Below are 71019 nucleotides of genomic sequence, written 5' to 3' on the forward strand. Positions count from 1 at the left end.
TATTTACCACTAGAGGTAGACAGAGACTCGCACAATGAAGACAAGAGACATCTGTTTTGGGCCGATCAGATTTGTGTGTGTGTGTGTGTGTGTGTGTGTGTGTGTGTGTGTGTGTGTGTGTGAGGGCGCCTGTGCACATTCTCGGGCTGGTTTGGTGCATGTCTCTCTGGGTTAAAATAGCTCAACATTTGCTCCGGTCACACATGAGAGTCTGTTTTGGGGGATCCTGATAAAGTAAGAGTGGCAGCTAAAAATAACTACAGATGTTCTTGTTATAGCACAGACAGATGTCAGGCTTGTGAAGATCTCTGTTCCAAAGGAACTAGTTAAATTAACAATTAATTGTCATTTGTCTGTTAGCAGACTCAACGTCAGATTATCTACAAGAGTTGAGGATGGACGTCACGTCACCTGCACATGAATGCAGGCTCTATCAGTTTAACCATAAATATCCATGGTGTGATGTGAGTTCTCTTGCTTAAAATACTTTGCATGTGACCAGTTGCTTCTGTTACCACATGAGGGTCTAGTCTATTATATCTCAGATATGTTACATAGAAAAGAGTGATATTTAGCCTACTTTAGATAATAGCCTAAGTCAGGCTACAATGCAGGATTAAAGCCAAAATCTTTAAATAGATCCCTGATTGTGCAAAAGTCAGTGGCAAATTTTTGGGTTTCTACTTTTCTATACAACTACAATTGCTCACTTTTTCTGTTGGATGATGTATCCCCCCCCCCTCACTTTTTTTTTTTTTTTTTTTACACAGAACTACATATCCCATGATGCCCCGCTCATGAGATGACCAAATGGAACACAGAGCGGACCAGCCGCCGTGACAGCTGAGTTTCAAGTTTGCTGAGGGGAGACTTCAGCTCCGACCGCGACCTTGAATAGACACGAATGAAACCAACACGTAAGTTTAACCCTTCCCTGTTTCTTTACCTCTCTCGTGTTTATTTCACTCACAGCTCTGTTGTAGACCTGTCGCTGTGCTGTTTCTTTCTTTCACTGTTCAAACTTGATGCGGGGATATCTGAGCAGCGCCGCAGGGTGGGTTTCCTCCTCCCTTCTTCTCTCCGTGGGTGGAAGTGGACGGTACGACTCATGTTGTCCACTTTATAACATCCTCCAAACACCAAACTAAAGCTTTGGCTCCTCTGCTTTAACCACGGCCTCTCTGCGACACTTTGACCCGAGGTTAATGAGATAGGCTACTTGTTGTCATCTGTATCAATTTGTTGTTTGACACAGTGTAGTTGTTGCTAACTAGTCAGACTGGGGCTTGACCGGTGGGTTTTTTTTTTGCCAATTATTTTCTCATCACCATTATAACTGCCGCCTCATTGTGTGTGAACATTTATCAGGACGCAACAACACGAGTTTCTGTTGTTACAGCAAACACAGTAACTTTTGACTGTAGCTAATTATTACAGCCTGTCGGTGTAAAGCTTCAAACCCTCCTCTGTCCAAACAGTCCAGGGCTGGAAGTTGGTGAAGTCATCTCCCTCCTGTTCATCCTGCAGTGCTGGTCTTGCAGTAGCCCAACAGCTTGGGTGCAATGTGCTGTAGCTGACCCTTTATTTACACTGTAGAGCACAGACTGACAGAAGGTGATGTGCACCCTACAGTATGTACACATGCGCTAATGGGAGATGAATGCCACCTTTGTGTGTAAACTGCACATTATTCACTGTGTGCTGTGCTCAGTTGAGATGCCAGGGACAGAGTGGGAAAACACTGTTAACTCAACATAAACTACAATGAAGTCTGGCTATGATATATCAGTGTGATATGAACTCTCAAGTTAAGTAGGTATAGGATTACAATTCTTATGACAAAGGGATAGAATAACGTGTCCATTTTCTTTGTCTGTGTTTTTCCTTCTATGCGGCCTCTATGTTTCTTCGGATTCTTTTTTTTAAAATGGCAACATTAATAACTTGTTATTTGGCCTAAATAATTATACTTAAAAAAAAGAAGAAACATTTTGGCCTTGGCGCCGCTACACCGTCTCTAGATCTAGAGGGAACACTAGCGACTTGTTCTCTTGCCAAAGGTTTATTCCTCCTGATTATATCAACCAAAACTGGATGGAAGTCTTGTGAGAGCATTTTATGATAGAGGCTAAGACCTGATTCTGGTTGAGGATGAACAATGCAGTGTAGAAATGAAAAAACACAGTTAGGCTACAACTCTGACTAACATCACTGTTTTAATCTCTGGGTAATTTTGATTGTCTGTTCTGCCTCGGTTTTAGTTCCTGCAGATGTATTGTGAATGAAATCACAGCAAGGCAACATCTAGTTTTAGTTCCAAGACTGAAAAACTAAGGTTACTCCCAAAGAGCAGTTTCAGCTCAGAGAGTTCAGCAAAGTTGAAACATTTCAAGCTACTTATGTTTTTGGAAAACATCATGTGTGAGGTCATTGAACATTGTTTCTCTTTCTCTTTGTGATATCATGGCTGTATCAGGTTTCATCTGAGATTACATGGAGGTGGGAGTCTTGTTTCTATTTTAGAAGAAGAAGTGCCAGATCCATTAGAAACCACAATGTCCTTTTTTGGTAACTTGCAATGCTTAAATAAGACTGACTGATAATTACACTGTAAACATGCAGAGCAGAAAAAAACTACAAATGTCGGTTGTTGTCAAAGTGAAATAGTGATCAGCCTTTCCTTTCTTGGTATAGTATGATGGCTACAGTATGCGATGCAGGACATAAAGGAAGACAGTTAGATGGCAATAACAGTGGTGGAATTAGTTTCTGTGTTCATGTATTCCCACTACTCTTGTTATTATTTTGCTGTTGTGACTTATCCCCAGTATTACATTAAGCCAGATTTAACAAACAGTAGCGGCCTCTGTGAGCCGCATGTTAAATTTATCCTGTACACAGTAGTGCTTTTGTCTATAAATAAATATCAGTGTTTTAACCTCTAAGATGTGTTTAAATTGTAAACATTCATGAGGAAATGAGTCCAAATAATGTCAAGGTAGACGCTCTGAGGAATCTTTCATGTTATAAACGGCACATTCACACATATATAAAGATATCTGTTTAATGTAGAGAGGGCTTCACAACAAAAAAGTTTGTTCATATGATAATTAATCACTGATAACTATCTGTACTGTAAATCAGTCACTAGCAGTGCTGGAAAACAGTTGGCTTTGTGATAAAGGCTTAGCTACAGTTGTAAATCTAATTTGGCTACACAATAAAAAACATATCCTAGAGCTTTGGAGTAACTGCAGATGACTGTGTCCACCAGGAAGAGGAAAACTCTGACCTGCTGCCTCATTACAATAATATCCTTGATAATTGCTGACTCACATATCAATGCCTTGTTCTTCTCATAAGTTGCTATATTCACTGTGTCCCATATACACAATAAGCACACCTTTCTCTGCTATATTCACTGTGTCCCATATACACAATAAGCACGCCTTTCTCTGCATGTCCCTCCCCCCTCTTTGATTTCTCCTTCAGCTCCACCTCCAGCCGGTCTCACTGTTGCTCTCTCCCCCGCTGACAGGACACACTCAGGACAGGACACCGGCCGGTGAAGCAGCACTAGCAACAGAAATGATTTAATTTGATGGGGTTCAACTTAAAAGGACAGCACCTCCCCTCCACAGATCATCACATGCTACGATAACTACTGTAGCAGCACAGTAAGTCTGTTTCAGTTATTTAAACAGTACTGTAGCTGATGGCCTCATTCAGTGTTATTAGCATCTTAGCATGCTGTGTCTGTTGCTGGACTCTGTGTCGATCAGCCTTAATACAGCCACAACCTTTACTTGTATGTTCGTTTCCCCTCCTGATACCTGTCATATCAACAAAGATGAACCAAATGAAAGGTTGTTTTGTTTGTTCCTAACTTTGTCAAAAAGAAAAAGAAAAAAAGTGTGCTCTCCCACCATAAGACTCCTCATTGCTTTGCATTACTTGAATCACTTATGGCCATTTTAAAATTTTGCTTAAGGCTCGTCTCATTTGAACCAACCATGTTGATTAGATGTCCCGCGCAATTTGACTTTCTGTTCGAACTTTACAAACTTTCTCAGTTTGTCTGTGAAGGATCAGATCAGACGTGACAGTGAGAGGAGGACTTCCTCTTTTATTCATGTTCATCTGTTATTAAATTCAACACAGTAAAATACCTATGCGTTTTCTGTGTGTGTGTGTGTTACACACTGAATGCAATCCAGCTGAGCATCCGTTTAATCAGGTATGCTGGTTGTAAGAAGATACTGTATGTTCATGTGCCTCTGCTCACGTACACATAAAAATTAAAAAGACAATCAAGACATCAAGAGTACAACATGTATTTTAGGACATTCAAATGAATTAAGTTGTTTCAAAGTGCACCCTAAGGTGCCTAAGCCCGCTGGCTCTTCTGAATGTGTTACTGTAGCGGAAAATAACTGTAGTCTTCTAAGCCCCCCAAAAAAATCCCCCTTCCCATGTGGGAACATGGGAGAGCTTTTGATTTTTGTTGATGGGAATTTGCAGTCTGGAATAATTATATTAACCTTGGCTCTGGATCTCTTAGTAGCAGTTCAGTTTGAAAGGTCATGGCAGTCAGTAATTCAGCAGCCTGACACTGTTACACTTGCCTAATTTTTAACTCTGAGTTTCTGGATAGTTGGAGCACAGATGTCTTAAGTTTTGTGTGTCCCCCTTGGAGCAGATTTGACTAAGTTTTGAGTGAACAGAGCAGCAGCCCTTTTGAGAGTGAGTGATTGGTATTTGGCTTTTTGTGACCACTTTCTTCTCATGTGGAATTGCTGTCCAGATATAGCTCTCCCAGTTGTCCGGGTGACATGAAGGACCTCTGTGCACCAGCCTGTTGTTTCCCATGCTCTTTTTGTCCACTTCATCTCATTTATGTCTAATCCTCTCTCAATGCCATTCTCTGTCTTAGCACTGCACATGCTCAGTCAATTACCTGCAAATTTAATAACGGATTAATTGTTTGTTTATGGCTTAAATCACATAATCACATAAAAATACTAAACATCCATGGATTCCAGCTTCTCAAGAGACGTTTCAACTTTTCCTTGCCATGTAAACAATATCTTTGGGAATTTGCACTTGGTTGTTTGAATTTGAATGTTTGAATTGTTTTGTGTGATATGAATGTTCAATACATTTAAAAACAGGATTTGCAGACTATTCACTATCTGAAATAATCAGTTGCAAGACTTCTTTCCTTCCATTTGCTAAGTGACTGCATCTTTATCAGTCCATTTGCCGTACCTTTACAGTGCTTTTTAATTAAACACAATATTTGTTTTGTGTCAGGCATCATATCCTGCCTTTTGTCATGATGTGGTCTTTGTGCTTAGCTTACGGTATGCAAACCTGTGCCTAATACTAAAAAAGTGGTACTTATAATATCTCTTGAAGAGAGTAGTTGAGGTGACACAGCTCTCACATGCTCACTTACTAACTCACCCTAGTTAATTAGGTCTCCTTTATGCCTGATATCACAGAATGACTAATAAACGTGTCCCTTTTAAGCCATGTAAGTATAGGTTGTTAATCATTAACCAGTTCAAGTGTCATTTCCAGCCATGAGAACATAATGGTTGTATGTATTAAGTGTACTGTAAGTCTGGCACACTGGTGTGGAGCCGACTAGTTAGGAAATATTTAAGCTGTGGCTAAATTAAAGTTGAAGTCCACCCATTAAAAACATTGAACTTTTTTTAATTCTCTTAAAATTTAAAAAAATCAAAGTTGGTAGATTTACTGTACAATGGTGCATTAAACAACACCACATACCTCAGAAATATACAGGCTTTACATTTGTTAGGGTCAGATGTCAATGTCATGATGATTACTCAAACTTAAAAAAAAAGTTACATTTTGTATTGTTAATCATGTTTTTTTTTCAATTTAGTGCTATACCTGTATCATTTAGTACATCTCCTGTGGCAGTCAGAGCAGCAGAATATTGCATTGTTTGGAAGTACAGAGACATAGACTCTTTACTGTCTTTACTCAAACATCATATTGCAGTCACGTTGGTCCATAAATGTCTTGTGATTTTGTGTGTGTGTGTGTGTGAGGAGGTTGTAGGTATTGTGGACTTAATGGTGTGCTAAGATCGTGAACTGATGCACGTCCTGTCTGCTTATCTCTGTGCTTTAATGTGCTGTTGATGTAGGCCGTTAGGTCATAATGTCCTCTTAGCTGATGAGGTTCAAATATTTATTCCAGCATACAAATGATCAATTTCCAATTAATGGAAAACATTTATAAAACTTGTCTGTGTAAGTTTTGAATACTGTCTCTTTTACTGACTTTGTAATATCAAACTTTGTTACTAAGGTGTAATAGTGCAGTAGAGCAGAGCCATTTGGCCCAGCCTCTAAAATTGTGACATGACATTTTATCATGAAATACCTGCAAACATTCAGACCCTGAATGACTGTGATGTCATACAGACTGGATGTAGACCCAAAGTAGCCAGGCCTGTTATATATAATGTACTTAATGTAAATGGATGATTTTACTACCCCTTATATTCCCTGTAACCACCTGTTAAATGGAAGTAAAAACCAAGGATATGATGACTACTAGATATTTTTATTTGATTAATTAAAAGTAAATGTTGAAAGATTCCATTTTGATTACAAAATGAATGGTCTTGCTCATGTACAAACCCATTTGTGAATTATCAGCTCCTGCACACATATCAAACTTCCTGAATTGAGTGCCTTAGTTATGTGAATAGGCTACTTAGTCTACCTTAATAGAGTGTTCTGTTGTGGAGTTTGAAATGAAGTTTGAAATGAAGCCAAACAACAGGACATGTTGGTGAAAAAGAGTAAAGTACATTAAATAGTGACCAGTGAGTTAGACATTAGGAAATTTCACATCCATTCATGTTTTTTTTAAGGATAATGCCATGATAGGTTTTGTCGCACATGTCAACGTGTTAAGCCGTACTATAGACATGATCATACTGTGTGTATTTGTGTATTATTACTAAAATGCTTAGTGCTCTCTGTCTTTCTCACACATTCCTTTCTGCTTCACAATTATATATAGAAACTTAAAAAATGTCAAAATAAATGTTAGAGGAAAATTTGGTCATCAATGTTGTTTGCCTTTTTATTAAAGCAGAAGTAAGCGATCCGGTCGTTTTGGCTAACTTCTTGTCAGCCGATGGAGTTAGCAGTCCCCGCCCTCATCATGGATCTATTGGTCCTCGTCCCTACGTCACCACATTCACGTGCATCCCTTGGCTGCACACACAGCCCTTCATGCCGTTCTCTCTCCTCGTTGGATAAAACTTGTAGGATACAAGGAAGTATACAAGAAGTTTTCTCCTCGGCTTGCAGCAGAGCAGAGTGACTGACAGACCCGTGTTTCGGTCCAAACACTAAGTGATTGCCGTCGGAAGATATAACTATTTAAAACTTATATTAACACAAACAATCCGCTTACTTCTGCTTTAATTTTTAGTTTTTGTTCCAAAATATGTCTAGAAAAGTAATTCTTACCTAAATACCCTCCACTTTAAAGCCCCAGTATGTAACTTATTTGGCTTTTTATTAGCAAAAATCAAATATTGCTTTCATAAATACATATTTCACTGAAGTCGAATCACACCCACATATGAAAGCTTTCTCGTACCTTAGAATGAGTTGTTACAAGTCGTTACAAATACATGGGCGATGCACCGAACCGAGGCGGCCATGTTGCATCGCCATTTTTTACATTGAGTGGCAACGTGACCGTAGGTAACCACTGAAACTCAGCAGAGCTGTCGGCTCGGGGAGAAAGTTTTCCAGGTAGCGCCTGTTAAAACTGTCACCACTGTGTAGTGTGAGGAAGGACGGAGGCACTGGTGTTGCATTCAGGTGCAGTCAGGCAGACGGCTGTCGGCAAACTAACCGGATGTCATTTTACTCCACGAGAGAAAGACGGTAAAACGTGGGTCAGGTAAACAATACCACATCAACATGACAACATATTGTCACGCCTGTATTGTTTTGCCTCGTGCTGGCGGACCACTTGTTTACATAGACGCTTGTTTATCCTGTTACATGCAGCGTCTGTTGTCTGTCTGACGTCTGCCCGATTTCAGGTGAATGCAACATCAAGAATACGCTCCGATATGCAACCGCACCGCTAGATGGGGGGAATTCCTACATATTATACCTTTAAGATACACACAAAACTGTGTGACATCCTTTTGGCTTGTCCCATTCTGGTAAATGGGATACCTCATGACTTAGGGGAATTTCTTCAAATTTGGCACAAACATTCACTTTGATTCAAGGAGGAATAGTTCAGACTTTGATGGTCAAAGTTCAAATGTCTCTGTGACCGTGAAAGACATGTTTTTGGCCATAACATGAATTCAGGCGCTAAGTAACTTCACTGTGACATCACAATGTTCTGCAAAACACTTCTGGCCATTATTCAACACTGTGGGCAACACTCAGGAGTGGGAGATTGTGACCGGACTGACTTTAGTCCATGTGACCTTGGTTTCGCTACATTACATTTTCAGTTGTAAGATTTGCTGTTGTACTTCTTATTTTTCTGATGTCTCTATTTAAGACAAAACTACTACATTCCCAGCCTCAGATGATATTTGCTGTATGAATTCACCACTTGTTTTTTTGTGTGTCCTGGAGCTGCTGTAAGCTCAGTGTTGTTACACAAACACAGAGCAGATAAAAAAGATCCTTTAATTTATTATTCAGAATTGGACACATTCCACCTTCTGCTGACAGACGTAATCGAATGAGACACCAATTAGTGCCATTTTCACCCTCTCTGATAAGTAGCCATGTCTCAAATGCCCCCTCCTTCAACCCCTTTAGTGCTGGCGTCCTGTCCCCCTCCCCCTCCTCCCGCTGAGTCTCTTTCACTTCTGTGTGCCTCTGCTCACGTACACACCCTCCTGGAAGGGCATTGTTTGCACAGAGCACCAACGCAGAGGTTTTCAAACACCCTCTACCACCGTTGAGTTCAGCTCGGGTCCAGTCCAGACTCCAAGGTCAGAGGGAGGATTTTCTTTAAGCCAGTAGCATGAAGCATCAGCCTTCCTTTTTGTTAGATTAACGTCACATTGATTCTAGTTAAAATACACTTTTGTTTTTTTAAAAAAAAGGTCCCTGATAGCATTTTAAGTCTGTTTTGGCCGGTCAGGCGTCTCTGAGGATGGTGAACAAATCTTCTCTGTGGCTTATTTATGTTCTGTTCAAATGATGCTGTAGCTGATTAATCAGTTGACAGTGTTTTTTTTCCTTCTTCTTTCTCTGGCGCGCTGCCTAGCACAGTAAAAAGACTGGAGTACAAAGAAGTGGGAGACGGCTAATAATGGTTTCCCCTAGTGTCACTCCTAATGGCTGACACAGTCTCGCTTGGCTGCGTGGTTAACTAACCAACTGTGGGGATGACAGCGTCAGATTTTGCACATGCCTGTTTTTGTGTCTCTCCATTAGTAGGCTACACTGTTTATCATTTAAAGGTGTATTTAACATATTATTATACTGACACTGTGTGAGTGTTATTCTGCTGTTGGCGAGGGAGCCGTCCCCACACCACACACACATACTGTAGAGTTACTGCCAGCAATGGTGGGCCTGAAGGGGGCGAATGATATAAAAGCTTGTGTTGTGTGTGTATGTGTGTGTGGTGAGACCCCTGTGACATCTATTGGGGAGAGGGAGGATTTATGGGGAAGTGTTGGCTACAAACCAGAACACTCAGCTGATTGGATGGACTGTGCTGTGGGGAACAAGAGCAAGCGAACATGGATTAAGGGAAATAAAAGGCCTCTGGTGGTGGTTATAGTGATACTGGTGCCAGGGGGGGTTAACTCAAAGCTAATCAGGTGGGTGTGTGCACAGCTGTGTGTGTGTGTGTGTGTGTGTGTGTGTGTGTGTGTGTCATGTGAATATGTGCCAGTGCTGTACTTATCATTGCAGTCTGCTGGCTGCTGTTTTTAATTGAGTCTAGCACTCTGCCCTGTAGCCAGCATGTTTTATTGACTGCAATAACTGGGTTGAGGTTTCTAGTGTCCCTTTGTACCCAGTCGAGGTAAAACGTGCACCATTGTGTGACTTAGGTTCATGACAAAACCATTATTTCAACAAAAATATACATATTTTCTGAATGTGGAACATTATTTTTTATCTACATACCCATGTAGCTCTATAAATTACATCATATGGGATATTGTGATGCAAAAATTGTAATTTTGACAAGTGTGTAATTTAGGTTTCATACTGTACGGCACATGAAGTGTTAATGGTTCTGTGTGTAATTCATATACCATGAACTGCTCATGCTGTGTGTGTTTATGGGAGTGGGGCAGTGCTGCCGAGGAACCTGATCCGTGTGTAGCTTCAGGCTGTGGAAACTTTATCTTTGTGACCCTGAAACACCGGCAGGAGAGCAGGCCCTGCTTTTGTTTTTAGTGAAAGGTTCTTTGATCACACAAAAGGTTTGATCTTGAGAGAGTTTGGATAGTATGAAAAATAAATGAATCTCATTCAGTTACCTCAGTAGACGTTTTAGAAACTGGGCACAAGTTCGCTGTTGTTCACGATGTTTATTTTGAGTGTCACCTCGCTGAAATTGTGTGGGAGTTTTGTGATAATAAACATCAGACCACCAGGAGAGACAATACAGTGTATACACCGATCAATAACCACTGACAGGGGAAGTGAAACACATTGATTATTCTTACAGTGGATCTTCTCATTAGGTGGGATATATTAGGATTAGACACAAAGTGAACACCCAGTCCCTAGAGTTGATGTGTTGGAAGCAGCAAAATGGACAAGTGTGGGGATCTGGGTGACTCTGACTTGGGTTGAAACTGTGATGGCTGGACGACTTAATCCGAGAATCTCCAACACTATTGAAAAAAATGAAAAATTACAGTTTATAGATGTAATTACGTTGTTCCTGACAAGTAATCAGTACATTAAGTAGCCCACGGTAAAAGTCAATGCTCGTTATCCAGCTTTTATTAAACATTTTTTGTCCTCCAAGTTGTCCTCATACAGCGTATCCGCGGGGTCTTGAAAAGTATTAAAAGGTAATAAATCAATTTTGGGAAAATTAAGTCCCTTATTAAAACATTTTTTCACAACTTTATGAAGTCTTAAATTTTGAAGGTATTTTCTTCTGAATTGGCTGTCCAAGAGTTTGAGTCCTAAAAAACATTGTGAAAGTGTGTGAATTTATTTGTTTTATTAAAAAACAAAGATGAACCAGGTCGCTTTGTAACAGTAATAAAGAAATGCGCTAAATCGCAGTTAGTATCATGCAAGACATGTCTTTAACATAATCTGTTGTTCTTTTCTTCCATCTTTCTCTCCTTCTGTTTTCCTCTTTCTAGTCCTCATCACCTGAGACTCTCAGCACCTGATGCCCTGGAGGTCTGTGTTTTCTCCATGAGCCACCAGGGGGCCTCAGTCCCAGCTCTGAGTTTGCCTTCACGCTGAACCCTCCAGCCCCAGTCAAGCTGTCCCACCCTGCTTCTCCTCCATCATCTCCTTCACCTCCTGCTCCTCTTTCTCCTCCCTCCTGGCCCCCACAGGCCCACCTGGACTCCCAGTCAGCCTTCTCCCTCCATGAGGGGCGGGGGGAGGCGACGGAGGCCCTGGACGTGGACCCCCTGCCTCTTCAGCTTGCTTCACCTGGGAACTGCAGGGACTTGGAAAGACAGGCCTGCCATGATGTATCCACTTTAACAGGTATGTATGATTTTTTTATTTATTTATTTTTTTTGAGAAAATGAGAACTTACATCTCAATTAAATACACACAAGAAAACTCATGATTCTGCAAATGACAAATTTTTCAAACTGTATGGTTGAAGAAAAGGCAGGGAAAGACAAGGCAATTTTATTTGTATAGCCCGTTTTTACAAACAGTCTCAAAGGGCTTTACATGGCATCACAACAACATCCTCTGCCCTTAGACCCTCACATCCACTGAGGAAAAACTCCATGGAAAACCCTTTTAACAGGGAAAAATCTGAGAAACCTCAGGGTGAGCAACAGAGGAGGGATCCCTCACCCAGGACGGGCAGACGTGCAATAGATGTTGTTACAGACAAGAAAATGGTTTACTACACAGAATGTGGGAGACATGGAAATGTTAACAACAGCTGATGGAGGCAGCTTCTGATGGGAGGAAAAGGCAGGGAGAGCAGGCCAGCTTAATGGGAGGACTGGGTGGCAGACGAATGATGTAGCTTCTTATATTCATCAGTAGAGGGCGGTGTGCCACAGCCAGTGACATGTCAGCCTAGTAATGGCTGTTGCTTCCTTTGTTCATCCCTAAAATAACACACTCATAAATCTTAATGTACACACTCAAACACAAACACTCTCTATGTGCAGACCTCTGTTCAGACCTGCCGGAGTTGGAGATAGTGAGTCTGTTGTCAGAGGCTCGGCCCAACTACACTCTTCGGGCAGACACTGTGTTTGGGTACGACAATGAAGACTGGCTTCACACCCCCCTGCTGCAACCAGAAGTCGTCCTGGGACTCACGCATGAGCAGATCGAAGAGACGTTCAAGTACTTCTGTGAGTCCTGTTTTCATTCCACTTAACACACGAATAAAGTCTGTTGTGGATTCACAAATAGAGAAACATGTGACATGTTTGTGAACATATTTTCCACCTACTATTACTTGTTAAACTGTGTCAGGGTTTGCTTCATCATGTCAAGGTGTGTGAAGTGAGCATGTTGGTTTGTTTGTTTGTGAATATATTGAGAGGGCTGTACAGTACAGTCAGAGTGTGATGTCATCTCTCGGCCTCTGGAGATTTACAACTGGCTGTGGTATGATTGTTATGACTTCTTTGGAAAGATGATATTTGAGGGTTACAATATAATATAATTGCTGCAAGTTTATTTGACGGCAAAGCTGAATACACAATGAACCGAAGTTTAAGGACTGCCTCTGTTGACTTTGTTATTCTTATGTACAGATATACCACCACACAAAATTAAAATGAGCAGTGGTAGTGTAGTCTATATTCAAATTTCCTTAATTTTTTTAAAAATATACTATATTAATAATAATATCTCTATCTTTTACTACATTGAGTTGATGTTTCTTTTTTGGGGGCCTGTTTAGATCATACAGTACTATCTTTCCAGACAGAATGAGTCAGACCCCTTGGTGTCCCACAGCACCTCTGATATAGCAGTTTTTGTTGTGTTTCCTCTTTTTATATAGCTCTGGTATTTTCTGCATTTCTGGATTTGGAGAATGTTTCCTTTAATGTTTGTGCTTTCACTCTTTGCTGTGCTTTTTCTTATGGGCCTTCATTTGTAATGATAATGAATAATGGCTTATATTTATATAGCCCTTTTCACGATAGCCAAAGCATTTTGCAAAAACCATTATTCACACATATCACATTCACACCAGTGGTGGTAAGTTATGTCTGTAGCCACAGCTGCCCTGGGGCAGACTGACAGAAGCGTGGCTGCCGTCTGTGTCACCCACACAAAGCAGGAGCAGCGACACATACTTTGAATGCAAGTGCCATGTGAGGCCGATTCAGATGAAGAAAAACAGGCAAATGTGTAAAATGGAAATGATGGAAACTAACAAATGGGTGTGGTTTTTGGTAGTAAACTTAATATTTTAGGTGTTTGGTTTGTTTTTTGAGAAAAATAAACAAGTTGACAATGTCGATCTGGCTGTTGGGAAAATTAACTTTCAATATTGTATGACATTTTATAGATTTATTATAACATTTTATCTTTAATTATAGCTGATGTGAGTGTATGGAGCCTAATGTACCCTCCCAACTCCTCCTTCAAACACTCAGCCACATTTGTGAGTCACAGATGTCAAATGTCAGCAAGCCGATTAACCTGTCATCACTTGGCTCCTTAGCCAGTTTCCACTCTGCAGATGGACCATGATGACTTGGTTGGCACGTCGCCCCTTAAACAGTTTATAGTTGGGTTGTCTAGACCTGATAGGGGATGGCAGGTTGTGGTATCTTCATCCTAGCTACTGTAGTAAGCTTCCACATGACTAATCATTGTTGATCATGATTGGTAACTATTCCAAAACTCTGAAGGGTTGATCATGGAATCGTGGCGTGTATGTTTTGATTGTTAGAAAAACAGCCTGAGATTTATGGTGCGAAGCCAGGAAATCAGTGGCGTGGCCAGCGAAAAGTAACATTCAGCAACCGTGTGAGTGAGCCAAGATCTGCCAGGTTTACTTTCAGTTCATGAGAAAGTAAAATCTTGCGATGTGTGAACTCTTGTCCAAAGGTTTCCTCACTTCTGAAGACCCTGGAACACAGTGATGGGATTTCATGTGGTTGTTTGGCTTTGTACCCATAAGATCTGCTGCACCCAGGAGATGCCAAGTCACATATTGCTATTAGGAGCAGGGCAGATTAAACTGGCCCATGCAGATTGTGGTGTGTGGTGCCATGTTGCAGTGTTTGCCTCCTTTTGCAGGTCACATATGGCTTTGTTTGTTTCTTCTCTAGCTTACTGTGTCCTTCTCTACACTAGTCTGCTCTTTTTAGATCAGTGGTTTCATTCAAGGTTCTTAGGGCATGCAACTTTTAATCATTGTTCCCTTGATTTTTGTCTGTTTTAGTGCCACACCAACCAATTGATTGTTAAAACTGTGATGATAATTATTTGGATTTGTATGCTACATGTTTATCTTAATTAAACAGCTTTGGAGTAATTGTGATTTAATAAATGGCTTTACTTGTTACAAGGGAGAATGGAGGCTCTGTGTCTTCCACATAGTACGTGCCACTTATTGCATCTCTTGGCTGAAAACCAATTTTGCCGGTGTCCCAGCTCTGGTCTCTGTGGCACCGCAACACAAATACACCCTGTAACCCGCAATCTCTCTCTCTCTTTTTTTTTTTTACAGATAAAACTACACAAATATAAACGCTATAACATCGTATATGATATATAACATTATGTACAGTACCGCTCTATTGATTGATTTCTCGCCGGCTTTGTTGTAAACATATGCACATGACCATGAGGAGGGTTATAAAGCAAAGTAGCAGAAAAGCGACTGGACTTACATAGTTACTCTTTAAGAAAAGATGAAGGGGACAGATTGTGGTTGGAACTCATGTGGCTCTCAGGTCACTCTCAGCTCTGGACGTCACCAACCCAACACAAAACAACAGCAGAGTATCAGGCGAGAGCAGAGGTGACTCTCTGTGTGACTGCTGGATGTGTTTACAAGACGTTGCTTGCAAACACATTAGGCTTTAAAACTAACTAACTAACTAACTAACTAACTAACAGTAATTTAATTTTACAGTCACATATTGACACTGATTATTGTTGTGAAGTGAAATAACCAAACCACAAACCACATTTCATTGGCTGTCATAAAACCACTGTTCCCAAACAAGCGACACGTGGCAAATCACCACGACTCGGCCCAGGAACACAGTGTACTTGTTTGCTTTAAATTATAAACATTATCCTGCAGCGTGTTTTGTTTGTGGTGAGGCGCTGCTCCGGACTGAGTCTGATATTTCTGATCTTTAATAAATTGCAACTTGTTATGGCGCATATATGAGCACAATGTGACTGTTGTGCAGGCAAGAAACAACCTTTTTAGGGTGTTTCCTCGGGCAAATATTTTTCATACTGATACCATACATTAGTTCTTCGTAATGTGTTATATAAGTGGGTGGAGTTGATAATAATCTGTGCTTTTATGCCTGCCTTTTTGTAATGGGTAATTAAAATAAGGTTAATCTCTTCCTGGTAATACGTTGTCATGCAGGTTGAAGCAAAGCACTGGAGTGTTTACAATATTACTGTGTGGTGACTGAAAGATGAAGCCCTTGTCACGTCCTGTTATAAAATACTTTGCCCCTATAGCCCTGGCTGCTGCATTTTTAGGTCTTGTGCTGTGGTGTGAACTTCAAGTTGCTGAACCATCCCTCTAGAGGGAGATGTGATTTCCATAAAAACAATGTGTGTGTTTTTCGCTGTCTTGCCTTTGCATACAGTGCAAAGTGGAAGAGAAGGGAGATGGGAGCACAGATGGTGAAAGTTATGTATCCACTGACTTGTGCGTGCAGCATTTGACCTGGAAAGAGTCAGTTTGTGGGTGAAAAATATATGAGGAGGTTAATATTTAATTGTAAGAAACTGCAGTGTCTGGGCTTACCAACTGCAAAGACCTGGCCGTGGCCTGGACAGAGACAGGACAGTGACAATGATGATGGGGTGTAAAATGACAGTGGATCAAGAGCGGTGTGAAATTCATTGGAAATCCTTTGTAAAGTGTTTGTCATCCTCACTGGAGTTCAAACTAAACTGATACAAGACAAAAGACAATTTCCGAGATTTCCTTAATACTGTCAGATTTTTTTTATATCACTTATTATCAGTTTATAGAACACAGCAATATCCTTTGTATACTCATTTAAATTAATATCATCAGTAAAATGTGTAAAAATTCTGCAGAAACTTGGCTTTAATACACTAGTTACTTTGGGTAAATTATATAATCCATTACTATAAATACAAGAAATTACATTTGTATATTTTATTGTTGTTTCCTCATAATGATCTTACAATAGTCCCTATAATACAATCTCACTCTATTCATTCTATTGCCTCCATCAGACCCCTGTAAAGTGGGAGTGGCTCTGTCTGCACCAGTATGACGCAGAGCCCTCTCTCTATGGGGTATTACGTATGTGTAGAATAAGAGCAGCCATTGGCAGAGGCGGAACCTACCATCTTCCTCTCTTCACAGGGGTGGGGGTCTTTGTGCAGCATCCTTTTATCCTGCACCTGCTTTACCATCCTGAAATCTATTTTCAGTTAAAAGCACATGATAATAGTATTATTGTGTTTGGATACGGTCAGAGTGATCACTATGAGCTATTGTGGCTCTTGATATAGATTTTCTTCCTCTTCACCCCTCCTCCTCCTCCTCCCCTCTGTTCTTACCCGGTAGTCCAACGTGGCCAGGTGAACGAAGGCAGGCATGACGACAGATGGCTCCCACAGCCTGAGGGATTATATATTAACACCAAGTAGCTCAGATTCCCTTGCACACACAAACACAGGTGTACACACCCACTCGCCAGTGGACACTGTTTTCACATACACACACACAGGCCAGCAGGATGATGCCAGAGGCGCAGCTGGTGTGTTACAGCGCAGCCAACTCTCAGTAGAATCAGGGGAACAAGGGATTTAACCGATGGACGGAGAGACGGAGGGCAGTTTTTCTCCGGTCACCATGGAGGTGTGGAGCTCTTCAGCGTCTGAGGAGGAAGAAGAGGAGAAGAGCACGTCCAGTTTTGTGGATGAAGTAGTAGAGGAGGAACAGATATGCCGCAACAGCAACAACAACAACAACAATAATAACAAAAAGGACAGCCTTTGCATGGAAGTGAAACAAGGTGAGATAAAGCAGCGTGTGATGTTTCAGAGGATAAGAAATGACATGCAACCAAGACTGGTCACAGATCTGCAGACCACTTGAAAAGGAGAGATTTTTATTTTTATTTTTTCATTCAGGATCTTATTGCAAGTCTAATGTTGCTCTGTGATCTGCACAGTTGGGCTCTGTACTGTTGAGGTTATCTAAGTGCTTTAATACTTAATAGGGCACTGCATGTACTGCAGGGCAGTGATGTCATTGAAGGTACATCATGCAGATGATGACCTTTATTTGTGGCTCTTGTCATAAGGATCCTCCAGTTTAACATGAAAGTTGTTTGGAGATGTGTAATGTTGTGTAAATATAGTCAGCTTCAATAAGCTTGAATGTTTCCTTGTAGAGTGGTGAAGGTCACTGGGCCTGTGTGTGCGCATGTGGCCACAGCTGCTTGTGTACATACAAGTTGATATCAATGGCACTGTTGTAAATGTGAGGTTTTTACTCACTGTTGTGGTTAATACACAGAGGTCAAAGCCTTTAGATATAGGAAATAGTATTTTAATGCTACAGTTTCTGTTCTTTGGGATTTCTTTTACTTTCTTTACTTGGTCTATTAGTGTATCATTTTTCAAATTTGAGAGGGAGCATTAAGTACAGAGAATTGTAAAGGTAAAGAATTAAAAATCAAAACACGTCAAATGAGATCACTTTGTAGACTGTGGTTCAGAGTGACGAAGACTGCAAGTATATGAACTGTGCTGCTGCCCTAGTTTCAGTACATTACTGCTGGATGTCCCTCAAGTACAGAAAATATGATTTCTATAAACGATAATTTTATTATTGCTTGACTGAGAGAGCAAAGCAGTTTGTCCTGTTTTTTTTGTTTTTTTTAGATTATTTTAGAAATCGTTGATACAAGTGTTTATAATGAAAAACATGGCGATTCATCTGAGATGATCAAGGAGCTTGTGGGCGCATCTTTTGCTTTAACAGGGCAGTTAATGTGCGCAGGTATCCTCCATTCCTCTTGACCATGGCACGTTCTTTGTCTGGATGGGCATGTGGCTGGCAGCGGCTCGAATCCTGCGACACGGGCACCACTCCAGGAAGAGAGGACACTCTGGACAAATTTGAGGCCTTTCTGTTACGCAACAGGATAAAATATTTGACCAATTTTCGATGCATTTATACTTAAGCTGATTTCATCTTGAGCTGTATATTGTGTGGATGTGTTTATTACACTTGGGTTTCAATGTTAAATCAAACTCTAATCAGTAATGCATCTAACACAAAAAATGTACAGCTCCATTTATGGTGAATACATTTAACCATTGGAAAGCATACACTGAAGACTGTTCTCCCTTAAACCACTCTAAAAATATCCAGATAGAGACAAATTTTAGCTCCTGCCAATCTTGTCAATTGTGCATCCTTGGAACAATACAGATCAATGTGAGATCAATGTTAAACCTTATTCTTGGAGATTATCCATACCCGTCTGATCCCGGCAACATTCCAGACGTCATAAGTATACCTAAGTCAGCAACGCTCATCCATAGGAACAGTTTAGGCTAGCTGCCTGGATTTAGCTCGATGCAAACCCTAAAACCTCCAGCTGGCACAGCCGCATCCTTTTGCTTGATCTCCCCCACGCTGTGGCACTCAGGTCAAGAGGAAATAGATCAGGTGCCTCACCTGATGAGATATGGTGGAGGTGCAGTTTAGGTGCTTGCTGAAGGGATTTCGTGAATTAACTGTAATTCATTCCAGCAAAGTCGTCCAAGAGGAAATGATCCTTAACTGACCCCTTGTAAATAATATACAGTACAGTGATGCGTTACTTTATTATTCCTGTGCAGAGCAGACATGAGACACAGTCCTTTGTAGGTGTAACACAACACTTAAATACACCGTGCAGACTGGATGTGTAATGTGTGGATCAATGATCACTTACAAGTACTGTTCTGCTGCAGTGCACTAATACAATAGACTTTAGAAAGTTATGTTTACCTAATATAGGAATGGTGTTTCACAGAAATACATAGTTAACCATTTATTTGTCTGTTTGATTGGTTTGAAAGTTATTAACTGATTGTTAATAAGTAATAATAATAAGATAATAATCAGAAAAATGACAATGTGGGTACTTCTATTAAACCTTTCACGTTGTTTTTCACAGTGTGATGACCTTAGAACTTTGGAAAAACTGAAATAATTTCCCTCCAGTGTCCATTTCATCATATCATCATCATCATATGAACTTCATTAGCAGAGGCTGTTTGCACAGTTGACAGATTGTTTTTTTGTATTGTATTTTTGGGGCTTTTTAGGCTGTTAATGGATAGGATAGTAGACAGGAAATGGGGAGACAGAGAGAGGGGGAATGACATGCAGCAAAGGGCTGCCAGTGGAATCGAACTGGGGCCGCTGCGGCGACGTCGATAGCCTCTGCATATGGAGTGTCTTGCTCTACCCACTGAGCTATATTGGCTGAGCTGAATTTTAGGTTTAAAATTTTTAATTCCTCTGTGTTATATTTCTTAATGTGACCATCAAATCTTTATTAGATCTCAGAGATATTTTAACATTTTATTTGTGAATGCTGCAGAATCAGAATAAAAGTATCTGTGACCTGCAGTAACAGTTAGGAGGCAGGGATTGATGCCAGTCACAGATTTATCCATGTATCCAGGCATCAACTGCTGACGTGGATTTGTCCCTCGTCAATGACCTTCAGAGAAACATGAATTCTAGTGGACCTGTTATATATCCAAGTTATCCAACACTGATTTAAAGAAGTGTTTCCCACAACATTGGAGTAATTGTGACACATGAGGCCATCATTTATCTGTTTGACTCACTTTCACTCACACTTTTGGCATTTTGCTTCACATTTTTCTTGAACATACCTAGTGAGACTGAAACAATGACCCCTGCCATACTGTACTGTAAATCACCTCAAAGAGCTTTAATCCTGATTCATACTGTATGATTTATGGGCAGCTAAAGTTTACAGTGCAGTAGTTCAGCCTGAGGTTAGTTTCTTTCCATTAGGCTGATTAGACACTGATACACATATCCGATCACATGTTTCCAGGCCAAATTCAAGTACCTCAATCTAATTACTTTGCTGTGTGGCAACGTTCCACCTCAGTCCACCAAGGCTTTCTACTGAAGTAAGATTACACAGCTGAGTTTGGTTTAGAGGTATGTTGTGTTATTCACAGTTGAGCTGAAGTCCAAATGCACATCCGTAAACACGGACGAATCAGATGTTAAAAGATGGTATTCATAGTATTAATCTAAACCACGTATACAGTATATATATACATTTATATTACAGTACATGTTAGTTAAGGGCCATTGTTTACAATGTTTGTCAATGGACAGACAAAGTGAAGACATTTGTGTTTTTGATGAAATTTTGGTAACAATTTTAAAATGACAAATGAATACTTTTCAGTATTTGGCTCATGTACAATACATTAATGTCTTTGAGTAAGAACCCAGTGTACGTCAATACCAGATCTGTACCTGGCTAATTAATCTTTGACAGCTCTTCATCCTTATTGACTTTGAAGTGAACATAAACAAACCATTTACCAGGATGTAAACATAGTTTCAGGTCAATAGCCCCCCCCCTCCATGCGGTACATGTCCGGCGTCGCGGTGTGAACGCTTTTCCAGTTTGTTTAGCCCTGGCAGCCTTTCCTATTGTGCTATATCGGTACACAGGTGAAGGAGGTCTTTACTGGTGTCTTATCTGGGCTAAAAAGGATCAAGCTAAGAGGATCAGTATCTGGCTGACCACATAGAGATGTTGTGGTGTGTTGCTCTTGAGACTTGAAGGAGAAGCAGCACGCTCTGCTCGAGACACTCATTCATACAAACAGCCCCCGCAGAGGTTTCAGCCTGGTGGTATTGTTGGCCTTGTTACAGGTTGATATGAAATTATAGTTATGTGACAAGGGCATGTTAAAAGGCTTAGAGTTAAGGTCAACCTCTGTTTGTACATTTGTTTACATGATTATGAAATCTATAAATATTAATCCTGTTTTAAATATTTATAATCCATAATCCATTTTCATCAGAGAGCACATCCAGAAATGCAACAAAAAACCCAAAAGCTTTAACAAGAAAATCAAAGGGAAAAAGATTTAACAGCAGTGGATAAGTGATTTAATCAGCAAGTTTATTTTTGAAAGTACTGCTCAAAATCAGCAATATCAGCTAACTCAATGAAATATAAGTGGATATTAACATGAAACTCAGTTTTCTCTCTTTTGATAGTGAAAACAGAGATCTTTCAGTCATTTAATTTTCTAGCAGAGCTTTTTTCTTTGCGGCTGGATGAAAAACAGAAACAGAGTAAGAAATCAGTCAAAGTCAGTAACACTTCCCCACTGGCTATTTATTATTGCTCATGACAACCAGTTGGCAGGGCTGTGTTGTTGTTCTCTGTACCATCTGCAGTTCTGTCTCTTCCTCCATTCATTAAACCCCTCTCTCTCTCTCTCCCTCCTCCCTCAGTGCTGTGCTCAGACAGAGTGGGCCAGGTCACCAAGACGTATCATGACATCAAGGCAGTCACCCACCTGCTGGAGGAGGTAAGAGAGAGACACACTCAGCAGATGAACAGGATTAAAGGGGATTAAATGTATTTGCCTCACTGACCATCACTGTTTGTTTTCTATTGGTCTGATCAGATTTGGTCAAAAGCGTCGCTCCATCTGTTATCCCCCTCTTACCGTGGAAAAAAAGTGCATCACTGATGTTGTGAACAGTAGAATAAATGCAGGATTTTGTATGACTTTGCAGAAAGAGCGGGATCTGGAGTTAGCGGCGCGGATCGGTCAGTCCCTCCTGAAGCAAAACCAAGAGATAACAGCACGCAATGAAATGCTGGATGAACAGCTTGAAATTGCAAAAGAGGAGGTAGAAATAAACAAATGATATACTCACTCTGTACTATAAGATTTGTGCTATATTACAAACACATGCTAAAGTGGACTCATTTTCTAGATCGCCCAACTTCGTCACGAGCTCTCGATGCGAGATGACCTCCTTCAGTTCTATGCGAGCACCGAAGAGATTGAAAACGCTGAGGCACTCTCACCGTGAGTACAACGTGCACATTCATGTACAAAGAGGTAGAAGAGTGACCACCAGGATTATTAGGCTTCATGAAAACAACCGTGTGTAGCTTTGTTTAGGTGCATGTAGCATAGACTAAATCACAAACACAAAGCAGGTTAGATATTATGCAGTACATATCAATGAAATAAAAGAGAACCCTAAATGTCTTGAAAGCATCTGCTCAGTACACAGTCTGTGTGTGTAAGTAAACATATGTCAGAACATCTGCACTGATCCTCTCTAAAAGTTGCTGGCAAAGCTTTCTACTAAACTCCCTCCCATCAGCACTTAATCATTACCTCTGTCCTCTTCATTTCTCTTCATTACAGCCTTTTATGTCCATTAATTACTATTCAGTTTAGCTTCCAATAGTTGTTTTAAGTTGTATTTGTCCGTCTGTTCTGATTAAATGCTCAAGATGTGAAACAATGCACAAATATGTGGCTTGATGTACAAAATGGTGTGAAATCATTTGTATTTTTAGTAATTATTGGAGAAAATATTTGTCCTTATATACAGTGCAGGGATATGCATGTTTATTTTAAACATCACTTTTCTACTAGAGAAGAGAGATGAATTGTCTAATGCAAATAAACCTTTCCTTGTTGCAGGATAAAAAGGAATGAATCATGCAGTTCTCTCAGCAACTTTGTCCACTATGACTTCCTGCAGCAGAAACTGAAGGGTTTAGAAGATGAAAACCGCAAACTCAGATTAGAGGTATGCAATGTTACAAAGATCTCACACAGAATAAAATGAAAAAGAAGTTGCTTGTACATCCAAGATAAAACAAGACACTTTATCAAATGACCTCAATTATTTTAGCAAATTTCTTTTGAAAAAAATGTCACATTTAATAATACAAACAAGAACACGTCTAAATACAAAGACGTCATTCATGTGATGCTAAAGGAAAGGTTTTGTAAATATTTGGGAGCAACTTCTTCATTATCACATTTTAGGAGTGAATCAAATATGCCGCTGAAGTAAATTTGACCAAACCATAAATTAGATGCAATGCTTTGAAAAATATTGTGAAATGTATTGAATTCACTAATTCATTAATTTTGATATTACTTTTTGATATTTGCAGGCTAATGAGCTCACCACAGAGACGACCAACTACGAGGAGCAAGAACAGGAGCTGATGATGGTGTGCGTGGAAGAGCTCTGTAAGTGTTACAGTCTTGATTCAATAACTGAAAATCACGTGACCGTAGCGCTCCGGCACAGGTGCATTTATACGACGTCTGTGTTTCAGCATCTGTCAACAAGCAAGTGGTCGACCTGTCGGAGGAGCTCGCACGCAAAGTAGAGGACTCCGTCCGACAGCAAGAGGAGATCAGCTCGCTGCTCGCTCAGATTGTGGACCTGCAGGCCCGCTGCATAGGGGTGAGTGACACGCACACAACATCTGTAACTGATGTCACTGAAGACGTGCCATTGCTCTCAAATGACATCCACATTCTTTACGTATCAACTAAATTTGCATCCATCTTTATTCTCTCTGTTGTTTTAGATCACCCATGAAAATGAAGAGCTGAACCAACACCTGAGTGCCTCACGTGAGAGCCAGATGAAACTTCAATCAGAGGCAAGATATTTACTCTGAAATACTCTCAGAGTGGCTGAATGTCAAGTGTTGAACATAGACGGCTGTTAAGCCAATCTGCAGAACTTTGTAGAACTGTACAAGTGTGTGTCCGCTGCTGTGAGAGCCACCATATGGTTTCCCTTAAAACCCATCTGTGCATCCAGACATCTCTGGGGGTACATTTGTGTCTTTGTTTTTCAATCCTAAAAACATTGACTTCAACCAAAAAAGATATTCTCAATCAAAACAAACTTAACTTCAATCAAAAAAAGAAACATTTCAATCAAAAAAAAGGGTTTGAATGCAAAAAAATATTTGAGACCCAAAAAACTGCATTCAAGTTTTTTTCTTTGATCTAAAAAAATATATTTTCAATCAAATAATAACTCATTCAATCAAAGTCATCTTTTTTGTATTTGGGCCATATTATGGGTAGGATATTTGTGTCTTTATAATTCAATAAAAAAAAGGTTGATTTAAACAAAAATATATTTTCAATCAAACAGTAACTCACTTTTTTCCAATCAAAGACAAAAAGGGTTCAAATGCAATTTTTGGGGTCTCAAATAGGCTATCATACTGTTACTTTTTTATTGAAAAGGTTTTTTTTTTGATTGAAGTTCAAGGTACAAGGTTCAAGGTTTCTTTATTAATACCACATGGTAAATTTGTTGTGCAGAATTTTGAAGTGAAGTTTATTTTGATTGAAAATATATTTTTTGTTTAAATCAACTTTTTATTTTGGATTGGATAATAAAGACACAAATGTATCTCCATAGACACCTAGAAGAAGCAGGCCTCAGTCAATTCCCTCTCTGTACATTTTGAGCGGCACAATCCCTTCCAGTCTGTCTAATTTGTCTCCCCCTGTCTGCAGCTCAAGGACCTGCAGGACAAGTACTCCGAGTGTGAGGACATGCTGTCTGAGGCCCGAGAAGACATCAAAAACCTGCGGAACAAGAGCCTGCCCAACAGTACGGTGCAGCGGTACACTGCACTGGCCTCTGTCCTCCCCATGGACTCGCTGGCAGCAGAGATAGAAGGCACCTTTCGCAAAGGCCTGGACACACCGGCTCCCTCAGAATACAAGTGAGTCTTTTGTTTTTGTGCGTTCACATGGAGAAGGTTGTGAACAGCCCACGGCTACAGTACATAGAGTTGAGGAATGACATCCGTGTACAAATTGCAACAAGCTCAGCATCAAAACATTTTTTCCTTTGTGCGAGACATCTAGAATTTGATGCTTCAATTGCCAGGTAGCTCTGTGAAACATGCAGAAATGCATTTCACATGGCAGAGCTGTCATGCAGGAAGAAACAAAAGTAACTTGTAATTGTGTGGAAAGTGTGGGTTGGTGTCACACTGAGCCTATCGATGGATGGCAGGAAGTGGATTATGTTGCAGGACTTGTCTGATAAGTTTCTGTGAGTGATTTGATTGTAAGTGATCCAGAGCCACACGGACTACAGCTGCTGGTTAATGAAGAACACAGTGTTTGATTTGAACTGAGTTGTTTCAGACCAATTTACTTTGAGATTATGACAAAGAAAGATGGGATTTAATCTAAATGAGAGGAAATACCTATCATCACTCTGAAATCATGGTGTTTTCACAGATTAATACCAACATATGATCAATTATTAAGGCCATAAATAAGTAGTTTCAACACATCACGCAGGGAATATCAAGAACATGATGCCTCATTGTGAAATAAGAAATTACAACTGTATAACTGAATGCATAGTGTTACAACCCGGCTCAAAGATTGCAATAAAGGACAGGGAGGGACACGAACGCAAACGCTATAATGATCATCAAAATGCTTAAAGTAAACAGTTTTTAACATGTGGGATGTGGAAGTCAGTAGTATCAGTGAACAAAAGAACAAAAAGGAAAGAGCTGGCTGGGTGAGTGTCCCGGGTCAATGCAGAGAGACAGAGATCACACCCACCATACATCCCAGTCCCATCGGTAACAGACATGCTCACCGCAGTGGCCGTCACATAGGTTTGTGTGGTAGAAGGCTATATTTAGTATCTCTACTGAACATCAATACAATACACTGAGCAAGATTACCATTAGTTAACTAAATCTACTTTTGTACTCTGTAGGTCCATATTGTATTCATTATGCTTAGAAATATTATATACATACTTCCACTCCATTACACTCACTAAAACCAATAGTTACTTTAAAATTTAAAGCAGAAGTAAGCGGAATATTTGTGTTAATATAAGTCTTAAATAGTTATATCTTCCGACGGCAATCACTTATATAGAGTGTTTGGTCCGAAACACGGGTCTGTCAGTCACTCTGCTCTGCTGTAAGCCGAGGAGAAAACTTCTTGTATACTTTCTTGTATCCTACAAGCTTTATCCAATGAGGGGAGAGAACAGCATGAAGGGCTGTGTGTGCAGCCAAGGGATGCACGTGAATGTGGTGACGTAGGGACGAGGACCAATAGATCCATGACGAGGGTGGGGGCTGCTAACTAATGAAGTTAGCCAAAACGACCGGATCGCTTACTTCTGCTTTAAGTCAAAAATCATGCTCATAAAATGTTTATTTTTGTGTAATATTTTATGAGTTACAGGAGGCATCACTGAGCTTCTCTAGTGTAGTGTAGTAGTAAGTTTACTCTGGCTTTTACACTAAATTGCTCCTCTTACCCAGGAAACAGTGGAATTCTTTCTTTTTTTTTTTGTGGCAGGCTGCTGGAAAAATCTGGATGTGTTTGAATCTGACTCTCAAAAGATATTTGTTGTAGTTGTCGTGGTTTAATGAGCCTTTTCTCCAGAGCAAAATGACCACTGTAAATGAAAATTACACAACATACCTTTTTCACAGCTGTTCACTCTTGTACCTGGTGATTCACTTTGACTTTTTCTTTATTACTTCTCCTTGCCCTTGGCACTTCTTCTGCATTTTCTTTGTGCTCTGTGGTTATTATTTGCTCTTAAAGGTATCCAGCTCCAACAGTTCTCTGAAAGTTAGAGCATTTTTTAAAAAGATTTTACGTGTCAGTATGCACTTTTTGAAATGATGTTTTTGTCTCTGCTCTGTTTGAGGATGAACTGATTCTATTTTCCTAGGGTCAAGGTCAAAGCTGGAGTTCAGTGTGACCTGACAAAACATATTTCTGGCTGTGATGCAAGATTTCATACAGTCATTATGACACAATTGAGCACAAAGGTTCAACAGGATGGATAATGAAGTGAAGCATACATCCACGAGGCAGTCATTCTAGTTAGTTTCTATTATGAGCTGTTTTTTGATTATTGTCTAATAAATTTCTCACAGTACATCCACTAAAATAGAACACACACTGACTAGATACTAAACAAAGGTGAACAATTTTCTCCTGTAGTGCGATCATTAAAAAAAAAAAAACATTTATGAAAGACTGTTCTTCCTTTATTAGGTTTTTAGATGCAGCTGTTTTTTTCTAGGGATACTGATGGTCTGTGGCCAAGATAAAAGCTACAAAGTGATCTAACATCTCCACTTTTTTCTCCCGGCAGGAACCACCCGTGGCGTGTGTTTGAAACGGTGAAGGTGGTGAACAAGGTTGGAAAGCTGCGGTCTCGTTGCCCCTCCCCGTGGCTCCCGGGCTCCAGCCCTGTGTCCGCTCGCTCCAGTTGTACCAGCACCCCCAGAACCAGCTACTACGGCTCTGACAATGCCAGCCTTACCCTGGAGGACAAGCCCAGCCCCAACCATGCTCAGAGAGAAGATAACAGGTGTGTTAGAGTGTGTGTGTGAACGTACCTTTACCATTATATTAGCTGGAAAATTCCACATTTTATATACATTTCTCTAAGTTTATGTTTATTGAGATCCCCATTAGCATCTGCATAGCATCCGCTATTCTTCCTGGGGTCCAAAACATATATACATGCAGACAATAAAAGAATACACATATACACATTCACACTAAACAATATAGACATAGACATAAAACAACACAAACAATAAATACAAACAATATAGACCACATAGACAAATACAAAACAATATGCAGTATACCTTAACAACATGACATACATTCGCTACATGACCAACACAACAACAAAATAACAAGACAAGGCAATCAGGTTTCCATAATAATACCCCTCCACAAATAATTGATTGACTCTAATTGACTATAATAATAATATATAATACACTAACCCATATATTTATAATACCCATATGTTTATATCAAGTACCTAGTCACGATTAATGGAAGTTCATTTTTAAAATAATATGCTTTTAGAGCTTTTTTGAAAGCATAAATACTATTTACTTGTTTAATATAACTTGGTAGTGAGTTCCATTCTTTCATTGCTCTGTTTTTCTAGTTTTATGTTTGGGAAAAAAAAAAAAACCTTCAGCTGCGTGTCTCGTTAAATAATTGTGTGTATTGTGACTAAAAGAAAGTTTTTCAAGTTTTTCAAGTTTATAACAATTAACCCACAAGAGGAAAACGATCAGCAGAGATGAAGCAGGTAAAACATTGTTATGTCCTCTCCCTGTAGTGTGAGTGGGCCAAAGCGTCTGGGTCAGCCAGGCACCCCGGGGGGCCAGGACCTGGAAGCTGCTTTGCAGAACCTGTCCGCCCGCCAACAGAACCACTCCTCTGAGCGGCCTTTCTTCGACGTGGAGCGTGAGCGTAAACTCCGTGCCTTGGCAGCAAAGTGCGAGGAGGGCGACGGCTCCAGCGGCTTCCTGACACCAAACGACAGCCTGGCCTCCAGTCCGGCAGCGTCCACAGGCACCAACTACTCCAACGGCAGCTCCCGCCAGTCGTGTGGCTCCTCCGGGAGTTCCAGGTCCTACCTGCCAGACCGCCTGCAGATCGTCAAACCACTGGAAGGTAAAGAGCTGGAACCTATTTGAGCTTCCATAGGGTCACAATGGCGTATGACGAAGACGAGCGTAGATGGCACATTATTGTTGACATTAGTCAGTGATACTAAAAGGTGAAATTGGGAAGTGAAAGTTTAATTACTTAATTACAGATGTGCTAGCTTGTGAATATGCTACTACATTTGCAGCAACTGATGCTTAACTTGGAGAATCAAATTTACTATGATACATATTTAAATAGAAATATAGAAAATATAGAAATTGCCTTTGCAGCCGTTTTATAAATAACAATATACATTCTGTAGCTTTTATGAACCATCTAGGACCTACACAGTGAGTTAAGTGGGAAACAATAATGTAAATATTTTATTCTTTCCAAAAAACCCTGAGAAACCTGTAACCATATTATATATTATAATATACTATATATTTGTGTGTGTGCGTGTGTGTATACACATACATAAACTGTATGAAAATAAGAGTACATTTTCACATGCCCAACAGCAACCATCGTTGTTTTTGGATTTTGTTCTTCCTCCACTCCTCTGGGATAATTAATTCAATAACTGTTTTGATCATGCAAAACTAAACAATTATTTTGTGCCAGCCATGCCAACCGTCTTTTGGGAAAACTGGTTTTTATGCAGTTGTTATGGGTAGTTTGTCATGTTCTTCTACACTAATTGAGGTAGAAAATTACAGACATTACCGTCTTTTGTCATCCACCTCTTTTCTTTCTGGATATTCTTGCCCAGCAAGATCCACATGTGAAGCTTGGTACAGCCAACAACAACCAGATGAAAGAAATAAAAACATTAAAAAACAAAAATGCAAAAGTACATCACAGTTCTTTCTGATGTGACATCCTCGTATTACAATAATAAACAACACTCTACAACATTCTTAAACTACTCGTCAGGCTCGGTGACTCTGCACCAGTGGCAGCAGTTGGCCAAACCAAACCTGGGAGGAATTCTGCATCCACGCCCAGGCGTCCTGACTAAAGACTTCAGGGAGCTGGAGGTGGACATACAGCATGTCTACAGCCTCAACGACCTGGAGGAGGACGATCCGGACCTATCTCAGCTCTCTGAACTGCATGGCATGGGTAGGCCACTTGTAATACAAACTGTATACATATTACATTCAGAAAGCTCCACTACTTGAGTCATTCCTATTCACTTCATGAAATTCCCTCTAAAAGCCATGTGCTCTGCTTATAATAGCTCCTCATTATTCAAGACTGCATTAGTAGTAGTGTCCAGCCTTATTTGCCTCCATAGAGCCTCATTCCCTGTGTTCGTGGTCTTTCATACATGGCTTAACCTGCCTCTCTCCCTCCATGACCTCCCAGTCTCTCCATATGGTCCCAACCTCCCTCATACCTCTCCCACTCAAACCATTACCACCCGCCAAGCCCAACAACCCTCCCTCCTCATCCCCTCCGTCTATACAAGGTAAGAACATACCGTGCCTTCTTCCTTTTGAGCATGTTGTCATTGTGTATTTTTCACAGCCCTGAGCAGGTGAATTTCCACTGTGGATAAGTGAAGTGAAATCTGTGCCTGGACTTGATTTAGTGTTGACGTGATGAGCCTGAGTTACTCCAAACAAAAGAATCTGTGTATAAACTGCTTGTTAATCCACACCTACTTTTTTTTTTTTTTTTTTTTTACAATGCCACTGTCATGAAGCAAGGTTATTCCAGGTTGCCTCTCTTCCATCCTGTTTTACTCATCACTCTACCAACTTGTGCTCTTTACCTGCACAGTGGCAGAAAACGTCTGTCGAGGCTCTTTCCCCAGCTCTAGAAGGAGCCCTCAGGGCAAAGTAAGAGCTGTGGGTTTTACAGATGCACAACGAATGCTTTCTGACCCTCATGAATACTAATGATGGAGGCACTGTACCACGTTTATTTACATCAGGGGTTCTCAACTAGTCTCACTCTGGGACCCACATTTTCCCATGGTCATTAAGTCGCGACCCACTTTTATAGAATTCAAACCAAGATAAAAAAAAAAAAGGCTTTAAAAACTACTTTTGCTCTTTATTGAGCAAAGTGCATTTCAGAGCACATGAATGAAACTGAGGAGGACCATGACAACTGCATGTAAGTGAATAAAAAAATATCAAACAGCACAATATGGAGACCAACAAAATGATATATTTGACTTCTAATGCATCTCTGCATTCAGAGCATGTTCACAAAAGTGAATAAATAACAAATTGCACAAAATAAAGACCCACAAAACAAAACAAGGTATTTTCACTGCATTCAGGCCACATTAATAAGAAACTGATATCTTTGAATTCAGAGCAAATAATAAGAAACTGAGGAGGACCATTACAACTGCATGTGTGCAAGTGTTGTGTGCCTTTCAAAATAAGTTATATTTCAAAGTAAAAGACATATCCAACATCACATGCGCATTAAATATTTACTTTTTTTGCCCAGCTGTCCGCGACCCATCCAGAACAGGTCCGCGACCCACTTTTGGGTCCCGACCCACCAGTTGAGAACCACTGATTTACATAACACATTAGTTAACAAATGACTGCTCTTCCTTTTCTCAAAGAAAGTCTTTGTAAAACATCTGAGAGACAAATTATTACTATTTATTTTGAACATTTCCTCATGGGAAAATCCCGTACTGTGCCTCTGAATGCAAACTGACTTCCTACTAACCCATCCCTTATTAATGGTTTAGAGCTGTCTGTCTCATTTGCTCTAACTTGTTTGTACTGAACCATACTTGTTAGACAACATGTTTAAATGTCTTTTCACCTTTCCAGGTTTGCATCTTGACACCCTGCCACACTAATGATTATGTTATTCATCTTACAGCAGCTGAACACTAACAACCACCTCTGAAAACCCTGTCTTGTGTATGAACTGCATGTTTGTGTAGAAATGAACAGTTCAGTGTAGTCTTGTTTTTATCTTTTATTTTAATGATTATTTTTTTCTGTTGGCAGCCTTCACTCTTTCGGCCTGCCAGCTTGTCGGAACTGTGAGCACGTGAGCGCTTCGTCTCCACCCCACCAGCAGCACTTTGACCTGGGAGGGTGGACCACCAGTACCACCGTCACCCCCACCCCCACCACCACCGCTGCCACAACAAACATGACAGTGTCATCGCTGGGACTGCTGCAGCTGCTGCAAGAGCGCGGTATCTCCGCCTCCCCTTATCCCCACCACAGCCTGCACCACAGCCATAATACTAAACCCTCAGTCTCCACGGCAAAAGACAAAGGCGGGGGCTCGGCATCAAAGGAGGAAGGAAGGAGGAACATTTTCAGCATGAACTTGGTGGGGAAGCTTCACAGTCTGGGGCTGCACAGAGTGGCAGCCTGGGGAATGGCAGCAGGCAGCGGCAAGGACAGAGACGCAGCGAGGCATCCCCCCAAAGTCTGACCACAGCTGATCCACCACATCCTCCTCTCTCATTCACCATAGTGACTTTGCATCAAGCCATGTGATTCCCTCTGTGCAGTTCAGGGTCCATAGCACTGGTGACTTGAAAACAGAAGCCACAGAGTGCACAGGAGCCATACTTTGAATTGTCTGTAGTGTATAGAAACTGTTCTTTTCTATGAACTCATGTACAGTAGATTAACTGTTGTGCGTGTGTTTGTGTGTGTTAATGTGTGTGTGCGTGAGTGAGTGAGTGAGTGCGCGGGCGTGTGTGTAACATCTTCATCTCAGGACAATCACCTGTCTGTTATGCTTTTTACACAAAAAAGAAAGACAATGAAGAAAAAAAAGTTTTTATACTGTTTTGTGACTATCATTTTACAGTTTTCCCTACCACTCATTTAAAAAAAAAAAAAATCCCGACACACAGCACCTGTTGTTTGTTTAGTTCCCAAAGTGAAAAGTGAAGTGTAAAAATAACAACATTGTCATTTGGGAGAATTAAAAAAACACCATGTGCTGTAAATGAATATTGCTTAAATCCACAAACCGAGACATTGCTGTCACACTGAAGGTAGTTGAAATGCACTAAAAGCTCTGGTGTTCCTGCTTGGTAGCTGCTACATTAAGAAAAGCATGTTCTATCTGAGATGAGATTGTCAAATATACTGGAAGTAAATATTGATCAGAATCACTGCGATGACATGTGCCCCACACTGGCACAGATTATACACTGACTAAACTAAATACTGTTGACATGAGTCTTTAACTGTCTGCCCTACCCTTCATCACCTGCTTTCACACGTTGCTCTGGCTGCGTGCAGTGCAGTGCAGTTGAAATGCCTGACGCTGTGGACTTGTTATTGTCACCCTGAGCCAAACCTCACCAAAAACACAATGAAACAAATCAGGTTTGTCATGCTGCATCAAAGACGATGAATGGGATTCTTAGAAGCAATATGTATTTACTGTTCACGCTGACTGAAGCTCTTGCTTGTACTGCTGTATCTGCTGTATTTCATATCATCAGGAATTTTTAAACTGCTGGGATATAAGTGAAATCAAAATCGTGTGGATTCCCCATTGTGTTAAGGGGGAATATCCATAGTTAAAGAAATACAAGTAGAAGAGAGGTTATAATTATTTAAAACAGCATGTTTCTTCAATCACCTGTAGCATAAAGGCATAGGATACCATGTGTTAAAAAGGGAAGAAATCATAAACACAGGTTGCAATAATAATTTGTGTTTTGACTGTAATCAACCAAACCACTGTTTCTCTGCACTACTGTTTGCCATAGTGTCTGTTAGCATCACAGTTGTACTATGTGTATGTGTATAAATTGTACCACCTGTGAATAAAACTTTGCATTTTCATCCAGCACAGCTCTGAACGTCTCTGTATTGACACCAACACAACTGTAATAATTCTGCCACATAGTTTTATTTACGACGTTGCAAGGACAGTAAAACATTTCCTGAATATAAAACATGGATGAAAAGCAGCTTGAGCTCCTGTCTCGCCGTTGTTGTGTCTCAGTCTGCGTCCCGGCGTCCGAAGTCCACCCAGCCCTGGTAGTCCCGATCTGACATGCACTCAGAGTTCATCGCCTCTGTGAACAAACCAGTCCTACGTGAACCACACACAAGACTTCAGAACAGAAGTGTGATCTCTGCTCACTCAGTTGTCTGACTGACAGCAGTGAAGCAGAACAAGTAATGAGAAAATAACTTTCACACCCCGGCCCACAGCATACCTGAAATTGCTTGCATTATTTGCTTGGTCATAATCTCTCGCTCGTCTTCAGACAGGTGTGCCCGTCTCTCCATCCGTGCAGAGTGAGACTGAGGAGCCGTCTCCTGTCTGCGAGCCGAGTCCCTCGCTGCCTGCCTCTTGGCCAGCAGCTTCTGTAGCCTGTTGGTCTCTTTAGCAGCTCCAGCAGCAGAGGACTCAGGTGAAGAGGCTGCAGCAGATAGGACTAGCGCAACCAGCAGCGCAAACACCACAAGAACTTTCCCTGACATGTCTGTGTATGAAGAGAAAGAGATTTTTATCACACTTTCTACATCATGATAACAGCTGCAAATGACACAAACTTACTTTACCTGCGAGGATGAGATATGTTGTTCACAACAGAGTTGAAGAGCAGTGGCAGTGAAGCTTCTGGTGCAGATGTGTTGGTTTCTGAGCAGACCAACCCCCTTTTATACCAAAAGTTTGGAGCTTGAGTGATGTGGCCCTGAAATCAAAGACTGATAACAGTGTTCACTGATTGACTGGGAGGCGGATGCACCAGGAGGATGTGCGTACAGGAAACGATGGACCACTACATCCAAGAACCCATTATTATGCTTTTCACTCACCTGGAAAGGCCTGTTTTGCCCTGCAATAACAATAAAACAAGTCAATGTATTTACACTGGAAATCCAATACACCTTTAGAGGCCTTTTCAACCAATACAAAGACTCTGATGTAACTATGCAGCCACTGAGTTGTTCTTCACTTGTAGGCAGGGGCGTTTCTAGACACTCTGGAGGCCCCAGGCAAGAGGTAACTTGGAGGGCCCCCAGCCCCAACCGGGACCACAAACATTTACTGTTAATGAATCCAAAAATCCCAAACTATTGATGATTCAATTCTGCATACTATGTAAACCCACTCTCATATAAAACGTACCTTGGCTACGTTGGTCCAAAGTGCAAAAACATAGAGGGTTTACAATAATGGCTCTTAAATTGTATGACTGTTACATTTTTTCTGACTATTTTTGTTTTGCATCCAAGTCACGTGACTCTCAAGTTTCCGGCCGTGAGAACAAAAAACATAGCAAATATTTCTATCATTTTTAGTAGAAAAATCTATATTTTGAGGAAGTTTCTGCATAAAAATGCCTTTTGATTACATTTCTAGCAAGAAATATATATTTTATTTTCATAATATTCACTCAGTGAATGTACATACTGTAATCATTCGCTTGCTTGTTGTTTTTTCAGATCTAGCCAGGATAGTTCAAAACGGCAATGTTTTCTGGTTACATTTTTATATTGTTGCAACGCCTCTGCTTGTGGGTGTGTGAGGCAGTGGGCTGAAAAAAGTTACCAGTGGAGTTTGTGTAATTAGCATTAGCGGCTGCTATAACAGCACACTAATACCATTACCTCCGAGTATAACTGTTATTTTCACTGTTGAAATTAACAATATCAGCAATCAGCAATATACAGGCTTCTGCTATCCATGGTCTCCCCTCCTCTCCCCCACCCTGAGCGCGATACTGTTTGAGGTTGTCTCCCACCTTTCAATGACTGCTTTCTCTCTGTGAGATCTGCTGTGTTTCCCTCTGTCACAAAGTAAGGTCGCGACCTCTCTCTCTAACTCCCTGGATTTTCCAGGTGACGTTCACGCCATCCTTTTAGTCAAACTACGACAGAGCGCGGCTGACATTAAAGCTGTTTATAGATTTTTCTGTGTAGATTTTCTGAAGTGGTCCAGTGCCTCCTGTTTCCCCTGACCATCTGGGATGTGTGACCTCTACGCAGCAGAGCCAACATCAAACGCAGCCCTCAGTTCCTCCCTATACCAGTCAGTGAAAGCATCACCTGTTCCCTGGAGCAATATGTAATTGATTTAATCTATACACAAAGCAGGAGTGGTAGCAGCACAATGTACCTAAGGATTTTCTTCATAAGAAAGTCTGAGCCACGCCACGGGACACTTCACTTGCAGTGATGCGATCCTGCAGGGTATTAGTGTCACATGTCAACTATGAGCAGCCTTAGTCATTAGGTAATAATTATCCTGTGTTGGAAAAACAATTACAGATGGTGAGATTTGACATTTGTGCTCCCAACAGACAGATGCGACACACCCGTCAGTGGCATCTGATTTATGCCTATGATAAATGTCCCAGACAACGCAAACTATAGACAGGTCTGATTTATGCACTGTACATAACACCTACCCAGACACCCACATCCTCTCAGCTATGTGATAGACTAATTCACTACAAGAATTGAATGGATAAAGCTTATCAGTTCCGTTTTACTCTTACAATGAATAAATTGCTGGTACAACCGCAGTTTCCTGAACAACAGTGTATCTTTCTGTCTTTTATTTTTATTGGTTCAGTTCAGAAAAGCAGCAACATGAATATAAAATAACTTTTTAAAACTGAATTTTCAGTGACATTAAACTCAAATGCCTGGAAAACCCACATTAAAGTTCTGTCAACCACTTAAAACCCACTGACTCGCCAGCAGGCAGCCCATGCATTAGACACAATGGGACCCACACGCTAATGAGTTTTAAGGGGGTTTACTAGACTTTTACAGAGAATAAACATTCTAGTTTACTACAGCAAGCATGGCTGAGATTGTGATATAAACGTTCCTGCTCATATCAAATCTCATATCGTATCTTAATCAACTCTTGACATGTCCCTCAGCTCAGTGATCTTTTGGGCAGATTATTCAGTCACAATGGGTTTTCTTTTTCTCCGTTCGCACCTCTGTTTTGATTAACAGGTAAAACATGTTTCCACCACATCTAGATCATCTCTAAAATAAATTGGTTCTTATCAACTGAGGGTGTTTTAATCTCTTTTTGGTTTGACTAGACCATAAAGCACCGTCTGTAGTTGATTCAAAATGCTGCTGCCAGGTTCATTACTGGGACATGAGACTTAGGTTTAGAAATGGTTTAAAAAATGTCACTGCTCACCTTTGAGACATTCATTGGCCTTGGTAAATACCTTTCTGATGGTTTGACCCTGTATACTGATGGAGACATGCGGTTACTAACAGGTGACATCTAATGACAAAGGGTGACTGAGCTTTTGGCATCAGAGCCCCCACCCTACAGGACTACTCACCTTTCTTTTCTCCTTATTGAAGCACGTGGAAATGTTTGACATACTGCATGTCATTATTTATACTGTTTATTTAGTTCCTATCAAAGTAATAAAAAGTCATCCACAGTTTAGGCCATGTAATCTGCTGTTGTGCTCAGTGTGTGAGAAGTTTGAAAAAGGGACTCGCGATGAGAAATGTGCTTGCGATTGTAAAGGAAATAATAATAATGATGATAATAAATAACTGTAAAACAAAAATAACAAACCAGCAGCTATTTGCTGTACTGTTTTAGTGAAAGTCTTAAATGTGGACGCGGGTCATCAGTTCAGCTTCTCTGATGGGTGTGTTCCTCTTTGCTTCACAATTATTTCCCTAATGGTTTGTTATGTCAGTGACAGTTTCATTCTTGGCATCAATGGAAAGAACAGATATATTTTCAGATTAAGGAGAACCAGTTCAGTTAAACACACAACTATAGTTTGTCAGTCAATCATTTTAGGTGTGTCTTTCCCACTTTTTCAACCAAGGAAACATATTTCTCTGCAGACTACTGATTGAAGTGCATGCTGCATCAAGCAATTTAAATGGGAGGAATTCAGTGTAAATACAATAACAATATGATGGTAGTAGGGAGACACATCAACCTTACAGCCATCTCCGGTCTCCCTACTACCATCATCCAGGATCGGTTGGACCAGGTCTATATTTTGATTAATACTGATACCAATGAAGTTTGAATTAGATGAAAGAGCAGGTTCTTAGGTAAAATGTAAGTCATTCAATTGATGTTTATTTCAAACCACCATGCTGGTTGGCTACAAACAAATTATAATCAAACAGGGTGGGGATGGTTGTACAACGTTTCATCTTTGTTGTTTTATTACCTGTCATGAAGTGTCAAGCGTCTTTCCTGGAATTTTACATGAGCGGCTTCTGACTTGCATCTGAAAGTTTCCATTCATGCGTGAATAATATGTTCTTTAAGACAGCTCTGCTAATGTTAGGAGACACACCACCGTCAGTGATGACTTCTTTTTGTTCATACTGGATCATAGGAAGATGCTTTAGTGTTGGAACATGCACAGTAAACTGACATTAGATGCCTATTTTGTGCTGTGGTCTCAGTTTTTGGTTTTCAATCTCACTGTTACTGTAATTTACCCAAGGTTATTACAACCTACTTTACTCTGGTAGTGGGGTAGGTTGTAACAGTGGCACAACAAATAGTGAATTCTGTGATATACTTTGAGAAGTTTAAGGCATTGCTATTTGTAGTGGGCAAACGAGGGGACTTTGTGTCAATATCTGAGAGCCCTACCATGAACACTCTGCAAGTTATAGGAGCTGAGACGGAGGGAGTGTCTGTTTTCCACCTGTGCACTCTGTGACTCTCTTCAATTCAGCTTTTCAGTTGTCAGGGTAAGATTTTGAGGATTGATATTTCTTTTGTCAAATGTGAAATAGCTTTGCTTTTAAGCATACTAGGGGTTCTACAGAATGCCTTTGTACTTTGCTAATTTGCACAAATCCACTAAGTACAACTGACACTGAAGAAGAAGAAAACCCCGTCAATTATTTTCATTCCTAGCTGGAACTTGCCAGCCATCATGCTGCCCAACTAGATATTCAACCTGTTCCCCATAGAGCATCTCCGTGCTTCTGTACACACCTTAGACTGTTGAAAAACTATTATCTGCATACCAAACATTGTTGTGGCATGGGACCCGACGCCCTCAGAGTCCTATAAAAAGATCCAGCTCTTGGAGCAGAGTCACTCCTCGTACACTCTCCAGCTCTGCACGCCACCTGTGGGTCTCCTTCCATTAGACGTCCATCCATCATCTCGCTCTCATCATGTCGGTCATCCAGAGCCGCCAGAGCAGGACCTACGCCTTCAGCAGCGCCAGCTCCGGCGGCTTCAGCCTGAGCGGAGGGAGACAGGTCGCCGGGGCCGGGGGCGGCGTGACCCGCATCTCCACCGCCGGCAGCTTCCGCGGCCTCGCGCCCAGCGTGTATGGAGGCGCGGGGGGTCTCGGGACCCGCATCTCCCAGTCCACCTTCTCCTCCTCCTCCGGCTTCGGCTTCGGCTCCTTCGAGGATTCCTCAGTGATCAACAACGAGAAGGGGACCATGCAGAACCTCAACGACCGCCTGGCCTCCTACCTGGAGAAGGTAAGATGATGATGATGATGATGATGATGATGATTGCTCTTGTAGGCCACTTTGCACCCAGAGGAAACATCATCCATACTGTACCACAGCTTCACCCTCGGATGATCCTTCAGTTGGTACCACTTCCATGACCCCTGGACAAAATTTAAATATCAGTTACTCCCCAAATATTTGTGATAGGCTACATATAGGGCTGGGTCTTGACTAAACATGAAAATCACTTTTGACATGGGTTGCAAAAATTTTTCCTGGCCAGTTGTTTTTGCTGCAAAAACACACAATTTCTATGGGGCTCTATGGGGTTTATGGCTGGTGAGTGACAGTATTTTAGTGATAAAAAGAGATATCCAAAATCCCCTCGGTGAAAACTTCTGACTATAATATGTCAACAAAATGAAACAAGAATTTTTAAAGGGACTTTATCCATTGTTCAGATATCAGTTCTGGAAATTAGCGCATATTTCATTAGATATTGCCTCATTTACATATTTAAACATAAAATTTGATAAAACTTGTAATACAAAAAATATTTGTCTTAATGTGAGTAATAAATCTGGTGATATATGTTAGTTAACATTTTTACTTTATGTTTACATTTAAAAAACCCATTGGACATTTTTGTCCAACAAAGGGTCATGGTGTGGTTACATTCATTATGGGTCCAAAAATTGGACTTTCATTCTGAAATTGGGGACATCCAGAGTTTACCCAAAAATACACCTCCTTGCCAGAAATCAGGCCCCAGTGACCTTTCATTTGACCATGGGGAGTTGGGAAAGTGTGAGAGGTGGTAAAAGGAGGGGTAACCCTTACCCTGCATATCAATGGTGTAGTCTAATTTGTTGTAATGGGTATACTGAAATCTTAATGCTTTTTAAGTTGGTACAATGTTCATACCTGTAGCCTATCACAGGTAGTTTTGTTGTAGTGGGTATAGTGAAATATTAATGCATTTTAAGTGGGTATACAGTATACCTGCATATCACATAGGCTACACCACTGCTGCATATGATATTTTTGTTTGGGTGCAGATGAATAAGGTCTGTGCAATATCATCTTGAGTCAATGAATGAGATTAATTTGTCACGCTGGATTTATGAGCCACACCTGAAGAGTGTTGTGTGTGCAGGTGCGCTCCCTGGAGGCAGCCAACAAGAAGCTGGAGATGCAGATCAGAGAGTTTTATGAAAAGAAAGCTCCATCTGTCTCCAGAGATTACAGCGCCTTCTTCGCCACCATCAACGACCTCCGTGCTAAGGTATGTAGCCTACTGCTCATATGTTACACACCGTGACACCTAAACATGACGAAAAGAGACACGACTCATGTCTAGAGATGTATTTCCTTATGTCAGCTGCTGCAGCTCACCTTTCTGCTTACTAGGAAAAATAAAGGGGCAATGGTTCAAAACTCATGGCACAAATGTATATTGTTATGTAGCCTATCTATGTATGTAAATGTCTTTATTCTTGAGCGACACTAGTACAATAATAGAGATTGGGGGTTATTTCAGTAAGAAATACACAACATCCCAAGAAAGTTGATCAGCTGCAACTTTTTTGAAATAAGAATGATGAATACAAATTTGAACTCAATAAAAAGATGACAGAGTAAATTGTCATACAGTTTCATTTTCCCTTCCCTTTAGATTGCCAAGAGACACTCAGAGAACCACAGTGTCATGCTGCAGATCGACAACGCTCAACTGGCGGCTGATGACTTTAAAATGAAGTAGGTTGTCATTCCTCTGCTATAGCTCATGCTGAAACAGATTTACACCTTACCTGAATGCACAGAGAGTCAACCAAAATTTCAGTTTTATAATTTCATAAAAGAGTTCAGTAGTAAGTTCAGTTCAGTGTGTATCTTTGGAAAGATGTGGCAGGCACTGATGAGGATGTGCAGTTTCCATTTTTTTTCTCTCACTGTTTTACTGTTTTGCTTTAAATGTGCTATATAAATAAAGTTGACATTGACACTGACATTGACAATCGATCAACAATACTCCACCTGACATCTGTCTGTAGGTATGAGGCAGAAGCAACCATGCGCTCAACATTAGAGGGTGATGTGTTTCGTCTAAGAGGAGTCAGGGACAACCTGACTCTGACCATCAGTGACCTGCAGGCGCAGGCAGAGGGTCTGAAAGAGGAGCTGGTCTACATGAAGAGCAACCACGAGGAGGTGAGAACCACTCAGCTGCAGAGGGATTTACTAGTTGCACTTACGGCATGAATTTAGTGCAATGGCGCCATCTTTTGGTGATTGCAGCCATGACTCCCACACTTCTTTAAAAAAGTGTCCCTTCCCTACTTTGCAGGAGATGCGTCAGATGAGGGTCCAGCAGACTGGTGCTGTGAATGTGGATGTGGACAGTGCAGAGTCTGTAGATCTGACCAAGGTTCTGCAGGAAGTGAGGGAGCAGTATGAAGGGGTGGTTGCAAAGAACAAGCAGGAGCTCGACAAATGGTTCCAAGCTAAGGTGAGTTGGGAGAAGCTGAACATTTCTAAAATAAGAATCAAAAGGGAAAATATGATTCAAGGTTCAAGGTGTCTTTATTATCCCCAATGGGGCAATTTGTTGTGTAGCCAGCAGAGAGAAAAAGAAGAACCACATCATACATACATCAAAACACATGAAAAACTCAGTGGACATAATAATACAGCATGAGAGTGTGATACAAAATACAGCATACACCTGATACAATAAAATAAAATGGTAACACTTTACTTGAATAGGTATTCATAAGATTGACATAACACTGTCATAACCATGACATAACAGCTGTCATAAACATCAATGAATGCTTATAACAGCTGTCGTTAAGTGTCATTCGGTAAGTTATGTCACTTTTGATGCAAAGTTGACATTGTTTGAGATGTTTTTATTCTGACAACTTGACATAAAGACAATTTAAACTGTCATAGCAGACCTAATTGCCAAACTTTGAAAAATTATGTCAAGTTCTCATAACAAGGACATCTCAAATTATGTCAACTTTGCATCAAAAGTGACATAACTTACCGAATGACACTTAACGACAGCTGTCATAAGTATTCATTGATGTTTATGACAGCTGTTATGTCATGGTTATGACAGTTTTATGTCAATCTTATGAATACCTATTCAAGTAAAGTGTTACCAATAAAATAAAATAAAATAAAATAAAATAAAAGGCAGCCCAAGGATAAAAAGAGGAGCTAGTTAGAAGACTCACATGGTAGTGTTTAAAAGACTAGTAACAGTGGGAATAAAGGAGTTCTTGTATCTGTTGGTCTTACATCTCTTGGACACAAATCTACAGCCAGATGGAAGCAGCGTGAATTCTGGGTACAGGGGGTGACTGGGGTCTTCCAGAATCGACCGGGCTTTCTTAATGGCTCTGTGTTTATGTAAGGATGGCAAGTTATTTAAGGTAGCCCCAGCAATCTTGCTACACTCTTTTACAATGATGTGCAGACGGTTTTAGTGTTTTAAAGTTAAAAACCCATACCAGCAGATAAAAGAAAAGGTAAGAACAGATTCAATAAAACAACAGTAAAACATCTTCATATGTGTTTTAAAAAAAACACTTTACAGATGGCATGTCAACAGATTTAATGTATACTGTATGTATTTGTGTGTGTAAATAGGTGAGCGTTCTCCAGACGGACATCTCCACTCAGGTACTGGAGGTGAAGACATCGAGCTCAGAGCTGTCAGAGCTGAAGAGGACCTTACAGAGTTTGGAGATCAGCCGGCAAAGCGCCCACGCAGAGGTAGACCTCAGATGAAATGACACTTAAGTTGTGTTGAGTTACTGGTCACGCTCACAGCTTGCTATCGTTTATTTCCAACTGCCCCGCAGATTCAGTTCCTGCAGCAGAATCTTGAAGATGTGAAGAGTCGCTACAGCATTCAGATCAGCCAGCTGCAGATGACCATTAACATGCTGGAGGCAGAGCTGCAGCAGCTGAGAACCTCCATCGAGCATCAGCAAGCCGAGTACAAGTGTCTGCTGGACATCAAGATGAGGCTGGAGCTGGAGATCGCAGAGTACAGGAGGCTGCTGGAGGGAGAGTACATTGAGAAAAAGTGAGAGATCAAGAGTTTGATTAAGAAGTCGTTGGCCTGCAGCTCCATCACTTCAGTATGTTTTAAATAATGTTCTTCCTCTTCGTAGGGCCATCATCGTCAGCAAGGTGGTGGAGAAGGTGGAGGGTAAGAAACTTCAATCACTTCTACCATTCAGTTCTCTACAGCAGTGCTGCCCTACAAAGGCAAAGGGCAGTATCTGCATTTTTTCAATTTTTTTTTTGACTTTTCCACCATTATTATGGTGGAAAAAAATCGAATTATATAAAAAAAACAAGAACATAAATAATGAAAATTAAAATTTAGCAACAGGAAGTACCAAAAACATAGCTTAGTAATTGTCTGATTGCTCTAAGTTAGCGCTATTGGCCTCCATGCTGCTGTCAGGTCGGGTGTGGACCGCCAACATTTCAGAGATTTTTAAGTGAAGCCGGAGTTGAGGAGGGAATCACATCATCTTTGTGATTATGTTGTCACTATGGTTTTCACACGGTGATGAATTCTGTTTGTCCTCCACCTCTGCAGAGCATAAACCTCACATCGAGAGGAGAGTGAAGACCATCGTGGAGGAGATCATCGATGGAAAGGTGGTGTCCTCTGTTGTTGACACCCAAGTGGAGGACATTCAGTAACACCACTCATCACCTCTGCTGCAACTTCACTTTATGATTTTATAATGATTTGGCCCATAGATGAATAATTAAGTCAGTATGCACTTTCTACGTACTTACTGAAATCTACATGATATTATTAAAAAAACAAACACTTTTGTGTCTTAAGGGGGATTATCTTTGCCTTCTCTTTTATTTCTTTTGATTGCATCATATAGCAAAGGTCACAGCAAAGTGTCCTTGGCAGCTGTTCTCTCCACTAAGCGTGATCAACCATGATTAAAAGCAAGAAAACAAATATGGAGTTGTGTATTCTTAATCTACAAAGATGAATAATGGCTTAATTTTTGTAATGCAATCATAGAAAACCTTCGTTGCTAAAACCCATCACAATTGGGATGGCCCGTTTTTTATTACAATGCTGAAAAAAATTTCTGCATGAGCACAAGATTGGTGGGTTTGTTTTTATCCTGTGCAGATACTCTGGTGAAAGCACATTATGTATTTTGGTATAGTGTTTCACGTATGACCACCAGGTGTCACCAGGTGTCTTTGTCTTTCTCTCTGAAGGTGCTGATGGTCCCAGCACAACTTGGTTGGATTAAATGACTTTAAGGAAGCAGGAGCGCACTGTTGCTGCACAAGAGACATTCAATGTAGAATCACAATTGTTTGTCACAGACACAGTAGAATAAACACTGATGTGTACACATACAGTATATAGATACAGTTTATAAACACATTCAGAGGACAGTCCCTTGACTGAGAGTTCTGCAGGTCAAATATTCTCAAATACAACTGATAGTTAGTTTTACCAATGTTTACCTGACTAAGAGTTATGGAGTATTTGTTTTAAAATACATTTAAATGTGCATTATTTATGTCAACTAGTATTGTTTCACAGTGTATTTACAGAACCTGGCAACTGCAACATCTTACTTTTCTTTCTTTCTCTTTTTTTAACTACTGTAAACGTTTATTTTATTACCAAATGTGTCAAACATTATTATTATTATTATTATTATAACCTTTATTTAACCAGGTTTGTCCCATTGAGATCCAAGATCTCTTTTGCAAGAGAGACCTGGCCAAGAATGACATGGATTTAAGGTGAGGCCGTTGGTGATCTGATGAAGAATCCTCTGCCTCTGCCAATCCCAGATGACACAAGACAAGTCACCTGTCTATCACAGGGCGGACAAACAACCAAACAAGTTTTTGGTTGTTTTTTTGGTTGTTTGTCTCTAAGCCAAAGACATGTTGATAGTATCAACATGTCTTTGGACTGTGAGAGGAAGCCAGAGAACCTGCAGAGAACCCACACACGCACAGGGAGAAAATGCAAAAAAACCACACAGGAAGGCTCAACGCCTGGGAATGGAGCCCAGAGCCTTCTAGCTGAAGGGTGACAGTGCTAACCACGGCACTACTGAACCGCCCTCTAACTATGTGCATCAAAGATATTTGAGAAATAAGAGCTGCTTCCGTGGGGTTAGGCTTAGACTCACCAAAGGCTGCCTCATTAGGTGGAGCTGAATCAAGTGGAGACTTGAGCCCCTCTGATGTCTGGACATATCTGGACCTGCTACTGTATGATGAGTCAACGTGTTTGTCAAGATGACTGAATTTTTGAGACTTTCCCTCTTTCACTGCTTCTGTGTGAACACACGATTAAGTGATAGATCAGCGCTATTAAGGGGAATTAGCGCTTATGCATCTTCCGCAGCTTATAAGGAGTAATATCAAGTTTGGGCAAAGAAGACAGGATTCACTCCTCTCTCTGTGCAACCTTTGAGATGTATAATTATACTGCATGAGCAAAGAAGACAAAAAACAAACAAAAAAAACAGCACACCAGCAGTTCATGCTTAATATTTATAAAGACAGTCCAGCTTCCTCTGTCAGATTTGCTCACCTTGTGTCAAAGTTCATGCTTAATCGTAAAAGTAAAACGCAGCGTGGGCAAATTTCCTGCACATGTGCTTTATGCCCTTCTCTCTCTTTAGCTATTTGATTCACAAAAACAGAAAATTACATGAGGCAATGTCACAATGCTGTAATTATGTCTACAGTATTATTACCAAACCACAAGCACTTAAGAGCTTAATTCTGTGGCCATGGGCATTTCATTAAGGTCACTGCAATAGCGTTGCGGTCTCAAACAGACCTTGAAGCCACCAATATGAATACACTGGTTTCATAGGGCAGAAAAACACAAACTCTGCTCAGTACTGAGTTCAGAATTCTGTCAGAGCATCTGGACATTGTACAGTAGGTGTTTCATGAAATATTCCTTGCAGTAGAGGGTGTGTCAGTAGGACCTATGCTGTAGACACAGCAGAAACCAGTTTGGACCTGAAAGAGAATACAAAAAAAACAAAGACAGAGGAGCTTTGTGGAAAAAAAAAAATACAAAAAAAAAAAAGCCATGTACTTGATTCTTGATGAGTCACCGCCCCCACTCCCTCTGCTATGAGAGATGGAAAGTGAGATATTGTTTTATGTTGTTGGCAGATCAGGGGAGTGTTACACTTTCAGGTAAAAGCTCTGGGGTGTTTCTCAGGTTGCATGGCAGTCTGAACAAACCGTTCCTGTTTCCACCACAACCTGCAGTTATATTCGTGTCTGTGAGGCACTTCGTACCGAGTCTTAAATGGACGGTTTGCATTCTGAGAAGTCATTCTCATTTGAATGAAAGGTAGTTGCAGTATGTGACCCAGTAAATGTGTCAAAAAGACTTATTGACGTGGTTTTTGGTGAAGGCCCTGCAAGTTGAACTTATGCCATAAGCATTGCGTTCCAGATAACATTCTCTAAATGCAGACCATAAATCAGTTGAATCTGTTGTTGGCTGCAGTCAGGTTTAAATTTATTTGAAATTTTCTGAAATACTGAACGTTCACATTAGTGATTGGGATATGCTCCGGTTTGCAGGAGCATCTGATTTAAAACAATGCATACCTTGTTCAGTAACATCACTCAGAAACCAGTCACACCTTGCCCTGGCCGTCCCACCTAAGAAACCATCCCCATTAATCACCGGCTCTCATGAAACTACAACTGTCTTTTTTTTTGTCAACATAAAGCAAGTTTGCACAGTTGCAAACTTGTACAGTTGTGCAATGTTGAACTAACACAAAGCTCCTTCTTTATGTTTTCAGTTAGGTCAAGCTAACCATCAAGCGTTGGTTGGGAGTGGCAGAGATGCAGCATCTGAAGTAATGTAGGATTCTTCGTTTAAAAAAAGGCTCCAATACAAGACTACATAAAAAGTATTAAATCAATTAATTGATCATTTAAAAGTATTAAAAAATATTAGGTTTTTATGAAGTTGAATTTGCAAGTTTGAAAATCCTTTCTTCGAAACAACAACGCCCAACTTGAACCACATTGTTACCTGCTGCCACACACAGTTGAAAGTCAGCTTCTCTGTCTCCAGACTCCAGTTCAGACTGTTTCCTTTTTCAAAGTCTGAGTTTGAGTTAGTTTTTGGTTGCAGTCAGATAGAACGCTTGTAATACAACAATAACAAATGCAGTCTTGCGGAGTACAAGTCTTTTAAAAGTCTAGATTTCACTAACGGACACTGTCTTGCAGGTGCAGCTGACTGACTGCAACAATCTTTTCCTGCAAGTGGAAAAAATGTAAATAGCAAATTCAGGGCTGTGGGCACGTCTACTTGTTATCATCAAGAAATCTGGATCAGGCCTTATACCACTCTACCTCTCCTCATTGCAGTGCATGCATAACTTGCCAGGATACCATGTGACTATGACTGTCACATGGATGTCAAAAAGTTTGTTTTTCAGCAGAGGGATATGTAAATCATTGCATGATGACACATCAGTTCAGACACCGAAACTTGGTGGAGGAATGTTCATGCTAATATATTACATAACAACATACATGTAGCTTTATATAAGCAAGAAACTATCCTGTTGAAAATGGAAGTTTTTCTTTCGAAAGCCTATGTTGACCTGCTGAATAAGTGCAGGAGACCTCCGTGCTAGTGAGTGTTATTTGCCGTGGGGACACGCCCTGTGACTTATTTGGCAATGGCTGGTTTGATTCTCTTATTACCTTTTAAATCAAAACTGTTAAATGAAAATATGAAATAAAAAATTTGCTTGCACCAAAATATGTTTGCAAACAAACTCTTCTTGAAGTTTATTTGGACTATTAAGAAATATACAATGCAACGGAAATATTCTAAAATGACCCGAAAGATGTGCGAGCACCAATCAGTCATTTTAAAATATTTTGCACATGTTTTTTCTTGTCCAAGTTGAACTTGAACTCTAGTTCACTATGTTCCTCTAACAGTAAAAGAGAATACAGCAGAGCATCCTAATTACTACTTGATTTGACAATTTCATTTTAAGACCGATGGTCTGAAGAAAACTGGCTCGGTCATGTTTTTTGCAGCGTTTTCAGTATTTCACCATATGAAATGTGAACAAGTCTCACAGAATTTACCACTCTGCTGATAAACAAGTGAGGCGTCTTGTACACTTTCATTCTTAAACTAAGTTTACATAAACGTATTCAAACAGAACATACCTTTACAATATGCTCACCACGAGGTCCACACCCTATCACAGGGACTTCACTTCTGCCTGCACAAACATAAAAATGTGCACAGGATGTGTCCTGCACTAATGTTCACAACACTTGGCTCTGCTGGCAGCAGTAAGGACACATTTGGGAAATGAGATTGTAAACCAAATGATTTAAGTTGTGAAAATTGCAAGGAATAGTGACGTTGCCCTCTTTGTATCACTCATCCTGTTTTTAAGACGAAAACATGATTGATAATGAATTTGCTTATCCATAAAAACCATTGAGGAGGTGTTTTTTTATTTATTTATTCACAGCATATTTATAACAGCAAATAAACTACTGAAAGGAAACATTAAGCAAGAGAGAGCAGGTGAGTGAGAGGGAGAGTCAGAAACCTCAGGTAAATGCTCTGCCAAGGAAACTAGCAGATCTGAATGGCAGAGATTGGGAGGGAAGCAAACAGAGCTGACACTAAGGCAGAATAATGTCCTTTTTTGATGGTGAGTCAATATCACACATTGATCATAATGTGCTCCAGCTATAGTATATATTGGCTTTTGAACCAGCCTGTTTATCTACACTTATGTGCTGTACAATACATGTCAGCAACACTTGTGAAAAAGATTAAAAAGGGAGTGTGGAGCAGTGAAACTCTGACTCGAGTGCAACTAAGCTGTGCTTACACACACGACAGGTTGGTGAGTTGGTGTGAAAAATGCTACTTCCAGAGAGACAGAAACACTCATATATTATTAGGGTTTCAAACTAATCAGTATAATTTATGGCTATGTAGCACATGCATGAGATGAGTTTGCAACGGTTTGCAAACTTAAAATGAGAAGCAGCAGTGGAAAGAAACATCTGCTTTGTATTTCTCCAGTGTAAGTGTATGTGCAATCTGCAGCGGGAATTTGTTGGTTAGAGGTAAAACAACCCATTGTTAGATTCAACCACAAACAAATTGAGTGACATAATACATGTACTATTCTTAAAATTGGCAGTGTTTGAAGTAAAAGAATCCAAAGATAGAAGGAACAGATTAAATCACTGGAGTTTTTGATCAAATGCTTGTTACCAAAATCCTATAAGACGTTCTTTTAAAAATAGAAAGAAGCACACAAGAGGACTTTTGTTTGGGCTACTTGCAAATGCCAGAGTACAATGCCAATAAAATCCCGAGATCGTACAGTGGTGAATGTTACAGCAGTGCTGTGCCAGTCGTGATTGAGGCCAGGTCTGAACTGGCATCATGAGTGTCTATAAAACCTCTTTCTAACTGGCAACCCTGCAGGCTATAGTGTTGAGCAAAACAAGAGTGTGTAAAATAAAGTTTAGGATAATGTTTAAGATGTCAAAAATAACTGAAACTGCAAACAGCGAATGAATCAAAGTTTAAAAAGATGATTTTCAAACAAGGTAACGCAGAGAGAGAAGACTAAGGTGTGTGAGAATCATGTTGACTGAGAGCCAAGTAAAATAAAAAAAAATCTCTCTTACTGATTCACCTTAGCGTGTTTACAACGCTTGTTGCTCTAGTAACATAACAAGTTTTGCCAGCATATAGCGTCTGAGATAGAACCATGGCACAAACTCAAAAAAGACACATCACCTGTGTGAATACTGCCAAACTTAAAAACCTGCCCTGGATTAGTGTGAATAACTACCCTGAGGCAAACAGTAACAGGTGTGGTTGTTTCACAATTTTATGGTTTATAGAAATGAAACATAAAGACCGAATTGAATTATGAAGCCATTGCGATTTGTATAAGGTTTGCAGGTAGTTCTGAAGTTATATTGATTCAAGTTAATTGCCTGACTGAATAGGATCATTTCAATCCTACCCTCTCCTCTCGATTATTGCATAGAATGAGCTTGAGGGATGTGTGTGTGTGTGTGTGTGTGTGTGTGTGTGTGTGTGTGTGTGTGTGTGTGTGTGTGAGAGAGTGTGTGATGGGTGTGATGGGTAGGGCTGAGCACATATTTTTAGGTGCTGCTCCTCCCCTCAGCGCTACACGCCCCCACACAGCAGGCGCAGCAGCAGCCCTGTGAAGAATAAAAAGGGGACAGAGGCAGCATTCTGCATCTCAGTCCACCTCCTCTCCAGGGCAGCCAGATCTCTGAACAGCAAAAAAAAAATGTCGACCAGAATGTCCTACTCCATCCGCTCCTCGGGAAGCGGAGGCCTTGGTGCAGGCCTTGGTGGAGGCATGGGTGGAAGCATGGCTGGAGGCTTTGGTGGAGGCAGGGTGCAGAGGTCATACTCCTCAAGCGTGTATGGCGGCGCAGGTGGTAGCGGCTCCAGAATCTCCATGGCCTCTGGTTTTGGAGGTGGAAGTGGCTTTGGTGGAGGTGGAAGTGGCTTTGGAGGAGGCTCAGGCTATGGCGGAGGCGCAGGCTATGGAGGAGGCGCAGGCTTTGGCGGAGGCGATGGCTTCGAAGTTGGAACCAACGAGAAGGCCACCATGCAGAACCTGAACGACCGCCTGGCCTCCTACCTGGAGAAGGTGCGCAGCCTTGAGAAGGCCAATGCTGAGCTGGAGCTCAAGATCCGCCAGTTCTTGGAGAGCAAGACAGCACCTACTGGCCGTGACTACTCTGCTTTTGAGGCCACCATCGCCGACCTACAGGGAAAGGTATGTCACATGACCCACATGTTACACTGATATGTAGCATGTACTGGCACTATCAGATTAATATGTTTATGCACTGGAATATAAACGTAGTTCAAGTGCCATTGCATGTAGGTGATGCAAAGATTGAGGCACTCACGAGGGTGCAAAAAATAAAAGCCTTGAATTCATTCATCTATTCAGTATTAAAAATGCCATTGCATGTATTTGCAGATGGAGTAAGAACTGCACTAAATATGCAACACTCTTATATCCTTATACAGATCCAGGATGCCACCCGTGTCAACGGAGGCATCTATCTGTCCATTGACAACGCAAAACTGGCAGCAGACGACTTCAGAACCAAGTAAGCTTCCAAATAACGGACAGCAAGCATTGAAAAAACAGTGATGCAACAAGATCTGCACAATTTAAAGATGTGTATATGATGAGGTCTAAATCTCTGGTCTCTCTTTGCCTCACAGGTATGAGAATGAGCTAGCTATGCGGCAGTCAGTGGAGGCAGACATTGCCGGTCTGAAGAGACTGTTGGATGAGCTGACACTGGCCAGATCAGACCTGGAGATGCAGATTGAAGGCCTCAAGGAGGAGCTGATCTTCCTCAAGAAGAACCACGAGGAGGTGGGTCACCAACGCTGAACATCTGAATGAAATGTAGTGCCATTTCATTTGGATTTTCCTGAATGTTGAGAAAAATGTACTAAAACAACTCCACCTCTAACCAAACTTTTCATCCACAGGAACTGGCAGCCATGAGGAACCAGATGAGTGGACAGATCAACGTGGAGGTCGACGCTAAGCCACAGGTGGACCTGTCCAGCATCATGGCTGAGATCCGTGAGCAGTACGAGGGTGTGGCTGCCAAGAACCAGAGAGAACTTGACGCCTGGTTCCAGACAAAGGTAATGGCTGGCCACAGTCACGGTGGTTTTCATCAATTTAACTTGCAATTTCTCATTGCCTGCTTAAACTATTTTCAACGGTACATGACATTAGTATTGTCTCATGTCTGCTGCAGTCAGAAACGCTGAACAAGGAGGTTGCAGCCAGCACAGAAATTCTTTCAACGTCCAAGTCAGAGATGTCGGAGCTCCGTCGCACGCTACAGGGCCTGGAGATCGAGCTACAGTCACAACTTAGCATGGTAAATGGAAAACATCCGAGGCAAATATCTACTTTGCCTTTCTTACCCTACCCACAGTATTTTCAATCCACCCATTTTTCCTCTTCCTAATTGTCCTTCTTCTTTCCCAATCGTCTTCCAGAAAGCGGCTCTGGAAGGCACTCTGGGCGACACAGAAGCACGTTACTCCATGCAGCTCCAGGGTCTCCAGATGCAGGTGACAAGCCTAGAAGAACAGCTGGTGCAGCTCCGTGCTGACATGGAACGCCAGGGCCACGAGTACAAGATGCTGCTCGACATCAAGACCAGACTGGAGATGGAGATCGCAGAGTACAAGAGGCTGCTGGACGGAGAGGGCAGGTAAGAGGGGAACTGAGGGATGGAAGAAAGGAAGGATGCTTTGACGTAACAATTCTGTCCCGTAACTATGAACCAATGGTTTTAATGGAACCACTGTCGTTCTCTCCTCTTTCACAGTTTCGGTTCTTCAAGGAGCTCCACCACAAAGGTGGTTGTGGTCACAGAGGAACTGAGGGACGGAAAGTTGGTTTCATCCTCCTCCACCACCGCATAATCTGTCTCTGGCAGCAAAGGCAACACCAGGAGCAACACCTGAAGACAACAAGCTCAACACAAGAATCCAAAACTTCCTTCACACATCAATGTGAATGTAATAAAAATAGCCCTGGTTTGCTGACTATAATTTTGGCCTCTTTGTATGATTTGTTTGTGTGTGCTTCACTTAGTGTAACACATGATGGTACGCAGTTCCTCTTCATCTTGATAAGACTTCAGTCAAATATTTGGCATCACCACACAAATATGTGGGCAACACAATAGCTTGAAGTTAGAGTACCAAGTGTTCAGACAGCTGCACAGTCACACAACTGTATAGCCCAATAACAAGAGCTATACTATAAGGTTTTATAAGATAAACAAAGAGGTAAAACTAATCGGTGATGACATACCTGTAATATATCAGGGTTTTTATTCTCCAACAAGTGATATATTTGTCTTAATGTCTCACAACAAGAGGGAAGGAAACATAAATTCAACTTGTTATAGCTCCTGTACTGTGATGGATTAAGGTATTTCTTGTACTTGTAAGTAATAGCTACATACTGATTTATTTTTCACAGAGTTATGAATGGTTTTTTTAGTGCAGATGACTGGATCACATATCTACTGCACTATAACTGCAGCCAGAGTCAGAGCAAGTTGCCCGTCCTCATATGGCCGACTGTGAGCTACGCCTGCGTGTAGTCCGATCTACCCCCTTGTGCGTGAGTGTGGGTTGGTGCTGCACAGTGTTGCCAGGTGTGAGAGTGCTGCCCCGCCCTCCATAAAGGTGTGTCAGAGAGAGATGTGCAGTAGGAAACAGTGACGCACATCACAGACCATCTCAAACATCTCGATCAGACACAGAGTTGGTGAATGTACAAGAGATCTTTTGATATAATATAACAAATATGAAATCTATTCCCCTGACACCCTCTGTTACCCAGATTAGAGCCAATAATGTTTGGTGGTTTTTGGTGCAGGATGAAGTTTGAAAATGAGGTGCTTCCCTGGGATGCATGGAGAGTGAGTTTACTGGGTCCTATAAGGTTTTGATGTGTCACAGATGCAGCACACATGTTTATTTCTACATACAGAGGCAGAAATGTGGAAATCCACTGACAGCCCTTTAGCTGAACACCATTATGGTAGGTGAAGGCTTCAGTTTTGTGCTATAAAACCATTCTACTATCAAAATGTTCAGCTTTTACTGGAGATTATCGAATACATACAACTTCTTGATCTTATTTATAATAATAATAAAAAAAAAACAATTAAAGCAGAAGTAAGCGGAATATTTGTGTTAATAATATAAGTCTTAAATAGTTATATCTTCCGACGGGAATCACTTACATAGAGTGTTTGGTCTGAAACACGGGTCTGTCAGTCACTCTGCTGTGCTGTAAGCCGAGGAGAAAACTTTCCTTGTATCCTACAACCTTTATCCAATGAGGAGAGAGAATGGCATAAAGGGGCGGTCCTCTCTGTGTGTGCAGCCAAGGGATGCGTGTGAATGTGGTGACGTAGGGACGAGGGCGGGGACTGCTAACTCCATCGGCTGACACGAAGAAGAAAACGACCGGATCGCTTACTTCTGCTTTAACTTTTTCTGCCGTTTCTATCCTGTTCAAATGAATTGAGATCCTCTGAAACACGCCTCATGACAAGCAGCCATCATGTCCATCACTTGCTATTGGCTGACACGATCAGATGACGTAAGTGAGGACATCTATACTATATTGTACCTGAAGGTTGGTGTGTGGTTTATGTGATCTATGACAAAGTGAAACCTGGAAGAGACCTGCTCAGGGTGGGGGAGCAAGTCTGTTCAGATTCAATGTTCAGTGTTAAACTTATAATTATAATATGATAACCAGCAACATTTCCTACACTAGTGCCATGCACCCTTCATTCTGCAGCTTTGCATCCTGTACATGTTGCCAAGAGCGTCAGGAGGCAGAAGTTTTCGAGAGTTTGGAGACTTTTTAAGAAAAATGCAGGAAAAGTTGAAGCAGTACTGACTGTCTCCTGATTCCCGGCCTATTTGCACTTGCATTTATGCACATTGCATTTTGTTTATTTGTATCTAGTCTGTGTAACTGATGTGATTCATTGCAGCATTTCTTATTTTGTCCTTTTGAATTTATGTGAACCCTGCTGCAAAACTATTTAATTGGTTAGGTTAATCTAATCTAACCTGCTAAGGGTGGTGGAGCAGGTCTGTTCCAAGTTTCACTTTGTCATAGGTCACATACACACCAACACTCAGGATAGTAATAGATGTCCTCACTTACGTCATCTGATCGTGTCAGCTGATGGACACGATGGCTGCTTGTCACAAGGCATGTTTCAGAGCACCTCTACTTATTTGAATGAAAAAAAAAATGCAGAAAAAGTGAACTATTTTTAACAAGTTGTATGTGGCCTATGAATGGTTTGGTAGTTGAATGGTTTAATACGGAAAGCTTGAGCCTTCACATATCAGAATGGTGCCCAGCTGATGGCTGATGGCATCACTGTTGGGTGTGACCTGATAGTTGTGCAAAAAACAGTGACTGTGTCTGTGAGTGAGGGATGACGGGGCTGATACATTATAGACAGCTCTTATTACTGAAATACACAACAGGAGACACTGTAATTCAACTGCATGATCTTTATTGATTTTTGCTACCGTTTCAAATTCTTCACTCAATCTCATCAACGTCCACGTCGACAGTCTTGCTGCTCTCGACCACCTTTCCATCCACAACTGTCTGCACCACGGTGATGACCTTTGTGACCACTGAAAGGAAGAAGAGAAACAACAAGTGTGAGCAAATCTCAGACATTTCTCTGAACTTCGAATCATCCTTATTTTACGATGAACATGTGTACGAAATTTGCTTACCTTGTTTAGTACTGGCAATGGAGGGAAAAAGAAAGAAGGAAACATTAGTATTGTAATCTACATAGTCATTTTGAAGTTATTTATCTTTTTTTTCCCCAGTATAGTATCTAATGCCCCACGGGTCTTACCTGTCATCCTCCCCATCCAGCAGTCTCCTGTACTCTGCAATCTCCAGCTCCAGCCGGGTCTTGAGGTCCAGCAGCATGTCATAATCCTGCTTGTTGCTGGCGATGTTGGCGTGGATCTGGGACAGCTGAGCCTCCAGGCTTGTGACCATGCTCTGGAGGCTTGCTAGCTGTGCAGCGTAGCGTGCCTGAGTCTCTGCCAGGGTTCCCTCCAGAGATGCTTTCTGTTGGGGTCAGAGGAGGTAGGTGATTAAAAAATCAGGGATGAGAGACAATACACCAAACCAAACCAAACATTGTAACATTAAACCTAGAACTAGACTAGACTAGTCTGGCGCAGACAAGCTAACAACCAAAAACCAAAGTGTAGAAGCAACAGTGTGTGCTGTTACAGGGGTTATGTGTATATGCGTAGATGTATGTGGGTATTCCTTCACCAGACCTGATTACTACACCATGAAGTTATCACATCAGGAAAACAACGGATAATCCGATGGATTATCAATATTTATCAATGTTCACATACCATGCTCATATGTGACTGCAGTTCAATCTGAAGTCTCTGGAGGGTGCTCTTCAGCTCTTTAATCTCTGTGTGGGACGATGCCAGACACTCTGTGTTTGTGATCACGTCCTGCTCCACTGCTGAAATCTGGACAAAGACACAACATAACGTGTGTTAGATCAGAAAAATAGCAGCTCACTTCCCTAATGAGTAGCAAAAACTGTAGCTTCTTACCTTGGTCTGATACCACGACTCGAGTTCTTTGCGGTTTTTGGCGATCGCTGATTCATAGTGTTCCCTGATCTCTGACATGACCTGGTTCAGGTCTGGAGAGGGGGAAGCGTCCACGGCCACATTGACCTGGCCGCCCATCTGGCTCCTCAGCAGAGCCAGCTCCTGCAGGGGTCAAAGGGGAACACCTCCATCAGCAAGTGGAATAACTCAATTTTGATAATAAACTCATTTTTGTTATACTGTATGTTTTTTGTTCTTTGATCTCTGTTGGCTTTGTGTGTGTGTTCAGCGTGTCTGAGCATGTGTGTGTTGGAAAAACAGAGGCAATGAGCTAATGGAGGGAGAGAAGAATACCAGGAAGTGTGCAGAGGGATGATGGGCAGCGGTGGGGAAAGGGAGAAGGCAAAAAAACCCCGTTTACAAAAGCATTAACTCGAACATGGTATTTCCTCGCTGTTACCAGAGGTAAGGCGGAGGTCATGTGTGTGAACTGTTTGTAGCTTAGCCAGGCCACAATGGATGGCTATGACAGATGGTGACAACTTCATCTTGGAGTGAATACCTGGTGTATTTACCTTCCTGCTGATCCCTGATCAGTGTTTAATTAATCAGTGGTGCAGTAAAAAATATGTGTACACAGCGCGGGTGTTGGCCTGTGTGTAGGAATGTGTCTTGGGATGACATGTAAACTCATTAATTTTGCTGTTTGTGAAACCACTGTCAATACTGCCCTACAAAGGTAAAGTGCAGTATCTGTAAAAATGCTGAACTGAGAAAAACAGCTTTTTGTGTTTTTCATTGTCAGGTTTTAGCATCAAATTATAAATAACTACCAAGTCTATAATTGATTAGATAAAGGTGGACTGAATTAAATGTATTTTGTAGTTTGTCTTTCTGACCAATTTTGACCGTTTTATGGCAGATACTGCACTTTGGCTTGGTATTAGCTACAGATACGGCACTTTGCCTTGGTTTTACTCCAATGGAATCATAGAGTAAATTATAGAATGTAGGGAGTACAGTACTCTTTGCAGATACTGCACTTTGCCTTGGTATCACAGTTTTTGAATGAAAAGCAAAAATAAAAAGCGCAATAACTCTGGACATTTTAGTAGTACGAATATCAAATTCTACCAGATTGAAGAGAATATACCACACTTTTGATTGGTCAAAAAAAAATGCAGATACTGCACTTTGCCTTTGTAGGGCAGAACAGCCTTGAACAGGTTAAACAACCACTACGAGCTGCCCCACATCTCACCTCCTCGTGGTTCCTCTTGAGCATGATGAGCTCGTCCTTCAGGGCCTCGTACTGACTCTCCAGATCCATCCTGGCCAGATTCATGTCATCCAGCACCCTCTTCAGTCCGGCGATGTCCGCCTCCACAGCCATCCTCATGGCCAGCTCGTTCTCATACCTGAGTGTGTGAGGAACAGGTCGGAGAGGTTACGGGTGGTCGTTAAGATTAGAAGTCGTCACAGAGACACAAGCTCACGCTTTGATGTGTATGCTAAGTTTCACTTATGTGGGAGGGCAAAGAGGGCAAAAACACACAGGTAGCACCACACTTACTTCATCTTGAAATCATCAGCTGCCAGTTTGGCGTTGTCAATGTCCAGGACTGTCTTGGCATTGATCCTGGAAGCAATGCGAATCTGAGGAGGAAACAAAACAAAACAAGGAAGAGTCAAGCTCATGTTTCATACAGCTTTACTGCACACAACATTCCCACTGATACAGGATTTTGGATGCCAACATGGTCATTTGAGAGCGTAAATGGTTTGTTAATGTCAGTTTATACTAATGTACTCTGTTTTGGAGCAGATCCTTAATGTATGAGTTCAAATGATTGTGCCTAGGAAGGATGTCTCTGAGTTATAATAATACTTACATATACATAAATGAAATCAGATGTACATATAGTAAAAAGATGTTTCAGTCAGACTGTGCTGTACACCTGCACTGTATTCCTGTGTGTTAATCACTGTCATCAGGAACAGGAAGTGATGCACCATTGGAATGAATGGCATGTCAACCATGAAAATGATAGTACAGTACAATGATAAGATGGCGTGCTGCTCACCTATGTAAAAAACGGCTTTCCAACTGGAATTCCCAGTCACACAGTAGCTACATACCAACAGATACCCACGGCCTATCCACCCACTCACAGTGACTTGGCATTAGAAAAATGAGAAGAGGAAGCTAACACAAAAATCCCCTGAAGTACAGCCACTCTGCCTCCTTCCTCTTACCTTGTCCTTGAGGTCTTCGATGATGGCGAAGTAGCTGCTGTGGTCATGAGCGATGATGGTTCTCTTCTGGTACCACTCTCTGATCTGCTTGTCCAGCTGGTCGTTCTCCTTCTCCAGGGTGCGCACCTTCTCCAGGTAGGAGGCCAGGCGGTCGTTGAGGTTCTGCATGGTGGCCTTCTCGTTGGCGCTCACATGGAGGTCCAGGCCGTCGGCCAGGTTGAAGCCACCAGGTGTTGGTGCATAGCTCAGCTGGGATGAGGAGATGCGGGTGCCACGGCCTCCTGCTCCGCCGTACACACTCAGGGTCTTCTGTCCGTAGGATCTGCTGCTGAACGACATGTTGGAAGGTCTGAATCTGGACCAGGTAGGATTACTGGAGTTGATCTGCAGTTGTAAGCATCACTTCGGTCTCCTTGGTTATATAGCAACCACCAACAGAAAAGTGGGAGGGGCTAAGAGGGACACTTGAAAGGGAAGAATGCAGCTGACAGGATCCCCCCCTACTCCTCTATACAATCTCTCCATCAACATGGGTGTGGTGACTGGTGGGTAGGGGCTCAACCACCTCTTTTCAGGTCGAACCCGTGATTCCACATTTTATGGTTTCTCAATCAAACCGGCATTCCTTGAATGCTGCATGGCTCATTTTTTTCTATTGTCCCACACCTTCAGCTTTTAATTGGCGCTGTCCTTGTTTTGCTGCTTCAAAGCTGCTTTAGAGGCGCAAACATATATTATAGAGTTAAAAACAGAACATTCCTAAAAAGAAAATGCTATGTGTAGCTATTTTACTGTCCTGAATTGCTCACAGTAGTGACAGAAATGACATATACCAGTGACAATTTCACCTTGGTGAAACATGGGGCCAAAGGTTGAAGGCAAGGCATTTCTTTGTTAGCCATGGTTATTTTTGTCACACTAGGTATGACGCTCAAGAGCTTGTTAATTAATATTCATAATTTATGAGGATATGAATGTATGGATAAATTTGAGTTTGTATTCATCTGATGTCATGCAAAGGTGCAAAGCTAACCTGGACCACTTCCATTAGGCGGCTGTGGCTCAGGAGGCAGAGCGGGTCATTCACTAAGCAGAAGGTCGATGGGTCGATTCCCAGCTCCCCCAGTCCGCAGGTCGAAGTGTCTTTGGGCAAGACACTGAACCCACTATTGCCCTCTGTGAATGTGTGTGTGAAAGGGTGAATGTGACAAAAAACAGTGTAAAGGGCTTCAAGTGGTCTGAGTGACTAGAAAAGCACTATATAAGTCCATTTACCATTTACATTACCGGACAACTGTCAGCAGAGCACACAGCTGTGAATCCATGTGTGTCAAAACCATTTCAGATACACTTACATTCATTTGAACAAAATGCCTTTAATGTAAATGCGCTGTAAACTGCCTTGATCTGTCGTGTCAAATAGAGACATATTACCATAACGGCTGTCAATCTCATCCACTTCAGACTTTAAGTTATTCAATAATTATAAGGCAGCCAACGAACTATTAACTGATTTTTGAAAATATCTCTTCGGGCTTTCCTCCCCATAAATAGTTATTTGAACATTCAGTTCAAAAGATTTGTTCAGTCGTATGTTAACTAACCTGTTCCACATTTCCAACATGTCTTTCTTTTTTTTATTGTCACATAAGCTCCAGCACACACACTTTAACCTATAGAAGTACTGTGACATTGTATGATACTATCTTTATGCACCTCCTACAAACAGAAAATACAGGTTGTGTACATCAATGTGCGTCATTGCTACTTAACTTACAACTAATATGACTAATACATTATTTGTCTTACACAATCAGCTTTTACTCATTCCTTCTTCTTCACAAAAACTAATTTGACACCAGCACTGCAACATGGATAATGAAAAACACATACACTTTGACTCCTCTATATTTTTTATAAAGCTCATTACTAACAGGTATTTTAGCTATCCCTGGGGCCCCACTGATGACAAAGGGGGACAAAGCAGTCCCAGTTCGGGCCCCAAGGCTCTGGAACGACCTGCCGGGTCAGCTACATCAGTGTCCTGTTTTAAATCTCTCCTTAAAACTAATTTCTATCGGAGAGCTTTTCCTGATTTCATTTAATTGTATTGGTTGTCATTTTATTGGTTTTATTGTTGTACAGCATTTTGTAACATTTGTTTTGTAAAATGTGATAAACCCAACCTGTTTACATCACAGCAACAAACAATCATAGTTTCATAGTTAACTCCCACACTGTCAGTCATGTGGTGCATTACTTGCTTGAACTTGGCAGTGGCCCAACAATGATATATTTGATAAAGAAAACTCTATGGCTCTATCTTAAGTTCATGTTTGACGTTTTAAGATTCCTTTTCTTTCAAATGTTGGCTCTGTTTCCTACAGCTAAACTTTATGACTGACCATTGAAAAAAGAAAAACAAAAATGACAACAGCTGTCCCTTTGTTGAATCAGGGCCTTTCTTCTGACCGTGTCCCTTTTCATTGCAGTCACTCAGCTCATTCACTTAGTTGTTTCATGTTAACATGGAACAATAAAACAATAGTTTGACATGAAAATGTGCTTTTGAGTACTTCAACTCAAGAAAATTGACTGAACAACTTTAATTTGTATTAAAGTAATGCATGACCAGGACTCTAATAGTTGTGTTTAAATATTACATTCAATACTATACTAAACCCTTGGGATTTCCTCCTAAGATGTGCCTGAAAAATGACAATTAAAACTTGTTTCACTGGTGAAACGGCACTCGCCTTTGTCACAATGGAGGGCACTGTGTTATTGGGAAACATTGTGAAACAGCCTGGGAGACAGCCCTACCCCCCTAGCAACAAAGTCTGATGTTGGCATATTCAAACGAGCTAATTTTTTATGGTTTTATCACCCCCGTGCCATGCCACTAGCTGTTTTCAATTATTATAGTTTTCAGGTAATCTCCTAGAGGAAAAGTAGCTGCCTGTCACTGACTTCCTCTGTATCATTTCACAACCACTTCAGTCAGCAGTCTCACTGATAAGCAGGGCGAGGTTTAAAAAATGGATGATTGACGGTTTGATTGCATCTGAAGAATGTCAGTAATTTGTTTTTGCCTTTTTTTTTTTTTTTTTTACATAGCGTGCCATGGAAAATCAAATTTTAGACCACAATACAGTTTTTGTTTTTTTTTTAACGATTTTTTTTAATACTATTAACAATTATCAGTCAGGCAATGATTTTGTATCCATGTCTGTGTAAAGATGTCAACTCAGGGTTTAGTCTGTAATGTAGCTTTGAATTATTAACTAAAAAAACTTGAATGTGATCACAAAAAAGGTGCTTTAGGTAGTTTTCCTTTGACAGTTTGACCTGTCATAGAAAATGTATAAATACATATTAACAAGCATTCCACTGTCCAAGTCAGTAAGACAGGAGACAGTGCTCAGAGCTGCACAGATAGTTAGACACATGCTTTCCTGATATGAAAAGAGAAATGATCTTGTAAAGCTACACACAGCATGAGCAAAGTAAATTGAAGTCCTTCCCTCAGGTTTAGATCACCCCACGGCTGAATCTCATCTGGTTTTCTATACAGTGTGTCAAGTCTTTTGACTTATATTAGGTTTTCCAAATTAACCCACCCTTGTGGGCCTCACAGTGCGCCAGTAATGCAGTAAGCTGATGATGCATGATTATTAGCTTGTAAAACAACTCTCTTGATTTTTACTCTTAAAAACTCCTTGGTGTAGTGCAGAAAAGTTCTTTTGTTCTGTCCGACACTGAGTAATGCTGCTCTGCCTGCCTTATCTGTGTCACACGAATACCCTTTGTGTGTTTCTGCCAGTTCAAAAGATAAGCAATGTTGATCGCATGTGCTAACAGGCATTTCAGGTGAAGCAACACACATTTGTGTTTGAATAAGTAGGCCTACTCATTCATGAGAAGTGTTGAAGTTCTCATGAAGAGGAGATTTTTGTAAGACAGTTAGTAGTTATGTAAAAAACCTTTCTGTGTTTTTTTGCTCACAGAACTGAGCTGTGGCGAAGTATTGATGTCTTATTCTGTATTTATCTGTGTTGTTTGTTTTATGTTAAACTGTGTTTCAACTTATGTTTCTTTTATGCACACGTCAAAGAAGAATTTCCACTGCTTTTTGCAGGAGACAATAAAGGTTTTCTGAATCTGAACTCCATCTGTTTCAATCACATTCACAGTCATATGGTGACATTTGAAGTAAATGTATTATTGATCAGTGTGATAAATGAATATTGTAGCTGCAAACACAAACAGTCACAGAACATCACCAGGACATGGTGGTATTATTCTCTGTGTTACACATGATATTCATTTAGTAGCCTACATAAAACACAGCTTTTGCTTGAAATGATTTTCTTTGCATGTGTTCTACAGTGATGAATTACACCTCACTATGACAACCAGCTGGTACAAATTGACTTTAATTACCGGAAAAATACATTTATCGTTTTAAAGTGAAAACTCCCCATGCAACACAGATGATACAGAACTAGTAGATTTAACACTGTATGGAGAGAATGGACCCTCTGTCTGTCTGCGGCTGTTTACAGGATGTTCAATCCTAATAGACTTTCTTGCAGATCACAATGAAAACACCCCCCCCCCCCTCCACCAGCAGTATGTCTTTAATGATATACAGTCTCTCTGGGTTATATAATAAAATAAAACGGTGCTGGTTATGTTGCCCTAAGAAAGGGGGAAAAAAAGAAAAAGTTTCAGAACGTGGACCAATCCAGACCGAGCACACGCTCACTCCTCCCTTCAGCCCTCCACACCCCCTTTGTTTCACTGTAAGAGATCCAAGTGGACACTAATTATCTGCTGACATGAACAACTGCATTTCCTCATTTTTTCTGCTGCATTCACAAAGTCACATTCTGCAGCTGTTCACTGTCAACAGATGTGGGCAGCTGTGTTCGTCTGTGTGTGCATGCTTGTGAGGTTTTGTGTGTTGAGAATATTTTGTGTAATTGTGAAGAATATGTGTCTGTGTTTTTGGGGGAGCTTTCATTTGTATTTTAAAACAATTGGAACTCACCTGGACATTAAACACACATGCAATGGTCTGATCTGATAGACAGTATATCAATAAATGGAAGTGCCATGTCAAACTATCAGCTCATACACCAGATCTGACACTCACTCTCTACAACTTTCACAGCTTCCTAGGGTGTGGCAGGCTGATTCACTTACTCTACACCGAAATGATGCAAGTTCAGTTTACATGCGAGCAGTTTTTGCACTGACCAGCACTAGGTGGTGCACTCTGACTGCAAGCCTCACCTGGACCCTTCAGAAATCAGTTTTGCCGGACGGGGTGTGGCTGTGTGATAACCAGCTGCACTGGGAGAGACACATCAGCCCCTGAGGACCTTATTACAATGTCTCTTTCTCCAATTTGACTTATGAACCCAGTTTTACAACATCACATTTCTATCACTTACAGGAACTCTCCAACTTCATTTAAACATCACTTCTCTATAACATCGGATTACAAGAGACCTTCTTTCTTTTTTTTTTAACAATTTATTTATTGAAATTTTTCAAAGTACAGTATTTCAAAGTCGATACCATTAACATTAGGCATTAATCCCCCCGTGGACAAGAGAGGGGTGAAAAAAGATAATACTAATAAGAGACCTAATGTTTCTTATGCAGGAATAATACACAGGGCGAACAGAGGAAATTCAGCGTAAACTTGAAACATACTATGACACCTTTCTTTGGCACATCCACCTTTGTCACCATATCATAATATGCACTTTATCTGATGAAATGCATGTTAAGTAGTTCAAATACAGAATAAACACTTTCACACAGACCAAGCTCTCCTAATGTACCTGCTTGAAAGAGGGTGGGTCTGTTTACACAGCATGAATGGGCATGATAGAGTCTATATGCACAGCGGATGATTCACTATACAATGTGCAGGTGAATGAACTGTGCATGTTTAACTGTCTGTCTGATATCGAGTGAACACAACCTCCCCCACCCACCACCCACCCACACACACAGTATATTTTCCTGATGATGTTCAGTCACCAGGTTCATTCCTGGATCGCTGTCAGAGATGTTGAATGCTGGGATGTTTCAGCCCAGTGCAGGCTTGAATAGTTGAGCAGGATGTGATAATGCCTGTGGAGGGGTGTGGTACATTTTCGAGGAGGCTCTAAGGACGATTGTTGCTCCACATCGCCTCACATCTGTGATTCATAGTTATCAACCTAGAGCTGACTGCTTTGTGAACCATTAGCTGTCTGACTGTGCAAGACATTACAAAAGACAGTGAAGAGCTGTACTTAAAACTCGGTAGAGCAGTTTACTGTTGAGCAAGACAGTGTTGATAAAGCTCTTCACAGAAGCTGGGTATGGCTTTTCATTAAGTCATATAACTTTGGAACTGATTTACAGAGCTCCATCAAACACTCCATTGTTGGCACAAATACACAAAGTTACAGAGGTCATTTCTGGTTAATTGCTCTACCAATTTCTCCAGAATGTGGCGTAATGAGCTGTTCAGTGATAACAGATCAAAAACAAAGATAGTGGCACTGCTACCATCAAATTAGATTTTTGATTTTTATACTTCCCCTAGCACAGCTAAAATGTTCAAAGTGTTGTTACATGTTGATCATCGTTTCAGCATGCTCATATTTGACAATGAGCACTGAGCACAAAGTAAAGCGCAGACGACATTTTGCATGTGGCCATAAAGCAAAAAGATTGGATCACTACCAAATTTCACTGGATAATTGCACAAGATGAAAAGTCAGGGGGTGACCAAAGATTTGAGGATTAATCCTCAGGGAACCATGACTGTCTATGCAGACTTTTATCACATCTGCTGCAATATTTCAGTCTGGACTACAGTGGTGGGTTACCATCCACAGAGCCATGCTGCTACCTTATATGCCTGCATATTTGTCATTTCATTGCCTATAAATCACCAGCATGATAAGTGCAGTAGGTGACATGTTCCCATGTTTTATTACTGCTAAAGTGCAATAAAACAAACACATTGCAGCTCTCTTAAGAGGCGGTGCACCAACTCAAATTCAGTGCAGTGCTGTTTGTCTTAATAATCACCAAAGATGAAAAAAAAAACTTTGTTCGTGTATCTCTTATCTTGTGTGATATCTGCACTCTTGATGGAAAACTGGTAACGAGGCATGGATTGACTGTAACCTGCAGGATGACCAAGGGAAATAACATTGGGAATTGGTGAGTATGAGTACGTGAGCCCTCAGTAATGACTTCACAGTGCTATGACAAACAGTGCACTGATGTCCCATATAAATATGGCAAATCGTGATGTGCCAACTGCTCTTAAAAGGAAGTGACAGGCCTGTGAACACATCTCATTCCCACCACAAGATGATGGGAAAGACACTGTAGTTATTTACGCTCAGGTGAAGGAATCCAGTCCGTCCAGATCTCCGAAACAATAGACAAGATTCAAGCAGGAGTGGTGACACATAGTTGCTATGCTGCACACAAACAGTGGATTATTTTGATGCTGTTTTGAGTCTATGGTAACTTTAAGGTGAGCACAAACTGAGCGAAGAAACAGGACAATGGACATCCTGTTATGTCTCTATGGGCCCTGAGTCTTTGTTTTTACACTGAATAGAAACCATCCCTCCATTTCTTTACAGCTGAAAGACAAAAACCAAGGCCGAAGCAGAGCAGATGAACTACTAATGTGTTATTGCCGGAGGAAATTACCCAGTCATAGTTCAGCGGGTGGCAACTTCGCGGTGTATATCAATCATTTATCACAGGTGATTTGAGACAGATTTATGACCTCCATATATTTAATTGATTTTCCCTTGTAAAGTATATAGGACTGTAATTGTCCTTTCCTTAGAAATTTGACACACATTGCTGCCTGCAGCACAACTGATTTTAATTAACATAGCAGTACAGTGTAGCACACTAATTAAGAATGCAATCACTGCAAAAGTTGTCAAGCAATGCTTGTGAATAAATTATCTGCACAGATTGCTCAATCTCCTAGCCTGAATACCAGTCCTCGAAAGGTTGAAGTCTGTTTATCAAGGGTCCTTATCTTCCCTTTTACACAGTGCCTGTCTGAATTGTAGAGGAGACGAGGTGGAGAAGCGTTTCCATGAGTCATGCAGTTTATTTAATGAATTAAAAAAAACTCCCATGCAGGACAAGTGGAGACACCTTTAGTTTGAGATAAAATGTCTGAAAAGCTTTTAAAGATTTATAGGGCTTTACTACAGAATCCCAGACTTAAATATGAGTGTTCAATCGAAGTTGGTAGAAGTCTGGCAGGTCCTGTTTGTTTTGTTCCTAGTCCTGTTTAGCCAGACACCAAAAAGCTAGGTTAATCTGGGTCTGTAGCTCTCAGAAGAAGCAAAGTCAGTCTTTACTCATTCACCAGAACACAGCCAAAAATAGCCGGCATTGATACTTTACATAAGATAGATGGAAAAGAAAAAGTGTTAGAGTTACTCTTAAAATTGTAGAGGAGATTTCTCAGTCAGCCGTGTGCATGAGTCATAAGGTTGGTTTTAGTGAAAACACCCATCTATGGTCTCCAACCCAAGTGGCCATGAAGTCATCCCCCTTTAGTTGACGTGATGTGAAGCAATGATCTGTCTCCACACACAGAGCTGTGTTTCAGTAGACAGCCCAGACGGCATGCTGTGTAGCTGCCCTACCTGTTTGTCAGTACCTGTGCCAAGACTGACACTGATTAGTTGTAATGCAGCTTAATGCTATGATCCTATTCATTTACGCAGCATGTTGTGGATTCAGGGTTTGATTGCACGATTCGTTGCAGATGGTGTGCAGTAAACTCACCTGGATGTTAACATTTTCACTCAACAGTCTCTGGTGTATCTTTACCCACTCTCTGGGCCTGTGGGACATTAAGCAGCACCCCCCAGGTTTTGTGTATTTTTCCCCTGTGAGCTCCTAGTGGGAGTTTTTCTTGTTCTCAGCGAGGGTCTTAGTGTTTCCATCATGTGGGTTCTGACAGGCCCACTGAGACTATGCATAACAGTGATTTAGGGCTAAACAAATAAACTTGACTTGTCTTGTTTTTAACTCCAATCAAATCAAGAGCAACCTGGGAGCTACTATTGAACATTTTGGTCTTAAACTTGAAATATATTTAATGTGTTCAAACTCTCAAACCACAGAGGATGTCTATATTTGTGTAGTTCCTGTTATAAATGTGACCTCCCTTTTTAAAGACTGACATTTGTTGAAGCAAACTATGTTAAGACATGCAGTATAAAGGGTCAGGAATGAATAACAGAGAAAGCAGTTGGTCTTCATACTTTTGTAGGTCACTTAACATGACTCATGCAACATTTGGAGAAATATGTGTGTTTGTTTGCTTGCAGAGTGTAAGATAAGAAGATTGATGCCACTATAATATTGAAGCTACTGACAGAACTGGCTACTTGGCTTGGCTTAGTTTATCTTACTGTAGCTTAGCACGAAGGCTGGAAGTAGCCAAGTTCAGTCACCACCTGCTCTCCTGATGACTTCTTTGGCCATTTCTGCACTTGGTCAACGAAAAGTCTGACAAACAAAATCACAACTTTTCAGGCATCTCGTTTTTAGATGAATTATACAAATGGGATTTAAAGTGTTAATCTTTAAGTTTAATGTTGAACTCCTAGTGGCAGGCCATTTCCTTCTACATCTTACCTTTTCGCTAAGTTAACCGCTACAAACAAGCTTGAAACATAGACTTATTTAATTTTTTTTTGGAACAATTTCTTATGTTGGGGCTTCAATACAAGAGGGACATTACAGACGAGCACTATCTAGGTATTTGGATGTTTTTCGGTGTGTCTTTTTGGACGAAGAAAAGTGGCGTCCGTTCTCAACCGTCATATGGACATGCAGTGCTGCACGGAGCCCCGCTGTAACTCAGAGAAGGAACTTTTGGGTGAACTATCCCTTTAACAATGAAGAAGCTCGTAGAGTGAAATGGAGTGAACCCTGGTTCTGAGAGAAAGGGCCATTCATTTTTCCCACCGTAGCATTAAACAGCACTTACAGCTAGAGCAAATGTACGACTTGGGTCAGCATCAAACTCTGGGTTTAGTCATCAGTCCAGATGATTAAAGGAGCAGTTCACCAAAAAATACTGAATACTCCGGAGTAGTTTTTTATTCCTCAAAATGCTGGAGACCCGGGAGGGGGGTTCGTAGTCCAACAAAATCCTTACATGTATATGAGAGTCAATAGCGCCCAACACAAAAAGGTCCATAAAACTAAACAAAAACTTGTAATCTTCCTCAATTCTGCTCGTCCGCTGCAATCCAACTGTCCTGAAGGGATATAGTCCAGAGTTTACTCGAAAGGACGTCATAGGACATTTTTACAGCCTAAACAGTCCTGTATTCATGCATGCATCGTGCCTCCATACTGCTCGTCCACTACAATCCAATTGTCCTGAAGGGATATAGTCCAGAGTTTACTCAAAACAACGTAATTTAGGCAAGTCCGGTCATGTCCGCGTGCATTGCGTGAACGAAAGAGCATGTCCCAGGCAAATTCAATACAGGGCTGTTTAGGCTGTAAAATGTCCTAAATGACGTTGTTTCGAGTAAACTCTGGTGCCTTCATGTGCTATGGTAATTATGGTAAATACCAAAAGACGACGTGAAAAGTGCACATGAACACCCTCTCATGTGGTATTTTCCACTGGGCAACTCGTAGAATTTTTTGATGCCCAAGCTGCCGAGATGAGAATAACCTTGACCTTTTAAACATGGTGGCGAGCAACGCAAGATTCATTAATGGTAAGCAAGGCAAGCCTTTAGAAAACAGTTAGCAGCTATTCACTTTATATATGCGTGCATGTACAGTAAAAAAACACTTTTAAAAAGCTAGCCAAATAGCCAGTGCTAAATCTCCATGAATATTAATATTTACCGTTTGAGTTTTGATAATTCATCTTCTTGCTGTAAGAGATGAACTAGGCAATCCAAGATTGTTTCACCCCATAGATATATACACGTAGATGCCGCACGTGTATATATCTATGGTTTTAGCCAAGTAACAAGTCTGAATCTGTGTGTCCACCATCTTTATTTTCTCTGTACAACAACAAAAGCACATGAACACAACGCACTGGTAAATAAGGTCACAAGTGGAAAATACCACCCGTACCATAGCACATGAAGGCAGCATATATCCCTTCAGGACACTTGGATTGCAGTGGACGAGCAGTATGGAGGACTATTAGAGGATTTTTGTGTAGTTTTATGGACGTTTTTGTGTCGGGCCCTATTAATCTCATATAAAGTTTTCATTGGACTACGAACCGGCCTCCCGAGTCTCCAGATGCACTTTGAGGTAAAAACTACTCAGGAGTATTCATCAGCATGAGGGTGAGTCATTAATGACTAAATTTCATTTTTTGATGAACTATTCCTTTAACAACTGCATTAAAAAGTATCATTGCTTAAAAGTCAAAGGTACAAACCTCAGAAACACAATATTTGTTTACTGAGGCTACAACACATGTTTTAACACGGCTCAAATCGATTTACTTTTGAATTCTGTGTCAGTTTTGTTGTTGTGTTATGTTCAGTTTATTTTGTGAATATCTAAACCCATGAACTGACTGGCTTCTTCTCCATAGCAACCAAGCCCAAAGCTCATGAGTATTTTTGTATTTCTATCTGCCATGCAAAAACGATACACAAAACATTATTTCTCACAAATAATTAAAACTGGGACCGTCACATTACCGAGCTAGATTGTATTGATCTTCTCATAAACTCATAAACCAATAAGCATATTTTCCAAAATGTCCAACTTCCCCAATAAAATCTAAACCTAAAGTTATTTATTTCATTAAAAACTGCTTGTAATTTAAGTCATAAACTGACACAATATTGTATACTGAGTGATTTCTGATCATCATAGAACAACTAATGGTGCAGTATAATGGCATTACGGTTGAGAAAATGTAGTTCTGGTTTGCATAGAAAGTTATAAGACA

General features: G+C 40.9%; 5 protein-coding genes across 11 annotated transcripts; 3 read left to right on the top strand and 2 right to left on the bottom strand.

Annotated features, from left to right (window-relative positions):
* The first annotated feature begins 812 nt into the window (after window positions 1–812).
* On the top strand, window positions 813–33801 carry hap1 (huntingtin associated protein 1). 5 transcript variants are annotated; one of them, XM_085787353.1, is made up of 17 exons: window positions 813–917; window positions 3493–3677; window positions 11387–11744; window positions 12395–12583; window positions 21958–22034; window positions 22246–22362; window positions 22450–22544; window positions 23175–23283; window positions 23657–23735; window positions 23825–23955; window positions 24083–24157; window positions 25035–25246; window positions 27679–27897; window positions 28675–29012; window positions 29925–30113; window positions 30360–30462; window positions 31982–33801. In XM_085787353.1, the coding sequence occupies exons 6-17, from the start codon at window positions 22327–22329 to the stop codon at window positions 32418–32420; spliced, it is 2025 nt and encodes a 674-aa protein (XP_085643479.1). In that variant the 5' UTR covers window positions 813–917; window positions 3493–3677; window positions 11387–11744; window positions 12395–12583; window positions 21958–22034; window positions 22246–22326; the 3' UTR covers window positions 32421–33801. The 5 variants fall into 5 exon arrangements, with proteins under 5 accessions (XP_085643479.1, XP_085643399.1, XP_085643309.1 ...); XM_085787273.1 differs by having other exon boundaries at window positions 3539–3677; XM_085787436.1 differs by lacking the exons at window positions 813–917; window positions 3493–3677; window positions 11387–11744; window positions 12395–12583 and adding exons at window positions 17013–17446; window positions 30777–30835.
* A 50-nt stretch (window positions 33802–33851) lies between these two features.
* Window positions 33852–34620, bottom strand: LOC146991188 (uncharacterized). The gene is made up of 3 exons (XM_085787663.1): window positions 34526–34620; window positions 34177–34446; window positions 33852–34032 (listed from the first exon to the last, which is right to left on the bottom strand). Exons 2-3 carry the CDS (start codon window positions 34442–34444, stop codon window positions 33956–33958), a joined length of 345 nt encoding a protein of 114 aa, XP_085643789.1. The 5' UTR covers window positions 34445–34446; window positions 34526–34620; the 3' UTR covers window positions 33852–33955.
* A 4417-nt stretch (window positions 34621–39037) lies between these two features.
* On the top strand, window positions 39038–44832 carry LOC146991189 (keratin, type I cytoskeletal 19-like). Its single transcript, XM_085788332.1, has 9 exons — window positions 39038–39439; window positions 40569–40697; window positions 41088–41170; window positions 41467–41623; window positions 41760–41921; window positions 43073–43198; window positions 43288–43514; window positions 43603–43640; window positions 44040–44832. The coding sequence occupies exons 1-9, from the start codon at window positions 39122–39124 to the stop codon at window positions 44144–44146; spliced, it is 1347 nt and encodes a 448-aa protein (XP_085644458.1). The 5' UTR covers window positions 39038–39121; the 3' UTR covers window positions 44147–44832.
* A 5934-nt stretch (window positions 44833–50766) lies between these two features.
* LOC146991190 (keratin, type I cytoskeletal 13-like) lies at window positions 50767–53141 on the top strand. Of its 3 annotated transcripts, none has more exons than XM_085788457.1 (8): window positions 50767–51040; window positions 51092–51318; window positions 51579–51661; window positions 51780–51936; window positions 52056–52217; window positions 52334–52459; window positions 52581–52798; window positions 52916–53141. In XM_085788457.1, the coding sequence occupies exons 1-8, from the start codon at window positions 50821–50823 to the stop codon at window positions 53010–53012; spliced, it is 1290 nt and encodes a 429-aa protein (XP_085644583.1). In that variant the 5' UTR covers window positions 50767–50820; the 3' UTR covers window positions 53013–53141. The 3 variants fall into 3 exon arrangements, with proteins under 3 accessions (XP_085644583.1, XP_085644668.1, XP_085644738.1); XM_085788542.1 differs by having other exon boundaries at window positions 51110–51318; XM_085788612.1 differs by having other exon boundaries at window positions 50767–50896.
* A 2490-nt stretch (window positions 53142–55631) lies between these two features.
* Window positions 55632–59397, bottom strand: krt98 (keratin 98). Its single transcript, XM_085788914.1, has 7 exons — window positions 59004–59397; window positions 58321–58403; window positions 58009–58165; window positions 56748–56909; window positions 56535–56660; window positions 55884–56232; window positions 55632–55778 (listed from the first exon to the last, which is right to left on the bottom strand). The coding sequence occupies exons 1-6, from the start codon at window positions 59340–59342 to the stop codon at window positions 56008–56010; spliced, it is 1092 nt and encodes a 363-aa protein (XP_085645040.1). The 5' UTR covers window positions 59343–59397; the 3' UTR covers window positions 55632–55778; window positions 55884–56007.
* Window positions 59398–71019: the final 11622 nt, after the last annotated feature.

Source organism: Trachurus japonicus, chromosome 1, assembly GCF_045865225.1.
Source record: "Trachurus japonicus isolate A0001 chromosome 1, Traja_1.0".
Classification (NCBI taxonomy): Eukaryota; Metazoa; Chordata; class Actinopteri; order Carangiformes; family Carangidae; genus Trachurus; species Trachurus japonicus.

Coding starts and splice junctions, on each gene's coding strand:
- LOC146991190 (XM_085788457.1), top strand. CDS start 50,821: ATGTCGACCAGAATGTCCTACTCCATCCGCTCCTCGGGAAGCGGAGGC. Junction 51,041..51,091: donor TGGCTTTGGTGGAGGTGGAA/GTGGCTTTGGAG, acceptor GCTATGGAGGAG/GCGCAGGCTTTGGCGGAGGC. Junction 51,662..51,779: donor GCAGACGACTTCAGAACCAA/GTAAGCTTCCAA, acceptor TTTGCCTCACAG/GTATGAGAATGAGCTAGCTA.
- hap1 (XM_085787183.1), top strand. CDS start 17,245: ATGGACGGAGAGACGGAGGGCAGTTTTTCTCCGGTCACCATGGAGGTG. Junction 17,447..21,957: donor TTGCATGGAAGTGAAACAAG/GTGAGATAAAGC, acceptor CTCCTCCCTCAG/TGCTGTGCTCAGACAGAGTG. Junction 22,545..23,174: donor AACGCTGAGGCACTCTCACC/GTGAGTACAACG, acceptor TCCTTGTTGCAG/GATAAAAAGGAATGAATCAT.
- LOC146991189 (XM_085788332.1), top strand. CDS start 39,122: ATGTCGGTCATCCAGAGCCGCCAGAGCAGGACCTACGCCTTCAGCAGC. Junction 39,440..40,568: donor TGGCCTCCTACCTGGAGAAG/GTAAGATGATGA, acceptor TTGTGTGTGCAG/GTGCGCTCCCTGGAGGCAGC. Junction 41,624..41,759: donor TGAAGAGCAACCACGAGGAG/GTGAGAACCACT, acceptor CCTACTTTGCAG/GAGATGCGTCAGATGAGGGT.
- krt98 (XM_085788914.1), bottom strand. CDS start 59,342: ATGTCGTTCAGCAGCAGATCCTACGGACAGAAGACCCTGAGTGTGTAC. Junction 56,910..58,008: donor TCAAGAGGAACCACGAGGAG/GTGAGATGTGGG, acceptor TGACCCCTGCAG/GAGCTGGCTCTGCTGAGGAG. Junction 56,233..56,534: donor TGCAGTCACATATGAGCATG/GTATGTGAACAT, acceptor TGACCCCAACAG/AAAGCATCTCTGGAGGGAAC.
- LOC146991188 (XM_085787663.1), bottom strand. CDS start 34,444: ATGTCAGGGAAAGTTCTTGTGGTGTTTGCGCTGCTGGTTGCGCTAGTC. Junction 34,033..34,176: donor AATAATGCAAGCAATTTCAG/GTATGCTGTGGG, acceptor GTTTGTTCACAG/AGGCGATGAACTCTGAGTGC.